The following is a 60,858-nucleotide window of genomic DNA, read 5'->3' as shown; positions in this document are numbered from 1 at the left end:
CCTACTCCCTTCAGAATTTAACATGAAGAGACACTAAAGTTGCTGCCATCTAATGAACGAGCATCATCCGTGCAGTGCATTGATGATTCCACTTAAAAGAGCCAAGTTGGGAGAGGACGAATTCTCTCCGTGGAGAACGCTGAGCGTGAGGATTTGACTCTTCTGTGTAGTCGTTTTTGCTGAATTAACCCATATTGGACAATTCGCCTCGAGCAGGAGGAAATTCTTGTACTTGGCTTTTCTGCATAGAGTAAGAGTTCCAGTCATCTGAAAATTCTGGAATTGTTTTACTTCGGTACTTCACCTCAGTTTACCCAAGAACTCTTACCTTCGATTCAATTATCCCAGTAATTTACGGTTGATGTTGTCCTCCTACCTAAAACTTGAGGTCTAGTGCTTTCGTCATCGCTAGCTCTCTATTATTTCCTGCGGCCGTAAACGGGGAGGTTACGCAGTTACCAACTCTCGTAATACCAGTGGTTTCTATGGGATTGTCGGTCCGACGGTCTTGGTTGTTTCCTTCAATGAATTGGGCCGTTGAGAAGGGATTTTCTGGATGAAATTCGTTCACTGTTCCAGTTTCTATTTCCGTTCTACTTGAAATTTCGTCACCAACAGTAACTGATTTCCTGCATTTAATCCTTTGATTGCTACACTGATTGAATGCCCACATGCAAGCTTCATAGAAATGATTTTGATTTGTCCGTGGAGATTCTTTTCAGTTTCTTAGCTTCTTTATATCACTAAAAAAGGCTACGCTGCTGGTTAAATGTTTAAAGTAGTATTATTAGGCACCACTTTTTTGAATTTCAGGTGGGTGAAAAAGCCTTTTATGAAGCTCTAATCAGAGACCGACGACTCGTTTTCAAAAACGGGTTAAAAAACCACACTCGGAAGCTCATCAACGCTGGTTCATCCATTTCGTACACTGCCTGTTCTATCAGATCACTGTATTAGGGACCAATAATGGGTGCAAAATTATAATATGTAAAACTGAAAAGAGGACCAAGTGAAGAGCTCAGAGCAACCAAGCGAGGGCAATAAGACAAGGAAGAGAGATGTTGACATGAGTTCTAGAGGGGGATAGTGCACTTAGAAACACTACAAGCAATAATACCTTTTCCTGCCAATATTTTGTTCGGTTCTTTGGGCAAAATATAAATTTTGTGGGTAGAGAGATAATACCTAAACGACAGAAAAATAATTCTCATTTTGAGGGTGAAATGAGATTTTGGATTAAATTTTTTTATACTTAATTAAAATAATAAACAAATATGCACCTCAAATAATGTTGAAGAGTGAGTGGTATAAGATGTAATTAATTAAAAAACTTTGTGTTCCTTTTTTTGTTTCTTATGTATTAGGGCATTCAAGCTTCACTTATATAAATAAGAAAGAGAGGAGGAAAATCTCATTAACGAGCTCTCTTCTAAACCCTAAGCTTCTCTTCTCCAATTAAACCCTAGAATTAACATGGTATTAGAACTGGAATTCTAAGGTTTGAAGTAAAGTTGATAGAGGTATGAAAGCCTACTGGAAAGGGGATTTAATTCAGCCTTCAACCAACAAAGGGTTCGACCATTACTTGAAGAGAAGCAAAGGGTGAAGTCAATTAAACAAGTTCTTTCCTTAATCAAATAAGTTACATATTATGTTTCATATTATGAGGGATTCAGTTTATGCTTTTGGAAGTCACAAACTTGTTTTTACTCAAGGCTAACTATCCCTTCAAAAAATAATTTTTTCTTCAAGTTGAATGGCTAAAATCAGTTTTCTTTATCATGTGCATGAGCTCCTTTCATCTCTTTTGCTTTTTACATGAATTCTTTGCCAAAAACTCCTTCTTAGGAATTTGAAAACTCCTCTTAAAGGCTTCCTTCAGTTCTGTTTTTTTTTTTTTTTTTTTCAAGAAGTCGTTGTTTTGGATTGCTTTCATACTAGCACTTTTAATTTGTTTTTCTTCTTTCCCAATTACCATTGGTTATTAGTTGATTGGAATTCTATTTTAGACTCAAACAAAAATAAAAAAAATACCAAAAAGGGTCATGCTCATATGCTCTATCGGTTGGGTTCTTTCCTTGTTGGTTGCTGAATTTGATCTCTTGATAATACATAGTTTTGCATTCCATAACTTCAAATACTTGTTAGTTTGTTAAAGTATTGTCTTACTCTATCCTAAGTTAAGTTAAAGGTGTCGGTTTTTTTAAGAAAAAAAAAAAAAGAGGTTCTTTTGTAAGTCACCGTGTCTGAATTATCAAATACATCCCCTTCCTCTACATATGTTGATTTCAGCAAAGGTGATCATTTGAGGATTACTACAATTCCATTTAAAGGCTCGACGAATTACTTGTTTTGGTCCCAATATGTGAAACATTTTCTGATTACTAGAGACCTTGTTAAGCACATAATTCAACTATCTTTGCATGTAGAGCAACCCACTTATCACCAACTGTTGAGGGAAGACACCTTAGTCGTCAACTGGTTGATAAATAGTATGGAAGAGCATGTGGTAAACAATGTAGTGCACCTAGGGACAACCAAAATAATATGAGACACATGTTTTGAATTATATTCTACCCCTGACAGTTTACAAAAGATTTATAATATTTTTCAAAAGATGTGTAGTACAAAGTGTAAAGACAATCGTCATGAGTACTTTTCCAGATTTAGATGGCTACTAAAAGAATAGAAAGTGCACAACCATATGCACTTTATATTGGCATACATGAAAAGTCGAGGGAAGATCTTATTTCAGCTATATGTTTTGCAAATCAACCATCCTACTTGGATGTTGCCAAGTCATAGGTACTTAGCTCTGCTGCAAAACCTTCCTTTAAGGATGTACGTGCAACCATGCTACAAATTCCAGTTAGGGAGTCCAACAGTCAGCCATAACAACTAGAAAACTCAACTATGTTCTCCCATAGGAGAGGGAATAATGGTTATGGTATAGGTAAAGGAAGAGGTGGAAAGACACCTAACAAAGGAAAAGGTAGAGGTGGGAATACTCCTACCTCTAGAACTAGTGGTTAGCAAATGAAGTATATCTTTTGCGAGCTCAACAATCATCTAGTTGAGAATTGGTGGAACCTACATGGCAAACCACCATGCTTCAAAGTTAATTAAGCATCGAGCTCTACTACACCTACCAATAGTGAAGCACACTCAAATTCTTCCAAAGGAAGATTGACTCTATTAAAAGAGGATCATGAATTGTTTTAGAAATTTAAAAGTATGACGACTGCTCCCCAAAGAAACACAATCGCCTTAGTTGCTACTATTGGTACACATTCTTTTGTCTCATGTGTCACCAATTCACCTTGAATAGTAGATTCCAGAGCCTCTATCTCATGGGCAAAATTGAAAATTTGTCCTCCGTGACACCATGCACTTTAGACCATTTTTTCTCTATTGTAGATGGATCCCAAAAAAGGATTCAGGGTACCGATACTTCCACTATTTCATCATCATTTTCACTATCTAATGTTTTGTTTACCTCTTTCCATTGAATATTATGTCTGTGAGTCAATTAACTAAAAATACGAACTAGTTTTGTTACCTTTTTTTCCCTCTCATTGTGTGTTTCACGACATTAAGATGAAACAAGTAATTGGTGGCAACCATGAGAAAGGGGGTCTTTACTATATGGATCCTACCACATTCAATACTAATGAGAGCAATAATAATCACTGAAGAAGAAATAATCAAGCACAAAAATACAATATTTATACAGGTTCGCTTCAAGGTGAGACTATGTTTTGTCTTCTGCCATTGCAATAATTCACTATAATAATAAAGTAGTTTACAAGAAAAATCGCACACACTCAAGTGTTTTTCTCTAACTTTTCTCTCCTGCAACTCATGATCCTCGATTATAACCCTAATAAAGGTACCCCCAAATATAATTAGAAAACTAAGACAACCAAAATACAAGTGTGAAATCCCCAAACTACGTTGTGTCTTCCGTCGACTATGCGTAAGGCGTTAATTAGACACAACTTAACAAATAAAATATTTAAGAAAGGGGAAACACAAAAGATGAAGAATTTTTGTAGCATAAGAAGATTGAAGACCAAAAATCATTTTCCTTGCAAGTTCAAGTCATGAACTCTAGCTTTAGGGCGGTGTTGAAGAGCAGGTATGGAATAGTTTTACATGACTCTCACAGTAGGAAGTTTCACAGAGTTATAATTAATATGGTGGAGTCTTATAGGAGTCTCATAGGAGGAAGTCTCACAAAAAATTCTCAGTTAAAAGTGTTTTTTTTATATTAGTCTTCAATATATGTTAAATTATTTAATTGTTCTACTAAAGTTTGAGTGTCAAAGAAGATGAGTCGTAATTATAACATGTTTTATATATGAATTGTAGATTTACCAACATTAAATATAAATCTTTGAAACAAAAACTAGTGCAATATCCAAGGATACCATGGTAATCTACCTCCGTTTCCTCCTCCTTCAAGCGCATGTTCCATTTGTGAAGCAGCTTCCATGTTGGCCGAGCCACAGGCCCAGTATCCACACCCTCCACTTGTTATTGTGAAATATTGACTTCAAATCAACTTAAACAAATCCAACCAAATCAAAGCAACTCAAAAGGGATTTTTAAGCATGGCTTAAGAAGGAGACTCACCGGGGTAACGGTTCACCGTGCGATTATCACAGTAAAATGGCAGCCAGATAGGTAAGACGTTTTACCCCAAAGAAGTGAGATTTAATCATTTTCCACCATTTACTCATCAGAAGGGACAAACAGTAAATGGTCATGTTCACTGTTCACAATATTAGCTGTGAAAGCTAGGCTGCAACCATCGACATTGATCATTCGAATACTTTACAGGGCTTTCTCTTGGCTGTCTTTTAAATTAACATTTTACATCTCCGTTCAAAGCGGCTCTAATGATCACTACGATCACTACTTGGCTGCTTGCTCTAATACAGGTATTTTGCACCAAACCTCATCCACCCCGTTACTTTGAAGGGGAGGTAACGAGAATACACTCACGGTTGAGCTCCTACTCCTTATCTCCCTCAAAGACCGCAAGGCTGACCTTGTGCTCTTCATGTACAAACTCTCCATGTATTCGATCTCTCCCAACTCCTTTGGGCCTCTTAGAGATCTTTCTTTATCGGCTGGGGGTCTGGGATCGGCCGCCTCGTTGTAGGACCCTGAAACAGAGGGTTCACATGAGGGGAAGAGGATATCAAGCATAGCCTCGCACCCCTTCACCAGCATGTTAAGCAAATCAGTGGTGAAGAAGGGTTGTTGCAAGACCTTTTGGATGAAGGGCAACCGAATCACAGCTCCGGTTCTCTTGTCATACTTCTTAAGTATTTTCACGAGCCCTGTCAAGTGTCAAAGTACAAGTAAATGGGTGGGAATTAACTGACTTGGACGGCATGACAAAACATCTTACAGACACAGCGCCACCCAGTCCTGACCATTTATGAACATAACAAACAAACAATTTAGTGAAAATCGTGATCTCTAGTAATTGTACCTGTGTAATTGAGAGCACTGTAGTTTTCCAAGAGAACCATTTCCCCATGGAAATCCACAATCTCTTTGCGTATTTTCATCTTCATCTGATCCTCGTTAAAATTCTTCGCCTTGGCCACTCGATCTTGTAACTCCTGCCGACGCAACAAAGGCGAAAGAAATTAAATAAATAAATAAAAAGTAATTGTCAAGTCACCATTATATCCTGCCAAATGATGCCAACGCGCTTTAAGCCTTTAAACAAAGTAGTTGAAGAGACGTTTTAAAGAGACAAATTACCCACGAAGATTAAGAACCAGAACTCCAATAGTACAAGAAAGCAGATAATGGGTTTCTTCTTCGGTCGATTCCAGAGTTGAAAAAGAAAGGGAATTTTAGTTTGTCAGAAAAGGAAAAGATGTTGCAAACTGTCAATTGTTTTACAGCTGAGAACAATTAAAATAATAAAGTCCGAGGCACTAGGCGATCCGGTTATCTAGTGTGTTTATGTTAAAAGAAGTGCACTAGGCCAGGGTTGGGAAGAAGAATCTAATTCCTGGCCAAAAATTCTTTCGATGCGCATACGGCTAAAATCATTTGCTTGCATTTCGTCATCCATAGTGCCAGTTAAAGAGTAAACAAAGTAAGCGACAAAGTATATAGAGAAAAGATAACCTAATCGGGACAACGATACGAAGAATCACCCTCCAATTTACAGTTCAAATGAAGAGAAAACTTGACTAATTAAATTAAATAGGACCAGAACAAGAAACAAATACTACAATTACAATTAAAAGTACCCGACCGCGGGTTTCGTGAAGGAAAAAAGGGTAAGAGCAGATTCAGATTCAAGAGAGGACGAAAAGAATTAAAAACATACCTTTTGCCTGATGATATACTCCTCCTCCTTCTCGACGAAAAAAGCATTAAACTTTTCGAGTTCAGCCTCTAGAAGACAAATAAAATCCATCTCCTCCTTAGTCATAGCGGCATCTCCAGTTTCATTCTCTGAGGAATCAGCCAATCTAGGCCTCTTGCTCCTATCCCCGCCCTTGGGATCGATCTGCTTGAGCTGCTTCTTTAACTCCTTGTACGACAAAAACTTATCCCTCCATTCCGGTAGGGTCTCGTCTATCTGATAGCTCAAACTCTTCCCGAACTTCATCAAGATCGAGATGGAGCCTTCTCGCCTTTGATCTGCGTAAAAAAAGTAACGGAAACGACGTAGGAGAGAGTGGAATGGGGAGCGGAGGAGAAGGGAGGGAAGGTAAGGCAGAGGAATTTTAAGGGCCTAAGAAGGGAGAGAATATTCGTGGAGGCCTTCGGGAATATCCGGCCACGCGGGGAGGATATTACGGGTTTAATTCGTTTCGAGCGGAACCCAGCTGTCTCTTGCCGCATGTCAATAAGGAAAATACAGAAAAGATGTCTACAATACTTCAAATTCGGATCTAATTACGGAACAAACTAAAATGCTTAACAATTACGTTTAAAGGATAGAGCAGCCATGTCACGTCCAAGTATCAGAATCTGTAAGCAGAATATTCTGTGATATGGAATGAAAAGTACGAACGTGCCACCGCATGCCGAAAAAGTTACAAGATTGCATGGATGTCGGCACCATTTAACACGTGGCAGCTGAAAAATCCGTCATAGCTACTGCAAGTTCGTCACGGCGCGACACATTTCACTTTCTTTTCTTTTCTTTTTTATATATTTGAATTAACTTTAGATATAACCCACTAGACAAAGGAGTTAGTGTAAAAAAAATTAAATTTAAATTTCATGAAATGAAATTTTTTATATCTGTTTTATATGAATATATTAAAAAATTGAGATATATAAGAGTGTCAATTTTACTTATTTACCTTCTAGCAAGTGAAATAAATATTTTTAATTGATTATATATTTAGGTAATTTTACTCAATTACCAATTTATTGCTTTTTTAATAAATAAAATAATTAAAATTATAAAATTCTTAATTACCCAATTGCTCAACTATATATAACAGTAAATCGGTAATTTTTAGTAAGTGTTGTGATACAACATCACATGGGAGGAAGTTGACTGCTTTGTAGTGAGAGTTGGGGGCCCTTCATACAAATCTCCTTTATTTCTTAAAATAGCAAGGGAACTGGAAGACCATCCAAGATAGAGAAGGAGAGTGATACCTTGTAGAAATTACCTCCATCGTTGTGTTTCTTTTCCTCTCTTGTAAATGATTAGGAGTAGACGTCAGTTCAAGTTTTTTGGGAGCCCGACCTAACCCAACCCAACCCGAAAAAGCCAAGTTCGGGTTGCTAATTTCACCTTGCAGGTTAGGGGATAGGGTGGGGGAATAACTCGTCGAGTTTCAGGTTGGGGACGAGCTTTTTTAAACTCAACCCAGACATGACTTGGCCCCGACCCACAAATAAGACAAAGATATAAAAATGGGCAGAGGCGACAATGACATCAAAGAATGATAAAAAAACAAGATACCATTAGCAACCGTCAAAGACAACAAAGAAACCAACGAGATACCATCAATAAGTTGATCATCCACTGAGTAATAACAAGTTTTGAAATCTAAAAAATCATAGCTAAGAGTCTTGAAAATCAAAGTTCGGATACCATGTGGATTTTCAGAACTCCGTAGATTACATCTTGGGTAAAGAAGGAACACACGTATAGAGAGAAAAGATGAAGAAGAATAGGGTTATGGACTTAGTTTAAATCCTCCCCCTTAAGCTATATTTATAGATACTAAAAGTAACAATATTACAATAATACCCTTCACCCTAGTAAGAATGAAGAAGAGACGAAAAATATAAACTAATTATATCAATGACACTCCAACATATTCATATCTTCCAACAATACCTACCTTACATAAATGTTAGAATAGCTTAGGAAATAATTTCATCATACTTTGAAGCCTAGAATAGAAACCTCGCTTTGGCATGATCGATCATTGATTACCTATGATCGATCATCCAAAATGTGCTTTGGTTAAAAACATAAAGCATATTTAATCAATCAGGGGTGATTGATCGATCAACCAGAATAGGGCTAGAACATATCATAAAGCATGATCGATTATCCCCGTGGATTGATCAATCAGCCATGTTGAGGCATTAAAAAATTATGAAGCATGATCAATAATACCATCTGATTGATCGATCATATAAAAGTACACCAATAAGGGACACGATGCATGATCGATCATACCTTTGCCATTGATTGATCATACATGTATTCACAGCTATCAGGATCATTGCATGATTGCTTAGTTTAAGTGTATTGATCGATCGACTTAACTAGTCAAATCCAACAAATAAATATTGATCGATCAACCAAATGTCAAACAAAAATATAACCATTATACACAATTGATCTATCATACCTTTAGATTGATCAATCATTGTGTTATCAACTTTTTTGCAAATAGTCAAATAAAGGCTAGTTTGGCTTGGAGAACTTATATATCCCTACAAAACATATCTTTGAGAAATTAAAGGGTATTTATTGGCTTACCCATATTGATCAAAACATTCATTCCTAAAAGATCCTTCCAAAGCCCATTTTGAGAGAAAAAAGTGCATTGTCCTTTCAATTCAACTCCTCTAAAATACTTTCCTTTCACTCATTTATACAAGATCCAAATCCTTTTACATTCGTGCATCAAAGTTGGAAGCTTGGAGAATTCAAAGGAGAAGGATATTTGTCCATCAAGCTAAGGGTGCAAGCTTTTCTAATTCAAGTATTTTTACATTTCAACTTACATGTTCATCTAAGTCTTTAAATTCTAGATAGAAGAACTTACTAGAGTTAGAATCTAGCCAAGTCTATTGGGAGTTTTTTTTATTCATGTTTTTGAGCATACACATAGCTTAAAAGAGAGTTGAAATCTCTTTTATGTAAATTCCAGCTATTAGAGCTAAAATTAATGGAATTTCCCAAGCAAGGGTTATTAGGTGGTGAATACCAATTGAGGAACATCGATAATAAAATATCTTGTGTTATTTTAAGTGTGTGCACAATTTTTACTTTGTTTGCTTTAATTTTCAATTGAACACACTTAACTTTAATTTACAAGAACTTGGAAGCTTGGAGAATTCACAAGCGAAGGCTATTCGTCCATCAAACTATGGGTGCAAGCTTTTCTAATTCTTGTATTTTTACATTTCAACTTATAGGTTCATCTAAGACTTTGAATTCTAGATAGAAGAACTTGCAAGTGCTATTGGGAGTTTTTTTTAATCATGTATTTGAGCATACACGTGGCTTAAAAGAGAACTGAAATCTCTTTTATATAAATTTCAGCTAATAGAGCTAAAATTAATGAAATTTCCCAAGCAAGGGTTATTGGGCAGTGAATACCAATTAGAGAACATCGATAATAAAACATCTTGTGTTATTTTTAGTGTGTGGATGATTTTTATTTTATTTGCTTTAATTTTCAATTGAGCACACTTAACTTACCCACCCCCTGTGGCCAAGCAAGAAGAAGTTTGACAAGAGTGTCTCAATAAAGAGGAGTTTTAGTTAGTTCAGTCTTTTATTTATATTTATTTGTTTAATTACTCTAAGCTTATCTCTAAGAGTTAGAGTTTGGGTGTAATTAAGACAAGGGTGGTTTAATAGTAATATGATTCTACTACTTATCTATTATAAATAGAGGCTTATTGTACTCAGTTATAATCAAGTCAGTGAACTATTCTCTTCTCCAGAAATTCAACGTTAGTTAAATGAACCTTTTTTTGTTGAAAGTCTTGGCCCTCTCAATGTTTTTTCTAGGAATCCAAGTATATAGACATCTCAATGGATTTTTCTTTTCTAACCGTGTTACTAAAAAGATATTCTACATAAAGCTGGAATGAAGTCTTTGTATATTTGTCTCCACCTCCATAACACTTCTTACAAAAATAGACTTTCGAAGCCCTCTTTATTCCAATGCAACACATTATCCCAGTCCATAAGAGCTCTCGTAATCTTACCCTTACAAGACTAGACATCTCATACTCTATTAACTTAGTAGTTCAATATGCATGCCCCAATGGATTTTCATTTCACTCCATTGAAACACATTCTTAGGGTACACATTATCATGGACTTGTTTTTACCAAACCACATCCATTGACTTAATTTTTCCAAGCTAATTAGGGAGGTTGCCCCCTAACAAGATGGTCCACTAGGGTTTATGCTATATTCCTAGGCATTTATCTTATTTCTTAGTCTGCAAAAAAATATCCCACAATTTCTAGCTGAATATAGAGTCATGACTTCCACTTGTGTTGAAGTCATCTAGCTCCAATTACTCTTCAAAGACTTAAATATTTTTTTCATCTAGACCTCTCTTGTTATGTGATAACCTCAGTGCTATCTATCTATTTTGCAATGAACCTTTCAGTCTCATATATGCACATTGGAATTAATTATCACTTTTATATGAGAAAAGGTATTGTAATTTCTATTGCATGGGAGGGTGAACACGTACGTTGGCCTTTAGTTTGCATGAATTTCAGCTATCTTCTTTTGCATGAGAGAGGTTGTAAAGTTGGTAACATGAGTGTATGTCTTCACATCGCTCTGCCAGCTCGTCCGTTTCATATAGAGGAACAAGATGCCTTACGTGGCTTGCATGAAAAGAGGGATGGAGGACAAGTGAGTGTCGAAACAGTAGGGTTTAAGGGAAGTCCATCTGGAAAGAATAAGATGGGTCAGGACGGAGAGAGAGAGAAGAAATACGAAGTTCAGGTCATAGAGGGGAATACAATGGTAAAGATGAACTCTAAGAGAGAGTTTGAGTAGAAGAATTAGGGTCTAGAGAGTTGAGAGAGAGAGAGAGAGAGAGAGAGAGAGAGCTTTTTGTAGGAGTAAGAGAGTACTAGTGAAGTTGCTTTTTGTAGGAATGAGAGAGTAGTAATGAAGTAGAATTTGGTGGCTGAAGACCGTGGTTTATCCTTTTTTAAGTACCAAAACTGATTAACCTCTAGCCTTTATTCTCTCTAAACTCCCCTACTATTCATATCATTTATCCGCCTAACTCTGGCCTTTGCACAGGCCAACTAACTCTAAAGAAAACAGATCCTTTTGAACCTTACAAATTAGTTAAATTCTTGAAATATAAAAATCCTTCTCCTAATTGGTACCGTAACATTAACCAACAAGCTTTAGGTTAGGCTTTTGGAAATCCTTGCAACCACCCGTAGGCTTCAGACAAGTTCACGTTTCTCCATTTTGTTTTGGCAGATGGGAAAACTAAAAAAGAATCAAAATTCACACTTCCATGGCAAGACCAAACCGAAGCGTCTACCTTTCTCACTTCCCACAAGAAACTAGACGAGATGTTGGGCAAGAAGAGTCTTTGATATTTGATAAGAACTGCAATCGAAGGGAATAGGATTGTTTTTACGTTTTCTTGCATCAGCTGCAGTAGAGGATATTGGCTCTAGGACCCATGCACAAAAAAGGGTTTTAGTTTTGAATCTTGTTTAACTTTAGACCGGGTGGTCTTTGCTTCTCGATACATTCAAAATGTGCCAAGAAAAGAAGTTAAAAAGAGAAAGTAGTGAAAAAGAAAAGCAAGAGAAGAGGTGGTAGAGAGAGAGGGGAAGGGACCGCTCTCTCTTTGCTTTGCTTTCTTTACCTTTGCTTTGCTTTATATTATTTCAAAACAGAATTCGTTTATCGAACTGTACCAACGGCTGGAAGAATCCCCATGCAGTGTTACAAGTTTGAATGGACCATAGACCAAAGAAGGATTCCAGACACAAAAGTAACAGTGAAAACCCCAAAGGGGAGATTAGTTTTGGGACACTCAACTCAAAGCTCGTAAAAGCCAATCCAAAGGAAATATGAGTGATTGATTGATAGAGATTGTTACACCCTTACTAGAACATTTCTTGGAGTTCGCTCAACAAAGATATCTAGTTTCCTCTTTACATGCAAATAGATTTACCATGCACCCACTTTACTCTCTCTCTCTCTCTCACTCTCTCTCATACAGAAAAAAATGGAATGTTCAAAAAATTCTCTCCTTCTTTCTCAAAAAAGAAAAGCATGGAGTAATAAAGTTGGTTCCTGCAAAAGATGTCTAATTTTTTTCTGGGTTCTTCTGTATGTGTAGTATGTGTAAGAAGCAAGGGTTCTTTACTGGCCACCACCCCTTCAACATTACACTGTATAAAGTACATCACTGTGAAAAGTAAGCATTCTGCTTATGCATGAGGTGTTTTATAGTTTCTCATACAGACAAGATGGACCCACATCTTGTAATAATTCATCATCTCCAAGGGAGAACCTCTCAACTCCATTAAGCTCGACCAGGTGGCCTCCTAGACTTCCCTGCTCTCCTATTAAATTTATCAAAGAGAATAATCAACAAAACTATGTAAGATGTGATTGAAAGTTAAAGATGGAGGCTTCCGAAAGACAAAAAGGTTTAACAACTGAAGATGTAGACAAGAAGATATATCAACATATAAAGAAAGTGATTATGAGTTCTAAGACAAGGTGTATAAAGAGAATAAGCACTCTTTTGCTTGTTCCTCTTTGATTTGAACGTGTAAAAAATTAAACTCGGAGCACTAACTGGGTCCATGCGAAGATAGTTCAGAAATTAGATTAGTAATCAGCACCCAAGGACTATCAATGTTAGAAGTTTAAAAGAAGCATAAAAAAAGAGCTTAGAATCCCAAAAGAAGACCCAAAGGAAAAAAACCAAAAGAAGCCTCTGTTTTATTTTATTTTTTCTGGGGAAATAACAAAAGAAAGGAGTCAGAGGCCAGAGAACCAATTAGGTTACTGAGAAAAGTAAGGAAATGGAACATTATACTCCTAACCAGGAGACTCTTACTGAGGCTAAAAGAGATAATTCTGACGTAGTTGCAGTCTTTGAATAATTGTACTAATGTACGTACTGTTTCAAACAAACAGTTGAAAGCATAAAATAATTACCTGTTATGAATGGGATCGGGTCCATTAGGAACTCTTCTCTTACTCATGTAATTGAGATCCAAATCTGGATGTGAAGGAGAAGTCTCTCTCCCTCTGTAGTTCGAATGCTCAAAACTTCCAATTGAAGACGTACCAGTAATGATAGTTGATGTGCCTGCAGTATATAGGATCTCTTCGGACAGGAGCCAAAAGAAGACTAGAGAAGAAGTTAATGCATACAAAATTCTCCAAAACCCACGAAGACGACCACCACCACCCATATCTCTGTCTCTCCTTCGTGCTCTCGCTCTCCTCTGCCTCCTTTTTAAGCTTGTCCTCCTTTGCCCTCTTTCTCTGTCCTAGAAAACCAGCTTGTAGTTGCTTAAGAGGAGAGTAAAGGCAGGAGAGAAAACCCAACAGCCCATGATCTTGTTTGGTAGCGGAGGTAGGAGGGAAGAAGAAGATAGGACAAGAAGAGAAATGGAAAAGCTAAGGCAAGAATCTGGGTGTGTTTTTGGAAGCTTGCAAAATTTGCTTGAGAGAAGGGATTGGGTTTTTCTTTATAGTGGGAAGCGATTCTGCTGCACTTTCTCGGACCTTGAACGAGAAGAACAAAGTTAGATGGCTTCGAGCATGACATGGAGGGAACCGCGTGGCTTTATACCAATTTGGTCCATGCCTTAAAAAAGGGTTCTCTCTAGTCAATCGCTAACACCCTTTGCATTTACTCTTTCTCTGTACTATTCGTCTCTCTCTAGAACACATCATATAGGTCTCTAGGGCGCGACATCAAATAACAAGTAGTCTCGTTTTGTCTTCTTGCTTGGGAGTAATACAATAACAGAAAGTTTAAGACACTTCCAGGAAACATCTCGGCGGTCCTCATGTACCATGGCATGTTTACTGAAGTTCTTCCAGAAGAGGAGGTGAATAGCCCCTCACTTCTTAAGAGTTGTGTTTTTTACTTCCAGAAAGAGAGTTAAGTAGAAAGTAAGATTTGAACACCAAAAAGAAAAAGTAGTAGAAGATACCCAAAAGATGGCTTACAAGCATAACACGCTGTAGCAAATCCCTGATTGAATCAGTATATAAGGCCATGCCCTCGAATGGCAATCAACAACCAAAGCAATGTGCCGTAGCTCCATTAGGATCTTGTTTAGGAGACTCTGGCTTTGTCTTGGAGCAGTAAAAGGCAACTTGAGCACGCCTCTAAAGGATCAAAGACCACAGAGCACAGTTTATTGCAGTTAAAATGGGTCCTACATGTTGCGAAAAGGATGCAGACGCCATTTTCCTGATTTCTGGTCACATATTAGGCCATTACTCGTCTTCACATTTCTTTTCTTTTCATGTATTCTTCTTTTGTTTGACAGCAAGATGCCTCTGCACATGCTGGAAGAGCAGAACCTGCGACCAACTCTTTCCAGCATTACCTAGTAAAGCTTCCCATTTACTCTGATCACTTGTTTAGTCTTTAACCTGCTCCATAGTGGTGGTATTTTTAGTCTAGAAAAGAAGGAATAGCAGCGGAGTAGCCATCATATTTTAGAGAGAGCAAATGGTTCTTCCGTCTCTTGTTTTAAGATTACACCCAATAACGTTTCAATGGAGTTTCATGCACAGGCCCAAAAGATACGATGAAAAAGATTACACCCTATATTTTAGTGATACGATGTGGAATATGAAGATTATGTCTCTCGAGAACAAAAAAATTGAATGAGATTAGACAGAGAGCAGCCGATTCCCTTTGGCATGATTCTCCACGTAGAGAATAATAGCAAACTAAGCATATCGGAGCACTTTGCCTCTACTCATTTCATTGAATCTTGACTCTCAAGCGTCACAAGCCTCGTATAGAGATAACCAATCCTGCGACCATAACAGTCAATCTGGAGATGTTGAGTCAATCTGGACCTGGGCACTTGATTCTCACTTGCGGCGGCCGGTCCCATGGATGTGTTGCATAGACTGAAAGATGGCCACTCTTTAAACAGTACCAAAAGCCTACTTGAAGTAGAATCTGTCTTCATGAGCATCCTAGGCAAGCAGCAGTGGAGAATTTCGCTTCTGTTTCGATGAAAGTTGTCCAGCTTCTTTTAAACATTCCACAAACACTATCATTCAATAATTTATCAGAAAAGACAAGCACCAAACAGCTTGCTTGCCTTTGCACACTAATATGGACCGTTATCCTTTTAGCAAATCCATCCTGCACACGACTGATGTTTTGCTTACGCAGATATACTCCATTCATAATCACAGTTACAGTGATTCTGGGCCCTATATGCTAACTCTTTCTTTTCTAGTTGCTGCTGTACAAGTCTCAGTAGATTTTTCGTTTAGTACGTATCAGTCCAAGCTCAATTTAGCCTCTTCCACCCTCCAAATCGAAGATGAACATAGCTTCCTCTTTCAAGGTCTTTTGTGCTCGTCCTGTCTTGGTTTTTTATAGTAGTTGGTATAAAGATAAATGTGTCTTAAAAAAGTTTATGTTTCAGTTTCGAGAAAGCGTACTCGTGTATCTGTTTTATATTCTAAAGGCATTTTTCCTTTGATTCCACGACCACATTTATCGATAGATTTGCTATCAAAAGACTATATTCAGATATGAATCCACGCTTGCAGGCATAAAAAAATAGATAGTAGGATCGCTTCAGAGACCTTTTTTCCTCTTCAAGCTTCCTTGCATCTGTGCATGCGCGGAAATTCTCTCTATGACTGACAATGGAGGGAAGTACTAAGGCTAACTGTTGTCAACTAAAGCAACTTTGAAACTGAAATGTCCGGTTAATTGCATTAGTTAATTAGATATTCATAAAGAATTGTAAATAATCCTAGAAAAGTAAAATTTTAACATTTCCCTTATATTACTAGATATCTACAATGATTTCCTTAACATCCCCCAAAACTTAAAAATGGTGGAAGATAAACTTTTGGGAGTTGAGAAGCAAAGGGAGAAAATAATCCCCGATCTCCTGAACCTAAGTGATAATAATCCCTTATCGTCATGGGCCTATGGTTTAATTAGGTTTTATATGAATCTATCTCAAAACAAAAATACAAAAGAAAGGTAAAACTTATAGCCTTATCAATTATAGAGAAACCTTCTCCTTTGAGAGACCCAAGCCTCCAACCTTTGTAGCCAAATGAGAGATGTTGGAGTTTGTCTAATGCATATGCAATGGAGAAGATATGAGAAAAGAGAAAAGATTTTTCCAGAGTTTGGCTCACTTTTTCTCAAAAATGCACTTTAGGAAAATTTGCAAGGGTTTGAGAATAAATGTTTATGGATATACCAATAAAGGCTCATTAACTTCTCAATGGGAGGTTCAGTGGGGTGTTTATAAGTTCCCCAAGCTAAACTAGTCATTTTTTTTTTGCCAATTTAAAAAAAGTTGAGTTTACATTGATTCATTAGTGTAATATGGATGATCGATCAATCAAGGGTTACAACTATTTTTCTATCAAAATATGACTTATTTATTGATGGTATAATAGATCAATATCTTCCCATGAGGTATAACATTTTAAGTTGATCGATCAATGTACATGGTATGATTAATCACCCAGAATTCTCTATGGCAGTGCATTGTAAGTATGATCGATCAATGATCTTCCTATGATCAATCATGTTTTAAGTCTCTGATTGTCAAAGTTTTGTATGATCAATCAGTCTCAAAGGTTAATCGATTAATAAACAAGAATTTTCTTAGCCTAGACATTATTGATCGATCTGTCCACATGGGTTTATCGATCATGATTTATAGCACAGATCAGCCATGTTCTATATGATCAATCGATCGACCTTGTTTGATCGATCATGCTTTATATTTTTTGCCTTTGCACTTATGGTTGATCAATGATTCCAATTTCAGTTCATCTTATAAACTTTCAAAGCATGGTAATGAATGATCCTAAGTAATTCTAACACATATGAAATGTGTTTATGTATTTGTGAAAACATGTTTGTAAACAAAATATGTCCTAAAGCTCTAAGTTTACATTGTACCTCAAATTTTGGGAGTGGACAACTCTCTTACATAGATTGAGTTTTTGACATTTCTCGGTGAATCATAAAACTAGTCTTCAATATTTCTTCATCTTCTAAGGGTGATTCTTCAAGAGTTCTTGACTTTCTATAAGGCTTGAGGTCTTTTAGAAGCTTGCAATGATTCAATGCTTTAGACCTTGAAATTGATGTCTCTTGAAGGGGAAAAAATGTGAAATACTAGATTTACAATTATTAGCTCTATTAAGTTTTGTTATCATCAAACTCAAGAAGGGAGTCAACACACAGTCAACATCAACTCTATTAATTTACCATGACAAATTGTATGTCTAAGATTTCTAACTCTCTTTGGAAAAGTTTCTTTTTAGGGTTGAGAGTGCCAAACCAGTTGTCTTGAATACTCGTACAAAAGTTTCAAGATACTTGGAATGCATAAGAGTTTTTGAAAATACTAAAACATTGTCAATTTATACAATAATGTACTTAGTATAGGATTAAAATATCATTCATAATATTTTGGCATCATAATGTCCTAATAGAACTACAAATGCACTTGTTTACCTAACCGATTCATTTATTTGTTTGCTAGTATCCAGATTTTAAGTCAAAGTTTTAAAATACTATAATAGTAGATAATCGATTATGGAGATTACTTTTATTTGGAATTTGGTATCTAATCAGTTTATATTTGAAGGGCATTTTATTAAGAATTTTATTTTAGGACATTTTTGAAAAATTCATAGTTAATACATGAGAAGACATTTTTATATTTGATTTGCAGCTCACTGCTTTAGTTGAGGAGCAATTTTAAGTTTTTTTTTTTTTTATTTTAGGTCAGAAATTTGGTTGACAATTTCAGATAGATGATCATCTAACTCTGTTGAAAGTACATTAATACTTAGTACATTCATCTCAACTATGGATTTACAATAGTTATCATTTTTACAGCTATTGCAGAATCCTGAGAGTTATTTCTAACTCACTGCCAGTGAGCATTATTTGGACATTTAGTTTTGAGTAATCTAATGGGTTTTACCATTTCCAATTTCCATTTTTTTCTAACATGATTTGGTTTTCTCCTTCTGGGATAAAATATTAAAAAAAAAAACTATTGGATGAAATGTCTAATGGTGGACTTATTAGACAATAATGTCTATAATACTCATCGCTTATCTGGAAAATTGAATAAGTTTCCACCCACGACGAGCTGAAAAACAATGAAGTAGAAAAGCATCGAGCCGATCTAGTTTGAAAAATCGATCTTCGTCGTTTAGTCCTCTTGCCACACCCGTCTTCTCAACACTTTCGTCCTCGATCTACAGGTGATAATCTCCTCCCTCCCCTTTCATACGTTGTATATTTTATGTGGCATTACTGAAGGGAAGATGGTGGGGGTAAACTGGACTACTGTTTGAATCTATTGAAGAAAGTATGAACATAAAAATTATTCAGATACAACAACAAATTCCATTTGTAGCTAAGAGATTGTGAAACCCATTTGACGAACAGTTGAAATCTCAATTCTCAAATACTGGAAGGTCCATAAACTTAGAAGATAATGTCAAGGAGAGTAAACCCTTCTGGATATTGGCAGCTCATCTGTGAGCCAAACTGTTTAGTGACACCTCAAGTTACCTATCTACATCACTTATTCAAACAGCTTCGGAATTGGGAAAAAGATTGTTTGTGAATTCAAAGGAGAAGAAGGTTTAAAGACCACAAGCAGCATTTTATTAGTGTCTGCTTGCCTCTAAAAGAGCAAACATAAAAGTGTTCATGGTCCAACAAGAATGCCCGTTATTTTTCTTTTCATGAAACATTCTTGGGGCCACACCAGAGCCATGGAATGAAATTCTAGTTTACAGTTTTCTATTCTCCTCCATGGCATGGAGTTGAATGCTAAACTCAACCCAAGTCAGCTGTGTTGTGAAACACCATTAACAAGCTACACAATGATGAAAACACAGTGAGTATAGGAAAACAAATGTGGTTCTGACATGTCCACGAATGGATTTCCCAGGTGTTTTATGTGAGCGTTAGAATTCAATACATTCTTTCTTGTTATTATTATTAATCTTCATTGATGTTCATAAAGCTGCTTTTAGTGCCGCCGTGGTATCAAAGATCTGAGTTTGCACACCAAGTGTTTGAAATAATTCAGGTAAGAAAGATTGGACATACAAATTCAGTTAAATTAATGGGTTTCTTCCGGGTCATAATCACATCTTAGACCTAATGCAACTCGACCGAGTATTCTGGCAAATGTTGATCATTATAGTGGAAACTGTTTGTGGTTTGTAAGTGGTTTGCTACTGAACTTTGAGTGGTCTTGTTGGGTGTTTAATTAAACAGTTAAGAGTGACACTTCATTCAAAAATTTGCCTTGTTGGTGCATTTCTATTGAATGTCAAGATGGGAATATGTGACTCATTTAATGGGTGGTTTGCAATTGTAACTTGACGTGTGGTAGTAAATTGCAGACTGCTGGTTCAAGCTAGAGTCGCATGGGTCTCACTGGCTAATGGTGGCGAGGCATGATTATTTATTGGTAATCTCTGTCTATCTTACCAGTTTAGTTATTCTCCACTCCATTCTTATGCTCTTGTATATCAGTTTGTTAAGAGTGCAGATGGCTACAGAATAAAAAATGAGTTGGTGTTGAGTAGAACTTTAAAATTGTAAAAGCCAAGTAGTTATTAATGGGACTAGAGAAAGTTGTCCCCGGTGCATTCTTCTGCTACATGTTACAAAAAAAATTGGTTGTGAAGAAAGTGGAATAGGCATTTATGCATCTTGTTTTCATGGAAGCCTTGTTGATGTTAATGTTAGAAAATAGAAGGTAAAATTTTCTGAAAAAATTTGATGGGAGGCATTTAAAGAAGAATTTTCGATGAACCGTTACTTGTGTATATTTGAATGGAGGATGGAAGGATTAATTTGGTATTAGAGATTACTGAAAGCGGGAAAAGTGTATCAAAGCTGTCATCTCCCTCTTTTACCTTTTCTTTTCTTTTTCAGACGATTCCAGTTTTTTTTTTTTTGGAAGAACTAACAAGCACCAACACCAAAGATATTTCAGTGCCAAGTTTGGTACTGTCCGAGAGGAAACAATAAAAGAAGATGCCTCGAGCATCGAAGATAAGAAGAAGCTCCGATGGAGCAATCTCTATACCCTCTCTTGCATCAGGTCAACTGTCTTAGAGTCGGAAGGTGGAGGTTATACCCTTGGAGGACAGATTTACTCATGTTTACTGCAATCAGCCTCGAAGGGAATCCTTCAAGTATTCATCTAACTTCATATCGACCACCAAATACAATGTAGTGACTTTTTGCTAGGTTATTCACAATTTTATACGGATATCAGATCGTCGTGATGAAGGGATTGAAAGAGAGAACCAATAGATGTAATTGGAGATGATGTAGAATTTGGACAAAATCTAGGAAGAAATCAAGATGATTTGGAAGAATCTAATTAATTTACTAACCATTTTTGTAATAATATAACAACTCAAATGTAAGATAATACAAAGGGTAGAACAGTTGATTTAAGATGACCAATTTGTTTTTAGATAAAAAAAGTTTTTAAATTTTTTCACTAAACTCACAGGTCCCTGGAACAGATTCCCCCAACTGGGGTTTGCCAATGGGCCAGTGTTAACCACACATCCCACGTAAGAAAAAACATTTCCATGTGAACAGATCTTACCTTCTCAAGTAACTAGAAATATACCTGCAAAGTTTTTCTGCTAGTTCTTCAAAGGCCAAGGCAGATGTAGTTCACAAAGGGATTCAAAACAAGCACCCAGAATGGATTTCTAATCACCTAGGAGACGAGTTTTAACAGGAACTAAGTGTACCATTATGACTTTTTTCTGATATCCTTCACCTGTTCCAAGTAAGATGCTGGTTTCGAATTGAATAGTTCATGCCTGCACAGTAACAATTTGGCCCTTCCGATGGCTCAGTTTGGCTGGCGGAGATTTTGGGTACAGGGCAAAGAGTAAAGCAGCATCACAACCAACAGGAAAAGCCATCAATTAAAATGATTTTCACATTTAATGCTTAATCCATATGTCGAAATATCTAATTTAAACTAGCTCAATAAAGATCATCAACTTTCAATTATCTAGTTGGAGCTTGCCTGGTGTTTTGGTGATTGAGCTTTGTCTTAGCCAGAGAGAAAAGCTAATTCCTCCAAATGTTCAAAAGGCTGATCAATTAAGAAACTATCATTGGGTCAAGCGGCTTGCACCTGATACAAACTGTCTTCACAATTTGACATGGCCACACAAGAACTACATTGGTTTCAAAATCAGTACAGATCCATGCATGTAGAAAATGCATAATTTGGGGGGGAAATAATAGACCACAATGGGTAACCTGTCCTGGTAAGAAATCTAAAACAATTAGGATTGAGAATAAACTTAGATTCAGGGGTCACAAACTGTTTCTCAATCTGAGTTACAAGTACAATTTTCCTGCATAATTCTAGAAGTACAACAGCAGCATAAGGCCGAGCTAAAAAAAAAACTAGCTATAACCTCATCTAAAATGCATTTACCTCGGTTGGAGAATGTACCATGAGAAAATGAATAGTTGGGGACCAACGGCTCTACTTGCAAACACATCTAAGATATAGCATTTTAAAGCTCAGGTTACGCAGATCTTGCACATTGGAATAGTCGACCAGGCAACAGACCCAGTTAAACTAGTTAAAAAAAAAAAAACTGATAAGCATTTCATCTCAGGTAATGACTTCCAAGAAGATATCTACCTATCTGCACGTCTTAGCTCCTGCGCTCCCTTCTAAACCAACTAAATATAAATACATCCGACGTGTTTGCTTCCATATGCCATCTCATCTGCTGGAGAGAAACTTAATAATGCCCCTCGTGAGCTACCAAAATTTAGAACTATCATACATTGCTTCATAGAATATTATCATACACCTTTCCTCCAAAAAACTCAACTCACATCTTCATCTTTCATCACGGTGGTGGACCCATCTTCAAAGCCAGTACCTGGGGCAAGTTCATTCAGGTCAAGGAACCGTCTTTTCCTTACAACTTCAGCTCCTTGATCAGGTGGACTACTGACTTTTTCATGGGGTTGGTTTTCTTCTTTGTGAATTGATTCAACATAATCAGATGCAGATTGATCAACTTTTATTTCCTGATCTGCTTCATCTTCTTCAGAAGCTTGGCTTTCCCTTGTATATTCCACATTATTGCTGGCATCTGAGTTTCTCTCAGACACAGTAGCAATTTTGTGCCTTGCTGAATCAGTTTCAGAGTCTGACACCTCATACTGCCTGTAGTCAATGCGCGTTCGAGTGGCTCGCTTGCTTCGCCGCAGACCTGATTGAAGTTCATCAACAGATCTTGTTTTTGCTCCCCTCCTGCTACGAGTTGGAACTTTTCTGGAACTTTGCTGTTCTTCCTCATCTTCACTAACACTCAAAGAATCTTCTTCTTCTTCCTCATCTTCAGCATTTTCCTCCTCCCATCTATACTCCTCATCTCCCTCCGAGCTGCTTGACACCTTTCTCTGTTTCCGGCTTCTGAGATACTCATCATCATACACTGCTTCACCCACAATATCATCATCACTGTCAAATTCTGCCTCATGATCAGAAACAGCGTCTATAAACTCCTTCTCCGAGTACCGTTGAGGTCTTTGCCTTCGCCGATTGCTAAAGTTAGATATTAAGCATAAAGTATGTAAAATAGATAACAAATAAAATAAACTATGAGAAACAAATTGATAGGGAAATGAAACCATACATGCGTTCCAGAAGTCCAGTTTTATGCTCTTCATCAGTTTCATCATGATCAATTGACTTTGGAGATGGGGTACCATTAGATACATGTTGAAAGCCTTGTGGAAGACCATTCCATCTGCTTCCATTGGATGAAGCCTCAAGCTTTGAAATGGCTTCACGTTTGATAATTGCTTCAGGTGAAGTTTGTCTTTTCCTGAAATGTAGAGGAACCACATATGAAAAAGTAGCCATAAAAAGAATAAAACTCTCTCAGAAATATAAAATTAGGATATTATAGGCCTTAATACAAGTATTAAGGCAACAGGGAGTATATAATTAGTAATTATGGGACACAAGCACATGCATACGTGCAAACACATCCATACAAAGAGTAAAAAGGGGATATTAATAAAGTGTAACTCAAGGTAAGAGTTGCATACTTGGTAATTTTTATGGCCTCATTTATTGACCGGTCATAATCATCTGCAAAATAGATAGATAACAATTAAATCAAGAGGCCTGCATGCTACAAAGTAGACAGCAAGGGAAAGAACCAAAATTACAAAATTCAAGTTTAAGAGGCATGATCCACACAATATGAACATGACAGTTACACAACTTTCATTTTCTTCTCATTTTCTTCTTTCTGACTTTAAGGAAAAGAAGGCACATACAATACAACAAAGTAGACAAACAACCACATAAAATTAAAATTTTAGTTATTACAATTAGTAGGCAACAAGAGCATCTGTCACTTTGAATGACAGGAGCATCCAGCCATTCAAAGAAACCACAGGAGCATCTGTCAGTTTGAATCAAAAGAACTACATGTGATCACAAAAAATTCCATTATTATGCCATGCAATTGTTCTAACATCCAGAAGTTAAGTAAAATCATCAGAATCAAGCATAGCAGATATATAGAGTCAAATGTCCAGCCTGTTTCAACAAATTTGGTCTTGATTCAAGGGTGTCAATTTTACCCATTTATCCGATTTTCATTACCATTTAATAAAAGGAACAAAATAACAAAATTTCTTATCTCATTACATATTCAACTAATTTTACACAGTTACCTGTTTAGCATTTATTGAATGGAACAGAGAATGGTTAGCGTTACTCCATATCTGATTACCCAATTATCTGGTTATATGTCAGGGCAATTCAATAGTTTTCTGTTTGAGTAGTAAGTACTTCGGAGATATTATAAGATTTTAGTATTTTTTAAAAATTGAAAATTTTATGATTTTTCTAATACATTACTGGTAATGTTCTAGGCCTTTGTGTACATGATTATTTGATTTTAGCATAGCTTTTAAGTTTTATAAAATTTTAAATAATTTTCATCATTATTACGTTTATTTACTTGATAACCGAATTTACTGTTCACTAAACGAGTAAATAAATGATATATGAAAAATGTAAAAAACAAGCGGATTAAACCGTATAGAGAATAAACCATGCATAATCAGAACAGTATAGGAAATAGCATATTCTGTTCCTTCCAGTTTACATCCCTATCTTGATTCCAGAGCCTGCAATTCTAATAATTTTGAAAACTAGTACAAATTTGGGGGATGCACCATACAAGCCTCTCACACTCTTTCTTTTTACGAGACAGGAACTATATGCCCCATAATAATTGTAATTTCATAAGCCTAACTTCCAAATTTTAATAAGACAACCATTTTGAATTTGGGTTCCCATTAGGCTCCAAGCAGTTATAACTATCTGACTTTACAGCCTGAAAAAGGACCCAAGAAAGATTTTATCTCTCCCCCATAGTTCTTCATCTAGTAGTCCGACCAAAAAAAAAAAAAAATTAATATCAGCGGTAGATCTAATCCAGGGCACTGAAAATTATTTTTTCTTTTTTGAATGTGAAGAAGGAAACCTTTGTATTGTGATGTACCAGCAATCAAGCTTTGTTCCATGAGACTCCAGTCATCAGCTTTTCCACCCTTTCTATAATGGAAAGAAGAGGGAGGGCCAACACAACATTGGGGAAGGGGGTGACCCCTCCCATCTCTCTCAGTAACGGCAGGAAGGAGCCCCACCCTCTCCACCATTGCACGACAACAGGGAGGTGGAGGGTCCTCCCTGCTCGCATCATAAAAAGGGGGAGAGGGAGGAGGGCTGCTGCGCCTCCCCCTTTTCTTCGGAATGCCGGAAGCCCCGTCGCCTCCATCATTTTCTTCATGCCAGGGGAGACTTCTCCATCCTTAGGTTTTCTTTATTCCCCTTCGTAAAAAGGGTGGCATGACATTATACCAGGTCAACAGATGGTCAAAACTGGTTGGCGTAGGTTTGACAGACCTGGTCAACTCTCCCGGCTGTTCTCTCTCTGGGTGAATGACCAGGTGAGTTATTATAACATTGTATATATATATAAAGAAAGAGAGAGAGAGAGAGAGAGATTGGTTCAAGGAACTAAGCCAAGAGAACTAAACGCAAGGCAACAATCCTACGTAACCACTGAACCTAAAGCCTAATCCACATCAAGACACATCCCAATATTTTGTACATAAAAAATTTATAATACATGTTTAGGCAATACAAGATTTATGCTTCACCATGCAGTAATCTGAACATCTAGCAAAAGGTCTCCACATACTTTAAAACAATGATACTAGCACTTTCACATTTGTATGCAACTCGCATTCATGTGCTTTATATTTGATTGTTGATCATGATAATCACTTTTTTCTGTTTGTTGAAATTGTGATTGGTTTTTCATTAATGTAGAGATTATGATTTTTTTATTTTTTTTGCTAGAGAAATTTTGGGATTGCAAAGGAACATGGGCTTGTGTTTATGTTTGCACAGTTGGCAGCTTTATGTAGCCATAACATTAAGTAGAAAGTACACAACCATGGATAAATAAAGACAACTTTCAGCACATATAGTCTGCCAAACACACAAAAAAGCATTATGTGGATTAGAGTAGCAAATTACAAATTTGGTGTAGAGGTTATAAAAGCAACAGGATATGCATGTGCAGTGTTTGTGCCTTTTTGACTTCTGGAAATGGATTGTTGGATGAATTGCAGTATTCAGGTCCTAGGACCGGTGGCTTTGATAGGGCTACTCCAGAGATGAAAGACAGAGGACAAGGACATGAATTTAATAAAAGAATGCCCAAGGTATTCTAGTTAACTCTCAGTATCATCAAGGAAAGGCACTAATGGTGCATCCAAGTCAAAGGTCAACAAAAAAACACAACCAGGAAAGCCATATTCCGATTCTCCTGTGTTATGCCAGCAAGGTCACTGATGTGACACACTTTACTAGTGTGAAATGCATTCAGGATATATAGGTCAGTAGCAAATGCTTTAAAAACATGATGGAACTCTAGTGGAAAACATGTCACGTGCTGGGGAAGTGGCTTAGCAATTTTTATTTTGAAAAAAAAAATAATAAGGTCAGTAGCCTTTGCTAAGGCATAGACCATGATATTTCCTAAAAACATTGTCAAGTAAAAATAAAAGAAGAATTTTTTTTCAAAAGCAATGATTGAAGAAATCCATATCAACTCTCTCACCAAAAGTGTAGGTGACAGGTTTTCTATCACGAAGAGAGCGTCCAGTGGCAATCCCATCTGGATTCGAATAGCTGTCAAGGAGCAGTGCTTGTCTATGTTGCTTTTTGAGCAGCCTCTCTTTCCTCTACAAAAAAAGTCCAGCATCAGCATTTTATATGTATAGCTCAATCTCATTTTTCTAACCAAGTACAACTTTTGACCTCACCGTTATGGATACCTTATGTATTTTATCAACCTCTGGGATAATATCACTCTTTAACCTCTTTCCAAGTGCAGCCTCTGTCCTATTTTTACTTGACACAAGTTTCTCCTGCAAATAGATGGACAAGATCAATAAAGAAGTGCAGAAGACAAAGATAACACCTTCAGATGCCAGGAATCCTTTACTCTGAGATGACCACCATGGGGAATTAATAATCTACATAAGAACATGCATAGGCTTGAATTTTCTATGAAGGGCCAAAAATGCAAAGAGAAAGTAACTTACTGATGCTTCCTGGAATTCATCTAAATTGGAGGCAACAGTTTCCCACTGGATGGATACAATAGGAGTGGAGGGAACTCCCTTACCCTTTCCTTTTTTTACATCAACTTTCCTGATTTCTCTGTAAAGGCGTTGACCAACAACGGGATCATCTTCATACCTAAATGGACAACAAGTACTGCTTCAGTCACATAAACTACATAAAACAAACTGGCAAAAGTTTCTGTTCAACTCAACTAGTTACAGAGACCACAAGGACACCATAAAGAGAATGAATTTTAGAAGCTTCCAAGTTCATAAAGGTAGTTACCAGAAAGAAATTCCTTGTGAATCACCACCAATCCGTTCTTTTCGGAATGTTGAGAGTTGTACTCCATGTTTCAAAGAATTGTCAATATAACTTCGAATGTCCTCTTGCTGCACAATGAGGGACTTAATATTCAAAACTGATGAACATCAAGAACATAGAATATATAAATTGGTGTAACTCCCAGGCCCTCGGTAAGATCTTTATTTCTTTTTAAATGAATCTCTTCTCAAGATATAATAATATGAATAACAAAGTTTAGCAAGTGTGGATATCACAATACCTCAACACGTATGTCACATAGTGCTTTCAAAATCTGTACGCGAATCCCAGGATCCAGATTCTTGTATGTTTCAACCTCCAATCTTCACAGACAGACATCACAATATATTAGATAATATAAACTTACTTTGAATAGGTGTATGGCCATGCAATTAATTCTACTCACCCATGCGCGGCAACAACAGGGATGTCACCTTCAGCAACCTGCAGAAAAAACATAAAAGATCAAGCCACCCCAAGCTTAATGCAATATATTTTTATCTCCATGCTCCAAGAAAGAGGAAGTAAGAAGTGCAACAATTACTCACCCAGTGCCACCAGTCCCTCAACTTTCTGCATAATACTGTCACCCAAGTTGCTCGGCCCAATGCCATCCGTGTAACAGGAGGAATTGCCTGAACAAGAAAACCAGAAGGAAAAGCTAAGTGTTTTTTTTTTAATGTGATTACACATGCATATGACAATTGAGTCAAGGGCCCAATCAACTCAAGTAACTAAGCATCAAGTACTACATCAGTGTATCTTTTTGCTTTTCCAGAATAGACAGTATATGCATATAGACTCTGCGACTGATTGGCTGTTGTTTTGTCCAGGATAGTTCCTTGAGGTGGACAGCCAGCTTACAGCCTCAATCAATCATTAGGACAAGGACACCCATATATGCATAGTGCAATGTCATGGGTGCTTTCCAAATGGGACCTTCATCATCCACAAACCCCACAAACAAAACACATAAAAAAAATGTTAGAAAAAGCAAAAAAAAAAGCTATTTGTTAAAGAGACAAGAGATACAGATTGCAAAAATATTTTTTATAGCAGGGGAAAATTCAATAGCTACTAGAATGTCATCCAAATGGGACATTCATCATCCACAAACCCCTTGAGCATTTGATGATTAGAAATTTCATTTCCCACCAAAATAGACGAGCTCCATGGATCGAATGAAGCTGAAACTTCTTTCAAAATAAGATGATGTCCATGGCTTTCATTTGCAATGTTAACAAAATGAATAAAACACTGCCACCGAAAATACCATTATATGTCATTCCACAAGATTTAACTATATCAAGCGTAACAAAAACAAGCAAATTGGCACACTATAGGGACGAAAAATTAGAACTTTTCCCACACAACAAAGCCAAAAAATGTTTTTTGTTTAAGAAAAAAAAAAAAAAAGTATACATAAAACCTCCGCATTTTGATGACCACATCACTGACCTTCAAAAGTGGTATATGAATGTCATCCAAAGTGTTGTTCGGAGTAATCAACGCGGTCTCGAGCTCTTCCGCCGAGAACTCAATTCCAATATTTAGAAGTGGTCTAAACACCTGAAAAGCGAAAAGGCGAGCACAAACCAGTAAGCCTAGGAAGAGAAATCGAGAGAAAGGCAAAGAAGTGCAGAGAAGGCAGGAGTGGCAATGAAATTACATGTAAGAAGTTGAGAAGGGACGCCAACTCCCACATTGATCGGAGGTTCCACCGAGGCACCTGGGTAGGCGGGGGAGAATGAACAAGCGGTGTGATGATCTTGCTGCATTGCTTTTGTGGTTGATCGTCCTTAGCCTTATCCCTATCCTTGTCCTTGCTGTTGGCAGTGCCAAGGGCAACAGCCGCGTGGTAAAGACGCGCGGCGGAACGGGAAGTGCAGGCACGGGGGAGTCGCACCTTGCGAGAAGAGGGAACAGTAGCGGCGCTTTCGGGCTGCGCGTTTTGCTTATCAGGGGGAGATCCGTTGGGTTGCACGACAGTCGAGGGCTCGTCGGACATGATCACCATCTGAAATCGTCCAGCCTAGGAATCAGGGCGAAGATCGGAAAACGGAGGTGGAGGAGCGCGCGGGAAGCGACAAACGAGCGAAACGTAGAAGCCAGAGATGGAGGAGATGACATGGTAAAGAAGTGCCCACACCCATCATCTAATGCTGAAGAGAGAAGGAACAGAGACGGGGGGCGAGGGGCACGGCGGAGGAAAAACAAAAGAGGTAGAGGGGGAAGAAGGGGAACACAACTGAAAGGTCTCTTATTTACCTTTTCTATCGTTTAGACTGATGAAGACCCAACGGATGGTAATAATGAGAAGAATAACAAGATGTGCTTTGGGGGGATCATATGTGGATGGACCACCTAGCCCACTTACAGGATATCTCTTTATGGGCTTCGTGAAAGAGGTTAGACATGTAGCCCAAGCTTGAGCCTTTTAGCAGTAGCTCAGGTTTGGATCAAACCACTTAAAAATATTTAAATATAAAAATATGATAAAATACATAAAAATATATGAAAATAAGGATATAAATTCTGTAAAAATGTATTAATAGACAAGTTGCTTTGTGAAGTAAAAAATAAATGAATAAGTGTTCTAGTTTAGTTCGAATACAATGAACAATTCAATCCAATGTTAGTTGTCAAATATAATGGATAATTTTGATGCAACTCATACGAAAGGGTAGTTTAAAATAAATAACCACATGGATTCAAGTGGTGTTGTACAAGGATTCAAATGGCCTATTTCCTAGTAAAATACGAAGATACGGAAAGAGAGTTTCTTTGTGTTAGGAAGAATAGTTTCCTAGTATAAGAGTAAGATAGAAGGAAGCTTCCAAGTCTAATCTTCCAATGTAATTTATCTATAAGTATTAAAATGGATGTCCACAAAGTTTCCCGTCTTTAATTTTTTTCGTCCTTTTGTCAACTTTAATAACTCATACTAATCTTCTTCCTCTCTATAGGAGATAAGAAAATTTTTTGTTATCAATGTTGCCCTATTGGTATTCACCGCCCAAGAACCCTTGCATGGGAATTTTCACTATTTCAAAGCTCTAATAGTTAGAATTTACACAAATAGATTTTGGCTCTCTTTAAGCCATGGGTAGTTCAATACATGTTTTTTATAATATACAATCTCGCCAAGAGATTGGCAAAAAGATTCTAACTCTAGCTAGCCCTTTCTCTATATTGAATAGATTCTAGATGAACCTTTCACAAATTGAAAATATTAAAACTTAGGATTCCATAATGTATAATCATAGTAAAAGATGATTAAAAGGTGAAAAGAAGAAGAAGAGTTGTGGAGAGAAGGTTTTAGGAGGAGAAGAGGAAGAGTGCCAAATTTGGAGAAAAGATGAGGAAGATTAGGGTAAAGGACTTGTCTAAAGGAAGTTGTATTTATAGATATCAAAAGTATTAATATTATAAGAATACCCTTCACCCTAGTAAGAGTGAATAAGAGACATAATCATAAACTAATTACATCAGTGCCATCTTTATGAGATGATTCTTTATTTACCATTATGCCACCACTGTGATAGCCTGTGGGCCTTTTTCCTTGGTATGTGGGCTTGAGCCCATCTTCCACACACTTGGACATGTGGGCCTTCCTTGTTTGTGTGGGCTTGGACTTATTTTCCAACACTCCTATGTTTAAGTTGTGGAGCCTAATCAACGCCCTCGGTACATGGATCGATCTTCGCGAAAAAGTTGTTGTGGGGGTTGGAAGGGAGGTGGGGAGCCCCCACCAGATTCATGATATATTGATTGTTGTTTCATTAAGGGCAGTTTGAAACTCGAGATGTTAGAGAAAAATACTTGTAAGTGTGTGCGATTTCTCTTGTAAACTATTTCATCTTCATAGCGGACGTAGTCTCACCTTGAGGCGAACCTAAATAAATCTTGTTGTTTGTTCTCGTGCTTGTTTTTCATTTCTTCCACGATTATTATTATTTTTCTCGTTAGTTTGGAATTAGGGCATCTAATTCCTAACATCCCCCACATCTTGAGGATGAGAGAACATCATAAATACCCAACTTACTATAAATGGTGTATAGGAACTTCTTGTATAAAATGGGAGTCTACCATATCTTTCAACATTCCTCCCCCTCAAGCTAGTGGTATATTTTTTCCAAGATATCCAACTGGATAATATAAGAGAAAGTAAAATCACTCCTAGCTATAAGACATCGCTCCATACACCAGTCAAATGGTCATAATAAAAAAATATTTTTCGCTTAATTTCATAGGCGGAAAAGTATCCCTATTGTGGGCACAGAGTCTACCCACTTTCTCAGTGTAGCTCAAAAAAACACCTCTTGGGTGAATAATAGTCTTGACTCATGTTGGATGTTGAGCACACTCCTATCCTCTGTAGGTAGTGGGTCTTTAGACATTGTTCAGAAGTGTAATAATAAACTCCTCCATTACGGTGTCCCTCCACAAGGCCCCGACTCTCAAATGATAGGAGTAAAAATACCAAATAAAGGGGGTAAATGGTAATTATCATAAGATAATATTCTGGGGCCTCCATGTGCTTTTTTCTTCATCAGAATAACCAATGCTGACAACAATCAGCAACTAAGAAGTCTTCCTTCAATAATAATGTCTCAATCAGAGCGATACAATAACAACTGAAATGGGCCTGAGCCCAAATAACACGTACCAAATAGGCAGTGATATAGCAACGAATAACTAGTAGGTAGTAAAAATCCTTAAGAGCAATAATGACACATAAGATAATCTGCAGCAAGTCCATCCTTGAATAAGGAAGTTATGCACTAAGTAATAAGCTGAGGATAATCCAAAGTAATAATCCAGAGTAATAATCAAGCCAAAGTCAAGCTAACACCAGATACCAGATAGTAGATAGTAGCTTTAACAGTGAGTGAGTGAGTCCAGCCAAGTAATAGAGTGACAATAATAAGTTGAACCAAGTGGTGTTTGATAATCAATAAATCAAACAATCTCCTAAGTGTCCATCCTTCATACTTTTCCTTCTATTCTCCCCCTCAAGCTGGAAGATAATGTCAATGATCCCAGCATGAAGTCAACAAATATTTTGCAAGCTTGAGTGTGAATCCACCTCTTGTATAATCAAGTAAAAAAATGCTAGTATCAACAACTTCACTAACTCAAATATTGTAAACCAAGTAACTCAAACCAAATATTTCAAACTTTTTTTGCCTTACTTTTTAAGGCAAAGATACCAAATCTAATTCTTTGTAATCTTTAGTGCACTTGGAAAGTACATGACCTTGAGAAATTGAAAACAAAAGTGAATTACTGGGTGATCTACTTTCATAGAAAAAATATTTTTTTATGTCTGTATGCGCAATGGAAAGTACAATGCAAAGAGCAAGGAGAGGGGAGACGAGCACATGCGAGCAAGGGAAGGAGACACAAACTACGGGAGAGAATGTGAATGCACTTGGTAACTCTCTTTCCATCCTAAAATTCATATTAAAAGATATAGACAAATTCAGGTGTTATTATTATAAATATCTTTTTTTCTCTTCTTCACTTTTTCAGCGTAAAGGGTATACTTGTAACTTATGTACTATTGACATCTATAAATAAAGGTTAATGGGGAGGGTTTGGATAAGTCTACAACCCTAATTCTTCTCTCTTTTCTCTCCTCAATGCTCACCAATCTCTCTTAGTCATCCTCTCTCTCAGTTGCCCTGTCTCTTATTCCTCCTCTCTTCTCTTCTTTTTCTTCTTCTTCCTTCTCTCTTCCATTGTCTTAGGTTGAAGACTAAAATTATGGAATTCTGAAATCAACATGGTATTGGAGCAATGATTTCAGGATTCCAATTATTTTTCTACTAGGATTATGACTCATGAAGGAACTGTTTGGCATGGAGGAGTTGCATGACAAAGATAGGTTCTTTTCCTTGTTCTTGAATCTAAAGCAATAGATACCTCAACACTCCCCCTTGGGTATTATAACTGATTGTTGTTGATGCTGCTAATCTGCATCTTTTGACGATGTCTTGCTGTTGCTAATCTGCATCTTTTGATGATGTTTTGCTACTGCTAATTTTTCTTCTACTGACACTTTAGTGCTGACAATGGTGAAACAATAGAATAAGAAGATAGTACATGGCTACTGTCGTGAGGTTTTGTTTTTTCATGAATCTTAGATACAGAAACTCGAGAGGCATAAATAGCAAGAGCTGGATTGATAGAAGTAGTGTTGCGATTTCAGAAAAAATACTGAGGAGTTTTCAGAAACTCCTATCTGTCCTGTCCTGGTCTGGTGTTTGCTGAATTAACTGATTGAAGAGCAGTAGTCTCTGAGAATACCTGAGTATTGTTCTTAAAAATACCTGGATTGCTAAGCTCTCAGGTAAGTCTTCTTTTCTGGGATCCTACGTTGAGTCCAGTAATCTCCAGCACGCAGCTGCTACTCAGAAGTCTCCCTTGTTTGAGTAGCTGGATAGTTTTTTTTCTGGAACCAGCACTGCTATATTCAGAAAGTTTTTTTACGGCTACCATCTCTAGAAGTGTGCTTCAGAGAAAGGAGAAGTTGATTCTACTCGGAGAATATTGCTGAAGAAGCTTGCACGCTGTTGTAATTCCGAATTATCATACTTCAGATTGGGATGTTACAGCAAGATACGTATTTGTATCCAGCAGGTCACGTTGCTGCTATTTAAGGATGATTTTCAAATTAAATTCCAGATCGTATCTCTACTCTGGTCTGAGTCATTGATTAGCAACAGATTTTTAGTTTTCTTTATATATCTCTATTGCTATTAGGAAGTCTCCATATTCTGGATTAAGGCTTGTTTCTCCAATTGGATTAAACCTGGAAGACACGTTGTTGTTATTCAAGCTTCAGCGTGTTGAGTTACACTTCAGGCTTCATTGGCTTCACAAGATTTTTATCACGTTACTGTTTATCCAGCTGGTGAATTACACTTCTACTGTTGCTTGCACTGCTCGGCTTGCCAATTATATCTTGACATGGGATCGTCAAGGATTACTATAAGTTAAGAAGACGTTGCATTTTCTTGTGTAAGTATATCTTGACGTAGCACTGCTGCTGAGTTACGTTTTCTGGCTCTCACGCAAATCCAGTTTGATGATTGGCTGGGATTCACACTTATAAGCTAACGTTGAATGATCTGTAGCAATGGGTCACTGACGTTGGATCAGCCTCTGAGCCCAGTTCCTTCTTGAGTCTTTGAAGATATATTTACAGCAAAGTAAGGAACTTGGTCGAGTTTTGGGCAGCACAAGTGTGTTCATGAAGAAGACAGACCCTATTTTTTGAATAATTGCAGCAACTCTCGGTTCAAATTATTGTTGTCCGCTTTTTACTCGGTCACAACTTGTTACTTGCAACTATGATATGTGCTACTAGCTCATTACCGAAGCTGCTATTATGTCTCATTGATTGAGACATTAGTGTTGAAGAAGGAAGTCCTCGATTAATTACCCTCGGTTGGGTATTGCTTGATATAAAAACTTTTTTAAGGGTTTGGTTTGTTCAAGAATTCAGCTCTATGATGGCTCCAAAAAATACCAAAGGAAAAGAGACCATCTCTACAGAAGAGTTTGAACTACTTCGAAAGGTAAAGAATTTGATGGCTACCACCAGAAACCATACCTCCCTAGATGAGGCTTCTCCTATTGTTGCTACTACTATAACATGTATGGTTTCAACTACTTCTCCATCCTGGATTATTGACTATGGGGCCTCTAAGCACTTGACAGGTAATGGTACCCTTTTGAGTTCTATATCTCCTTATTTGACTGACAAGTTGTTTTCTCTTTATAATCGGAGGGGGGTGGCTAGTAGGGTATTATTCATAATCATCAGAGAAGGATCTTGAGTTGCGGCCTAAGAGAGGTTAGAGAAAACACCTGTAAGTATGTGCAAATTCTCTTGCAAACTATTTCATCTTTATAGTAGATTACTACAGCTGCAAAAGATAGGACGTAGTCTCACCTTGAGGCAAACCTGTATAAATCTTATAGTATTCTTCGTGCTTGCTTTTTTTTCTTCTTCCGCGATTATTATTATTGTTCTCGTTAGTTTGGAATTAGGGCATCTAATTCCTAACACTTTTTGTTCCCAAGCTTCCCTTAAATCTTTTATCTGTCAATCAACTAGCAAAGAAATTTAATTGTTCCATTACTTTTTCTCCTACTTCATGTGTCCTTTAAGATCTGAAGAAAAAATAGGTTATTGGCGGAGGTTGTGAACGAGGGGGTCTGGTTTAATAAGTTTTGTCAAACGATGATTCAATTAAGGTTCACAAAGTACTCTGTGGACCATTCTGTATTTGTCAAGCATACTGAGAAAGGTATCGTACTACTTGTTGTGTATGTGGATGATATTATTTGGATGGGTAGTGATACCGATAGTGTCAATCGAGTAAAAAACAAGATATTCAATGAATTCAAAATGAAAGACTTGGGACTCCTTAAGTACTTTCTTGGTATTGAGGTTCTTCAGTCCAACTATGGTCTTATCTTATCACAGAGAAAATATGTTCTTGGCTTGCTTGAAGAAACAAGAATAATGGGATGTCACCTTGCTAACACTCCTAAGGAAACAAATACAAAATTTTGTGCTGGCTTGGGAGAGGAAGTTGATGTGGACAAGTACGAGAGGTTAGTTGGCAAACTTATCTATCTCACTGTGACTAGACCAGATAATTTCTTTTATAGTTAATGTGGTTAGTTAGTATATGCATAAACCTCAGATGTCTCATTGGCAAGCATTGGAGAGGATTCTTAGCTGCTTAAAAAAAGCACCAAGAAAAGGGCTCCTATATAAGTATCATGGTCATTTCAATATTGAAAGCTTTGCGGATTGGGATGGATCACCATGTGATAAAAAATCTACTTCAAGATATTATATTCTATTTGTAGGCAATCTTGTTACTTGGAGGAATAAAAAATAAAATGTAGTTGCAAGGTCTAATGCATAAGTAGAATAAAGAGTCATGGCATATGCGGTGAGTGAGCTTTTATGGATTAAATATCTTTTAGCAGAGTTAGGTTTCCACAAAGAAGGCCATATGAAACTCTATTGTGATAATCAAGTTGCCATCCACATTGCCTCCAACCCAGTTTTTCATGAGAGAAATAAGCATATCGAGGTGGATCGTGACTTTGTGAGAGAAAAGTTGTAAGCAGGAATCGTAAGTCTTAAACATGTCTCAACTCATAGATAACTTGCCGATATATTCACAAAGTCAGTCAACTCCAAAGTTCTCTCCATTGCATGTACCAAGTTAGAGATATATGATATTTTTTCACCACCAATTTGAGGGGGAGTATTGAAAGATATAGACAAGTTTAGGTGTTATTTTTGTAAATATCATATTTTTTTTTCTTCTTCACTCTTTCTAGGGTGTAGGGTATATACATTTAATTTATGTACTCTTGACATCTATAAACAAAGGTTAAGGGGGATGGTTTGGATAAGTCCACAACCCTAATTCTCCCCTTTTCTCTCCTCTATGTATTCACCAATCTCTCTTTGTCGTCCTCTCTCCCAGTCGTCCTATTTCTTCTTCTTTCTCACTTCCATTGTCTTAGGTTTAAGACTTTATAGTATGAAATCCTGAAATTAACAATTCCCTATATACTAACGAGTTTTTGTCACAATCACTAGTAAATAAAAGTACTTTCACCATCAACATTCCTTATGCACTAACATGACCTTGGGAAGATAGTCTTAATGAATAGAGATGAAAAATGTAGGAAGGTAGAGAGCTCAAGTGCAATGAAGAGACGAAAGGTAGAGGGCTGTCTGGCTGCCAAGAGACGATTAAGAAATAAAAAAGGCAAAGAAATTATAAATAAATGGAAATGGAGAAGAAAATGAAAGAGACAACCATTCTTTTCGGATTTTTTGAAGGAGAGTTTAATGGGTGAGACCAATGAAACTATTACCGGAACAAAAGGAAGTGAGGGGTGAAAGATTTTCGATTTTTGATTTTCTCTCAAACTTCATTTTTATAGAAGAGTTTGGAAGCCTCGGAACTCGTGTTAGACTCCTCTAGGGGTGGCATCGAGCCGAGCCGAGCCCGAACCTGCCTATGTTCGAGCCGAGCTTGATTTAAATATTTCGAGCTGAGCCTCGTCTCGAGCCTAAAATTGTTATCGAGCTTGAACCCAAAAATTTTAACCGAGTTCGAGCCGAGCTTCGAGCTGAGCTCGAGCCTCAACATACATTTAAAATTTTTCAAAAAATAGATATCAAATAAATTGTATATAAAATTATACATACATTTTACATAAAATTTGGCATGACCTCTACATAAAATTAGACATAACCTATATATATATAATACATGTATAAGATTGGGCATAACCTCTTCTTAAAATTGAGCATAATCTATGCATATAATACCTGTATAAAATTCGCCATGACCTCTACTTAAAATTGGGCATAATCAATATACATAATACCTGCATAAACACTCCATAAAATTGTCTATACATTCCATAAACACTCCATAAAATTGTTTATACATTCCATAAACACTCCATGAAACTGTTTATACACTCCATAAAATAGTCTAAACACTCCATACACTGCATAACATTATAAATAAACTCCATACAATAATCAAACACAACAAAATTAAATGAAATATCACTATCAATTTACAATCACCCAAATAAAAACTATAAATCCATTATAAATTTACAAACTATAGTTGTTTCTTTTAATGCTAGAAAATAATATATGTCCCTACATGAGCAAAATCTCCACCTATGACAAAAACAAAAAAATAAAATTAGTTATTGTCAGATAAAAAAATACTCTTCCACTACTAGTTACTTAATATCATTAAAAATATTAAAATTACCATGATGAGAGAAACATGAAAAATCATGTAGCTGGTAGCATTATCTCTACACTCTTCTTCTCAGGATGTAATCATAAAACAAAATTTTAATAAATAAAACTAAAAAATATCATAATAAATAATTAATCAAAGAAATTCACCTTTTGATTGTTCTTTACACCATAAATAACCCGAACTTGAACCCGAACCCAATCACTACCACAAATCAAAGCTTGAACAATATTTGGTGCCAAGGAAGAATGATATGAGTCTATTACTCTACCACCAGCACTAAATGTAGACTCTGAAGCTACTGTGGATATGGGAATTACAAGGATGTCTGCTGCCATCTTAGATAATACCCGAAATTTTATATGATTCACTTTCCACAATTCTAAAACATCAAAATCATATTGTGAAGTTTTCTCACAACTATATATACCTTCTTCAAGATAAATTTCCAATTCTGACCTTGGTGAATTAACTACATCCTTTTGTTTCATATAACTCATTAACTTTGACCAACCTGAACTTGATGAAGGCCTACGACTTGTAGAAACACCCATAGAGCTAGTACTTGAAACAATCTCTTCATTTCTAATATCCACATTATATAAGGATAAATATTCATCGTAGATCTCATATAAGGTGCGTCGAACGAAATTTATATTCCTTGTAGCTTCCTCCTTAGAATATATCACTGGAAAACACATTTCGATCAACTTTAATTTGACCCTTGGATCCAAAACTGAAGCAACAACCATCAATAAATTGCATTTACCCCATTACTTCTCAAATTTCTCTTTCATTCTACTAACCATTGTCCTACTGAAAACATTTTCATTATACATCACTAAGGTACAAATTAGAAGTAGGGTAGTCACTCCCAGAAATTATATTAGTAACTGTCAAAGTCCTAGGCAAGAGTACTTCCCAAGAGGTCACCCATCCTAGAATTATTCTCGCCCAGGCTCGCTTAACTACGAAGTTCTGAGTCAAATACCTAGCCAATACAACCCGAAAAGACTAGCCATTTAAGGTGCGGAAAGCAAGTACCTAACTCAGACCACAAACCCTAACAAGAGTGGACGGAACCACTTTGACACCCACCCCGCCCATTCTGGTGCCGCTTCTCACGGGATACGAACGCGGGTCGTGGCGTGCCTAGCTCTGATACCATGTCAAAACAAGATCAAGGGACTGACGGAACAGTCCAAACATCCACAAGAGAGAGCGTAGCTCTCTGGTTTCACGGCGAAATGAAACACACGAAGAAATCCAAAATTCTGTCCGTTGGGGATTTTCCCCCTTTCATTAAGTATATATCCTTTAGGTTTTCCTATTACAAAATGACCCATGGGCCCAAGACAATACCCCCTCATCCCATTAAACCTAATCAAATAACCCTATATACATATCCCAAATTATACAACAATTATGAATATAAATTATATTTAATATACATTTTAACATATCGTAACATCCCCCCTCAAATTGATGATGGTGAGTCAACCAGCAACAATTTGCCAACCAAAAAATTATGTCGGGATTGAGACAATGCTTTGGTGAAGACATCAGCCACTTGAAGATCCGAAGAAATGTATGGTAGAGATATTACCCGGCGCTCCAAAGTATCGCGGATGGAGTGACAGTCAACCTCAATATACTTGGTACGCTCATGAAAAACCGGATTGGCTGCAATCTGTATAGCACTTGTATTATCTGCATGAGTCGGTGTAGAGGAGGGCTAAGAAAACTGGAGCTCAGCAAGAAGACCACGGAGCCAAATAACTTCCGAACACGCAGTAGACATAGCACGATACTCGGCCTCGGTAGATGACTTGGACACTCGATCTTGTTTCTTACATTTCCAAGAAATTAGTGCATCGCCTAAAAACATACACCAGCCTGTAGTAGATCGACGGGTATCGGGGCACCCTGCCCAATCAGCATCACTGTAGGCAACCAGATGTAGCGTGGAGCCAGTAGGAAAGAATAAACCACGAGCAGGGGAGCCGCGCTGAACGGTCGCAAGATGAAGATGTCGAGGAGATGCCATAAACTGACTGACCTTATGAACAACATAGGAAATGTCCGGGCGAGTAGTAGTCAAGTAGATGAGACTCCCGACTAGTCGTCGATAGATAGTCGGATCATCAAGGAGAGTCCCTTCATCTTTCCGATATTTGACATTGACCTCCATAGGGGTAGCCACCGCAGATGTGTCCTCCAACCCAGCGAGTGTGATAAGATCTTGAATATACTTATGTTGGTTTAAGAAAATACCTTTAAGTGTGTGATGGACCTCCAACCCTAAGAAGTAAGTAAGGCGTCCAAGATCCTTCATATGAAAAGTGGTTTGCAACACCTTCTGAAGCGTGGGAATCAGTCCAGAGTCAGTGCCAGTAATGATGATGTCATCCACATAAACCAAGAGAATGACCATGCCTGCAACAGACTTATGATAAAAGAGGGAGGAATCATACTGACTCTGGGTAAACCGGTGGAGAATAAGAGTGCTACGAAATTTCTCAAACCAAGCCCGGGGGGCTTGTTTAAGCCCATACAAAGGACGTCGTAGCTTGCAGACGTGATCAGGAGAGGGTGTAGACATACCCGAGGGAAGCTTCATATAGACATCTTCCTGCAGATCACTGTGGAGAAAAGCATTTTTCACATCCATCTGATGCAATGGCCAAGATTGAGAGGCTGCAATGGCTAAGATAGTACGGACTGTGGTCATCTTGGCAACTGGGGCAAAAGTTTCCTCATAATCAATCCCATATTCCTGCCTGTTCCCCAAGGCCACAAGGCGGGCTTTGTACCGATCCAATGATCCATCAGAACGCATTTTGACAGAGAAGACCCACTTACTTCCAAGAGGCCGAATAGTGGGAGGGCAAGCCACAATGTCCCAGGTGTGATTCTCCTCTAGCACTTGTAGTTCAGTTTGGATGGCCTTTTGCCAACACGTATGTGCTATAGCCTGTTTATATCCAGTAGGAATGAAAATAGAAGACAAAGTAGCTACCAGAGATACAGGGGAGGGAAAACCATACCGGTCAGGAGGGTGAGAACTACGTGTGGATCGACGAAGATGGAGGGGAACAGAAGCAGAGGGAGGATCAGGAGCAAGCGCTAGGTCAGAAGGGGAAGAGGGCAGCGAAGCAGTGGATTGAGGCTCATCAAAGCTCGGCAAACTAGACAAAGAGGTAGACGGAAGTGTAACTTGAGGGGGAAGGAAATATTGGTTTTCAAAGAAGACCACATTCCGAGAAACACGGACTCGACGTGCCTGAGGATCATAGCAAACATAGCCCTTTTGAGAACCGGCATACCCAAGAAATGCACACATAACGGATTGAGCTGTAAGTTTATGTCGTTCATGATCAGATAAATACACAAAACAAACACAACCGAACGTCCGAAGAGCTGTGTAGGACAGAGAATAACCGAATAATTTAACAAAGGGAGAGACATGATGCAAGACAGGTGAGGGCAGGCGGTTACCTAAATGGACGGAGGTAGAGAGAGCTTCACACCAAAACCTAGGAGGAACGGATGATTCAATGAAAAGGGTGCGGACCATATCAAGAAGGTGACGATTTTTGCGCTCAGCAACACCATTTTGTTGGGGTGTCGAGGGACAAGAACGTTGAGAGATAATGCCTTTGTTTTGAAGAAATTCTTGAAATTCTGCTGACATGTACTCGCCCCCAAAGTCAAAGCGGAGTACTTTAAGGTGAGCGGAGAACTGGGTTTCAATGAGTGCAAGAAACCTCTTAAAAACAACAAAAACGTCAGACTTAGCTCGTAGGAAGTAGACCCAGGTAAATCGACTAAAGTCATCAATAAAGGTGACAAAGTACTTAAAGTGTGCATGCGAGATAACAGGAGCAATTCCCCAAACATCACTATGAATAAGGTCAAAGCAGTGGGAAGCATGCGAGACATGATGCGAAAACGATAGAGTTTTACTTTTGCCAAGTTTACATGATGAACAGTCAAATGACGTGTCACGAGACATACAATCTTGATTGCCTAATAAACCTGATTTAAATAATGTACGAAGTACAGCCGAGTTTGGGTGGCCTAGACGTCTATGCCACAACTTAGGGCCAGATCCAACAACATTACAAGCAAAAGAAAGTACATGAGAACGTGGAATAACAGTGGATAGAAAGACTTTAAGTGGAAATAGCCTGCCCACTTTAGGCCCCTTCGCGATCACCTTCCCCGACGCTTGATCCTGCACAACACAGCCAAAGCGAGAAAACTGAACATTACAGTTTTTATCAACCAATTGACCAACAGACAAAAGGTTTGTCGATAGGTCAGGAGACACAAAGACATCAGCTAAAGATGGAGAGAGATCACCAACAACACTGATAGGCAGAGTGCTGCCATAAGCAGTGTTGATGTGCAGATTGCCATCATACTTTCGGACATTCGAAAGAGATACCACATTGTTGGTCATGTGGTTAGAGGCACCAGAATCAAAATACCATGGGTGAGTAGAAAAGGTTCTGTTTACCTGAGATACCAAAAGTAGAAAAGGCAGAAATGATCATCTGTTGTACCATTTCAGGAGTGAGAGTGGTGGAACTGGCAGGTGCTGGTGGAACCGGAATGATAGGGACCGAAACGGCAGGTGGCAATGTGGTAGAACTAGATGTACCAGTGGATGCATGATAAGCTGTAGGCTTCCTCCGTGGAGGTCGTGTAGGGCAAACGGTGATGTGATGACCCGGCTTCTTACAGTAGCTACAGAATAGAACCGACTTCTTGGGGCAGTCCCGAACAAAGTGACCATAAGCCTTGCAGTGGAAGCACTGAACAGAACTGGTGTCCCGACCTTGACGCCTTCCTTGTGCTACATAAGCTACAGGACCCGAGAGATCATCCTGAACGCGAGGTGCCATGTTAGCCTGAGTAGTAAGGCGCTCCTCCTCCCGAAGAAGTTCACTCAAACAGGCATCTAGGGACGGCACCAGATGACGATTCATTAGATGTGATCGAACAATCTCAAACTCGGGACGAAGCTTCATCAAGAATTGATCCCGTTTACTGGTGTCATGGACAACTTGCACAACAGAGAGAGCAGCAGCAGGGACATCCTCGTAAACAATGTCAGTGTAGTCAGCCCATAGATTTTGGAAGCCCGAGAAATATTCTTCAATCGAACGACTGCCTTGGGTGAACTTTGCAAGTTCATATTCAACTTGAAATCGACGGGTCGTGCTGGTTTGACGATAAACTTTGTGGAGGTAATTCCACATATCGGCGACAGTTTTGTAGGGCCTCAGATTTGGGACTAGGTGAGGCTCAAGAGATCTAAGTATCTAAGTCATGACTCTAGTATCCATGATGATCCATTTTGACAATGCGTCAGCATCGCCAGGTGCCGGATCACTCCCATCAATATGACCCCATAAACCTCTTCCCTGAACAAATAACCGGAACTGAAATTCCCAAGTACCGTAGTTCTTGCCCGTGAACCGAATAGGAACGAAATCGCACTTATCTGCTGACATGATAAAATTGAATCAAGCAAAATTCCTGATGCACCCCCGTAAGATAAGAAATTCCAAATATACCCTCACTTTTTGGAAATTGCAAATAGACCCCTACACTTACAGAAATCCAAGAGTTGCCCCCAGGTTGACAGAAATTCGAATTAGACCCCCAAACGTTCAGAAATTCTAAAAGAACCCTCGTACTTTCAGAAATGCCAGAATGGCCCCCAAGCTTTCAAAAATTGCAAAGCGACCCCCAAACTTTCAAAATTTTCAAAGCGGCCCCCAAATGTGCATATATTTCAAAGCGGCCCCAATCTTTCAGAAATTGCAAAGCGGCCCCCAAAGATTTTTAAATTGCAAAATGACCATATGCCAATTAATTACCCGAAACGAACACGCGGGAGAAAAATTTTTTTACCTTCATTCCCCCTTCCGGCGAGTTTCCGCCGAGAACCCCCGTCCCGTTCTAGCTTCTCCGGCAACGAAACCAACGATGGAGCTTTTCTGACGACGGAACCACAACGTTTCCGAGCTCGGAAAATACTTTCCGACAACCCCTTTTGTTTCCCCTTCCGGCGAGAGCCCTCTACGGGTCGTTTCCCCTTCCGACGAGAACCCCCTTCCTGGCAACGGAACTCCCGTAACTCGTCCAGCAACGGAACCACCCCACAAGTATTTCCAACAGCGCCCGAAATCAATGCCGAAAGTGAAGAGAAAAAAAAAATTGGTCGAACGCAGGTCGTCGGACGAGAAATACGTCGGGGTTACTCTTCAGAGCTCTGATACCATGTCAAAGTCCTAAGCAAGAGTACTTCCCAAGAGGTCACCCATCCTATAATTACTCTCGCCCAGGCTCGCTTAACTACGAAGTTCTTAGTCAAATACCTAGCCAATACAACCCGAAAAGACTAACCATTTAAGGTGCGGAAAGCAAGTACCTAACTCAGACCACAAACTCTAACAAGAGTGGACGGAACCATTCTGACAGTAACTGCATTAAAAACTTCTAGAATCTCACACACCATGTCAACCTTTTCCCATTCATCAAAACTTGACAAACAATCATAAATTGGTTTTCTAACTTTAAATCTAGAGAATGCATCTTTGAATTTTAATGCAGAAGACAACATGAACTAAGTGGAGTTCCAACGAGTTGGACAATCAATAACCAACCTCTTTTCACCAAGTTCTAATTGTTGTACAATTTTAGAAAAAGTGCGAAGTCTAGCCTCAGACAGATTTATGAACTTGATACTTTCACGCACATTATCAATGATATCCTTAATCTGAACAAGACCATCTTGGACTAATAAGTTCAAAATATGAGCACAACAATGCACATGAAACAACTTTCCACCACACACCAATTTTTTTTTCCTTAAAAAATCTTGTTTCAAAACTCTGATACAAACATCATTATATGCAGCATTATCAACTGAAATACTAAAAACTTTATTTTTGATCTCCCACTCTTTCAAACACTTGTAAATAGCATCTATTATATCAATGCCACGACGAGGAGGAGGAACTTGCACAAAACTCAAGACTCATTTTTGTAGCTTCCAATTACTATCAATAAAATGCCCAGTAATAACCATGTATTCAATCTTTTGATTTTGGGACTTCCAAATATCCGTGGTAAGACTAATCTTGTTAATCTCTTTTTAACAAAAAAATTAATTTCTTTTTTTTTTGCCTCATACACCTCCATACACTTCTTCTTAATGGTCTTACAGGATATTTTCTCATAATTCATATTTGCATTCTTCATTACAAAATTAAATCCCTCCTCTTTTACTATCATGAATGGATGCTCATGCATAAGAATCCAATGAGCAATGAGTACTCTCATTTTAGCTTGATCATATTTTCCTCTAAAATCCATAAAAGGAAGTCCAGATGGACTCTTATCAATATTAGACCCCGCTCCCACTGGTTGAAAGTTTAAGATTTTTTGTTTTCTTATTGTCGCTTTTCTACTAGTGCAACGTTTCAAATGTTGACTCATATATGTGGTCACTCTACTACTAATAACACTCAAATTGATTTTACAATGAATACATTGAGCATTTTTTGTACTATTAAGTGATACTTCTTTGAATTCCAACCACACATAAGATTTTTTTTGTCTTTTTGAAGTATGGGTAAAGTCACCTTTATTCTCATTTATGGTAATTTCATCTAGGCCCACTTCTATGACAGAGGGTAGTGACTCTAGTGGAGTTGAGTCACTATTTATGGTCACACTAGAACTAGTATTAATTATTGATGTCAATTGAGGAGGTGTTGACATTCTTACTTCTACAAAAAAATAAAATTACAAATTAAAAACATAAAGAAAAGAAAGTTATCCAAACAACAAATATCCTACACATAATTTAAGATACTTGTTTATTCTTAGAGGAAGGTATGTGACGTTGTGACAATCAGGAATGACCCTTGTCTTTCAATGCAGCGGGGTCTCTTTGAGCCTGTAGTCCTGCACCCAATAGTTTTCGGTCCAATATATTGATCCTTTTTTTATATATAAATTTAAAAACTTCTAAGAGAAGGAAATAAGCACACGAACATTCTCTTCTAATATTCTGATGAAATTCAACTTCAATACCAAGAAATCAATGATAAAAATGAAAAAAAAATCAACACTTACAGAAATAGAAAGTGTGTTCGCCGTTTAGGGATATCTCCAAAAGCTTTTCCAAGAATGAAGGAGCACTGCTGAACGAAATGAGAGTTAGAAATTTTGTAGGGTTAGGTCGCGCGATGAAAAAAAAAAGAACATTAAATAAAAATCTTACCTCCCGTCGGACCGTTGCTTTCGTCTTGTCAACGAGGAAGAACTTCAGATGAAGAAATCGAAGAGGAAGAATAAAAATCGATTGCAAAAAAAAGAGATGCTTTACATCCGTCTATATCTAACGTATCAATTCCACAAAATATTGGGTCTAAAAATAAAAATTTTGTATTGTATTCCGAAATGTTCTGATATAATATGTATGATGAATACATGCTTACTAGACTTGTTACTAGTCTAACATAACAGAATTGGGTTGAGTTCCATATGCATAAAAAAAGTTTTGTTTTCGTGACCAACAATTTAATTATTATGGTTGTTTTATGGACCACAATATTATATTTAGGAATAGTAAGAGTTCCATAGGAATAAGAAAAAGACACATGAAGAAAGAACATGCTCTGATCACACCAGATAGGTTTTTTTTTTTCAGTTTTGCAGTTAGGACATGATTTTTGTCTACACACTTGCTTCAAAGAGCATGTTATCGTAATTTTAATTCTCTCAAGTAATTGAAAAAAAAAAACAGAACCAAGTCACAATAGAAGCTGCAGAAAAAAGATAAAGACTAATCATTGCATTTTGGATAAAAAAATCCACTACCAGATAAAATATAATTAATATGGACACAATCTATATGAACAGAGATCAATATAAGTAGTGAACTAGCAAAAGTAGATGTGCACTGTACATTGAAAATGTTGATAATCCACATATTGTGACTAAAAGAAGGGCTTTGAGACTTTGTCCACAGGAAAATCGTATAGGATACCAAATGTAGGACAACATATGAATGACAACAGTACAAAATGCAATGCCAAGCAAAGGATGATTGATACTTTTCAGCTTAAACAGATTTTTAAGAGAGAACAAAAGTTTTATGCATGTAAAACCAATATCGCTAATAGCAATATAGGTGGAAATTGGAAGGTCAAAGTTTAGGCCTGTGAGTAATAAGATAATAATAAACTATATGGTCTGCTAAATTCTCTTGATGCTTAAAAAAAACCACATGATAGAAAACGGATACAAGATAAACTTATTGATTGAGGAAAAAAGGTAAAAAAATGATTAAAATGATGTATTTAACTTTATCTGGAACATATACAACGAACCCCAGAGTCCTGTCAACCAAAAGCTAACTATACTTACAGAAGATAAAAATGAAAAAAAAATCAACACTGAAATCACAGAGGAAGAAAACGTACAGAAGATAAAAATGAAAAAAAAAAAATCAATACTGAAATCACAAAGGAAGAAAACATATAGAAGATAAAAATGAAAAAAAAATCAACACCGAAATCGCAAAGGAAGAAAACGTACAGAAGATAAAAATGAAAAAAAAATCAACACCGAAATCGCAGAGGAAGAAAACGTACAGAAGATAAAAATGAAAAACAAAAATCAACACCGAAATCGCAGAGGAAGAAAACGTACAGAAGATAAAAATAAAAAAAATAAATCAACATCGAAATTGCAGAGGAAGAAAACGTACAGAAGATAAAAATGAAAAAAAAATCAACACTTACAGAAATAGAGAGTGTTCGTCGTTCGGGGATATCTCCAAAACCTTTCAAAGAATGAAGGATTACTGCTGAAACGAAGCGAGAGTTAGAGATTTTGTAGGGTTAGGTCGGCGACGCAAAAAAAAACATTAAATAAAAATCTTACCTCCCGTCGGACCGTGGCTTTCGTTCGTCAGTGAGGAAGAACTTTGGATGAAGAAATCGAAGAGGAAGAAAATAGAAAAAGAAAAAATCGCAGAGGAAGACGAAAAAATTGAAGTCTTTGACAGAGATTGAGGAATCGGAGAGGGAGAGGGAGAACGAGGGATTTGAAAACCAAAATCCCCCGTTTTCCATGAATACCCGCCGACGGATAGTGATTTCCACAAGAAAATCATGCTGAAAGGGCATAGAAATGGCAGAGAAGTATGGTTTCCCAGGTGGCAGGACAAAAGGGAAGAGACGGGACTCTCTTTCCTAAAAATTTTCCTAACTCTCCCTGATTCCTGAATCGCCGCTCATTAAATTAACGAGTTGGTTCGCAAGCCGACGAGTTAAACCTAGCTCTGCTCGTTAATCTAAATGAACCTATTTCTGAACTCGAGCTCGAGCTCGATGTATAACGAACCGAACCACACTCAAGTTCGAAGCCACCCCTAGAATACACTTACTCCAAATTAATACAAGTCGTTAATTATCAAATAGTCTCGGAAAGAAAAACAAAAAACAAAAACAAGGAATCACTTTGGACATAAATGCTAGAACAATTATGGGAGTAATTAAGGTACATTTTGCCATCATTGCAGTTTACGTAGTCGTTTCATTATCAACTACGAGGATCGGAAACAAATATCACTATCCTTTACACTTTTCAACCAGTTGAAAAATATGTGAGTCACCGCCCAAGATTTTGACATTTGCTTTACTGTAAAACGAAATTAAATGCCCCTTATATACTCTTTCATTTCAATCCTTCGTGTACAATCCAAATCTCTTCTTCTTATCTTTAGGACTTGGCGGCAAACAGTTCCGGCAACTAATGTGTCGTGTTTTTACCATCAACCCAGTCCGGCGAGAAGGGAGTCGCTTTTGAAGTATCGGTTAAGAACATCGATTTACCGAAATCAAAATCAATTGCGTTGGAGTGCGGAGTGGAAGCAGGAGAATTCCTAGATTGAGGAGAGGCAGATTTGTGGGGGAGATGAGAGAAGTTGTCGTTGAGATGACGACATGATCTGGCCTCACCGCTACATGTTCCCGATTTGGCGAGTTCTTCGTTCGGTCAACATCAGAGGCTGCTCTCATCTGTATTTTTGTTTCTGTGATGTCACCGCCAAACCACCTCCTCTGCCGGCAGCTTAAGCTTTTTTATTGACAAGTAAGAAGATGATCACATGGAGGTTTTTGCGTCGGCCTGTCGGAATCGGACTGGAATGTAAACTCCTCATCTCTCTCTCGCTGAGAGGACACCGACAGCAACACAAATCCGTCGGTACTGACCAAGACAACCTGGTTTTTCCCGTTAAGAAACTAGGGAGAAGAAGTCGCCGTTACAGAAATGAACGGTGGAGTCTTGCTTACACAGTAGTTTCTTTGTTTATGAGAGACGCGCTTCCCCAAGAGGGGTCCCCAGCCATGTTCCAGTTGGCCTATATCGACAGTCTCTACTCGATGCCGAAAAAGCCTGTTTCTGATGATGTAACGCACAACGTCCTATCCATTTGTCAATTTCTATTAAAGAATCTAATCTTAACAGATATAACACATTTAACATAATCGCTTACAATTAATGGAAGAAAAAAAAAATACTGAGAGACACACTTACGCTTGCAGAGAATTATAAAATGACGAAGCAGAAGAGATCGATCGATACGATCTTCGTAAACTATACATTAAACAGACGCTAATTACCCACACTAAACAAAAGCTTATTAACCCAGTAGTCTCCCACCACCACCACCACCGAACAGTAGTCTGCTTTAAGAGCACGAGTAGGGTTTTTGCTTCTTCATTAGGACTCTCAAACAGTTCCTTCTGGAGCCTAGCATTTAAGCGGTTCGAACGCTACCACCGAGTTCGCCAGGTCAAATGCCACACGTGTCCCCTGCTGCTGCACGTTCCCGATTATCGACAACGGCGACGACGTCGGCGCGAATGCGAAGCAGAACGTCCCCGACGAATCTACCGGAATCAGGTAGTTCTTCGCCGGTAACTGCAGCTTCTTGTCCTCCGGGAAGTGTAGGCTCACTGTCGGTACCTCCACGCTTGACATGGACGACAGATCGTAACACGTGTCGAACAGCGCAACGCCAGATGTCGACGGCAGGTTCTGCGTGCCGGACACGAAGGCATCGCGGAGAGCATTGTAGACATCCGACTGGAGGCGCGTCACAGCCGTCCCGCAGTCCACGATAATACCTCCGTCACCACTCTCGTCCATTGAAAAGGAAGAGGGCGGGATGGAAAGGAGCCGTCCGCCCACGGAAATTCCAGTCATTCCCAGGTAGTAGAAAGTCTCAAGTTTTCTGTTGCGCAGTAAGGGCGCTGTGACCGACCCGGCTGGCGCGCTTGAACCCAACTGAAGCGTCGACGTCGACGTCGAATCGCGGTCCACCAAACAGTAGGAAAACCCCGACGCCTTAATCTGGGAGGGAAATGAAAGAGAGCCACCGCCCAACCCTAATAAACCTGCCGCACCAACGAAGAGCCCCTCGTTATCGTGGCCACAGCCTATCGCAATGTTGTTAACGCCCGCGCCGGAATCACCGAAAGTAACTGTCTCGGTCACGAAATCGCCGACGGTGTACGAGCCGTCGCCGTAGGAAACCTGGTAGAGACAGGAACCGTTGCGACAGGCGGTGACATCAAGAGATTTACAGTGGGTGGACTGGCAGGAGAGCGGAGAGTATGTGGACGACGTAGCAGGGTCGAAGACGGGGTCCGTCTGAGAGTAACAATCGGTACAGGGTTGGCATTGAACCCAAGTAACGTCACTTCCGGTGTCAAGAACCATATACATGGATTTGGGCGGCTTGCCTATACCGACCCTAGAAAAATACTCGCCGCTCCCTTGGCTCGTCCCGGAAACGATGGAGCCCTCCAGATCTTCCGTCTGCAATGGCGTCAGATCCGACTTCTTGATGCCCTTCACGGCGATATTGAGTTTAGAACTGAGGGATTCCACCCTGGCCGAGTCGCGAGCGAATCGGGCCAGGGTTAAAGCTCTGTAATCTTCATGAGTGGCAGATCCATTCAATAGCTCTCTAGAATGCAGAGGTAGAGTGATGGCGTCGATGGACGATGATTCCGGAATCGCGCTGTCTAACGACTGGCGGTCCACAGAGAGGATGGCTAGGGTTTTCATGAGCGACGCCGACACATCGAGAGTCGTTGTTTCGAGCGTCCAAGGCGTGGTTCTAGAGAAAACGGGGTTCATAAATGAGAAGATGACTAAGAGAGCAGATAAAAAAGGGACGGAAGCGGATATCGCTTCCGCCATTGATGCTGGAGGCGAGGGGAGTGTGCAGAGAGGAGGGAAGAAAAGGAAGGTGGGAAAGTGTGCAGGAGAGGGGGGGGGAGGAGTGGGAAAGGAGGGAGGGTTACTTTTTTTTTTAATGCAGTACAGTGTGGAGAGAGAAAAGGAGGGGGAGAGACGGAGAGAGTATTAATAGAGATCACGTCGGTCGCGTTCGATGGTCATTTAGATTAAGCAAGAAAAGAGGGCTAATATGAAGATGCGATGGATGATGGGGTTAGAGCCTTAGATTATTCAAAGTTGACCAATTACGGTTAGATACTTGAAAAGATTCTTCATTTCAAGGCAATTACACCCCATGAAGACTGACTGAAGAAGATTCCTCTTCCCGAGGGAAAACAGAAAGAACAGCGGAAAAGATCATTTGTCTAATTGTCCTTCTAAACGGGGAGGTTGTCGTCCTTTCTTTTGTGGCGTTACCGTTTGGTGCCCAATGAGACGTCCAATCAAAGCTGCTGTGTTCTACCTAAACTTGGTTCATGGCTGCGCTGGGCCTCGATGGTGGGTGAGTTCCTTACCATCACGGCATTACTCCTCTCTGCAATGTAAATACACGCCCTGAGGGAAAGTGAATTACATATGTAATTCATTTTCACATGTTTAAAGTGAAATCCAAGGGTTGACTCTTTTGATTTCACTTTCCACTCCTCTCTACTTCCCTCTTGACAAATGCTTGGTTCCGAGCTTTCAATACCTTCATCTTGGCCCTATCCCCCTTCATTTCAAGTCACTCACGTTCTCAACCTCCCGCCTCAGCTCGTCTATTGTGCCTACCTCAACGTCATGGACCTCCACAATAATCAACTCAGTGGTCCCATTCTGCAGCAATTGGGTATGCTGGTCTGCCTTTCCTCTTTTGATGTTTCCAACAATGGTCTCTCAGAGCCTATATTGGGTTTCCTCTACGGCCAATAAAAACAAAGGGCTTGTCGTTCTTGGCAATCACGGAGATCGGATTGTTGAGTGGCCTTCTAAGACTGGAAGCAAGGGATGGCTGTGGAGGAAGGCAAAATTACGCGCCAGATTATTGAGGACTTATTTTTATTGCAGAGGCAAAATGTGTTGCAGTCACAACATGCTGCTCGCCGACAGTCTACAGAGTGCAAGCATATCTAACGCAAAAGGCTCTAATTATCTTCTTTCTGTAGCATAACCTACAGGGTTGAACTGCCCAAATAACTTCTTCAGTGATCACCAAAACTGCTCTGCATTGGATTTCTGAGGTAAATTTTTTTTTCTCTGGACTAAAAATATATTGTTAAAAAAACAAACACAACAAAATTTTCATTTTCCTGAATTCAATTAGTAGCTTTTACCTGAATTTGAATGAACTGCACCTAATTTTGTGCAGAGGAGCAGGGATTAAGCAAACTCTGAACCAATTGTTTTTTCACGATTCAAAAGCAGTTGGAGCTGATGGGTGCCATCAATTCATGACGTGACTTCTCAAGATCGGAAAGGACAACAAATGCAGCTATTTCGTTTCTGGTTAGCTTGATAAATGGGACTAGTACTAGAGAACTAAGCTCATTACTTGCTTTTGGTAGAGGAAAGTTGATAGAAATAAATGTACGCTTGGAGTTTAGATAAGCTCACCCAACACATCCCACAAACCTAATTTACAAATAAGAAAGAAATGTCTGGCTTTTCCCCAGGATTAGGCAATAAAAATACACTAAAATCAGTACCAGGCCAACAACCATATCAAAGCCAGAGAAGGACTATCAGATAAAAACACTATAAAATGAATGAACGATGTGATGTTTAACCAATCAGTAAATCAAACACGGGAAACAGGATAATGAACAAAATTTCAAGCTCAAAAGTGTTCAAACTACAGAATATTGTACATCGCCCAACGTAATGAAAAAGGAGGAGAGAACAGAAGTAGAGAGAGAGAGAGAGGTTAGGAGATGAAAAAGAGGTTCGGAGACGAGAAAATTCTAAGAGGTTTACAATGATTACAATGTTCTTATGACTATAAACTTTGTAAAAGAAAATACATAAGTAGACATACATCATCTTCATTAATTATAATTTTGTGTCATCCTTATGAGAATACATTTTAGTTACCTCCTTGACGTGGGAGAGGTATTTACTTAGATGTCACTTCAATATGACATCCAACTCTCCCCCTCATGTTGGGGGAGAGAAAACATCGTAGATACCTAGTTTGCCACATATAATGGTTAAAATCTTGAATGTAACTAGTTTCGTAAGAATGTCTGCTATTTACCCTTGTGATGAAACGTGTCTAAGAAAATAAGATATGAGCCTAAATCTTTTTTCGTATAAAGTGGCAGTCTACCTCAATGTGTTTTTTCCTCTCGTGGAAAACATAATTTGAAGAGATAAGAATAGCCGCCTGGTTGTTGTAATATAATTTCATAGAAGCTCCTTCATAGAATCCCAACTCAGTAAAAAGATATTTGATCCTTAGAAGCTCACTGTATGAGCCATTGCTCCGTACTCTGCTTCTATACTAGACCTTGCAACAACATTCTATTTTTTGCTTCTCCGTATAACCAGGTTACCTCCCACTAAGATACAATACCCTGAAGTGAACTTCCAATCATCACGTGATCCAGCCCAATCTATATCCAAAAAACCTTTTATGTTGAAGTGGCCATGATTCTTATAGAGAATCCATTTTCTCATATGTCCTTTTAAATATCTCAGTATCATGTTCAAGGTTTGCCGATGGGTAAATTGTGGTTTGTGCATATACTGACTCACCTGACTCACCACACTTATTGCATATGTATATATGGCCTGGTCACTGTGAGGTAAATAAACTTTCCTACAGGCCTCTAATAATTACCTATATCAACATCTTCTCCAAAGTTTGTACATAGTTTGGTATTAGCATCCATAGGAGTATCTGCTGGTCGACACCCCGTAATCCATGTGTCCTCTAGTAGATCCAAAACATACTTCCTTTGAGATAGTACAATCCTATGCTTTGACTGGAATTCCTTAATACCTAGAAAATATTTTAGAAGTCCAAGATAATTCATTTTAAATTCTTTGCATATCTTCTCTTTGACTTTTTTTATCTTATCTGCATCACTGCCAATTATGATGATGTCATCCACATAAACTGCTAGTAATACTTTTCCCTTTAAAGTATTCTTGACGAAGACATAATGATCTACTGAGCACTGACTAAATCCAAACCGCAACATTGTTTGACTAAATTTATCAAGCCAAACTCGATGAAACTATTTAAGCCCATCTAAAGACTTCCTCAATTTGCATACGGACTCCCCCTCAACCACAAAACCTGGTGGTTGATGCATATATGTTTCTTTTTTAATGTCCCCATTCAAAAAAATAAAATAAAATTACATCCAATAGAGATACCAACCAAGAGAAATTAGCGGCTAGAGATATTAAGATGTGTACCAAGTTTAATCTAACCACAGGGGAGAATGTTTCCTCATAATCCATTCCATAATATTGACTGTACCTCATTGCAATGAGTCAGGCTTTGAGGCGAGCAACAGAACTATCTGGATTGTGCTTGATAGTCAAAACCTATTTACAACCCACGGGTTTCTTGCAGGGAGGAAGAGGAACTAGAGCCCAAGTCTAATTCTCATATAATGCATGTATTTCTTCTTCCATGGCCGCCTTCCATCTTGGATGTCTCAGAGCCCCCTAATATAACTGTGGAACCGAGATGGAAGAAATTGAAAGCATGAAGAAGACAACCGACGGTGAGAAACAAAATTAGATATAGGATGAGAAGTGGAGGGGCCAGTGCAAGTCTGAGGCTCCTTCCATAGAGCTATGGACCGAGTATCAAATTATAAGCCAAACACAACAGGAGAAGACGGGCTTACCTTGAAGGGATCCGTAAACTCCACAAGTGTGGGCTCGACCGAGGCTTCAAGGGGTTGAAGTAGATCCGCATCAAGTAGCATAACGAGCTTCAGAGCTGCCTGAACTAATGAAAGACCCAAAGGAGCATCTTTTGAGGAATAAAAAGATGTGTCCTAAAATATGTAACATCTCTAGAAACAATTAACTTCCGAAGAGAAATATTATAATAAACAAAAACTTTTTGGGTACAAGTGTAACCCAAAAAAATAAACTTAAAAGACTTAGGGTCAAACTTACTGTTGTGAGGGGATGCGACATGAACAAAGCATATGCAACCAAAAACCTTCGAATGAAGGGAAGAGTCGTCATCTAGAAATAACAATGAGTATAATGATTTATGGCTAAGTACTGAAGATGGTAGCCTATTAATAAGGACACAGGCTATAAGGATAACATGAAGCCAATAAAAATAGGGCACCTTCATAGAGTAGAGTAGGCCACGGGTATGGGTGGCATCGAGTCGAGCCGAGCTCGAACCTACATATGTTCGAGCTGGGCTTGATTTAGATACAACGAACTCAAGCCAAGTGTTAAGTTGTGGAGCCTAATCAACACCTTACACAGAGTCGGTATGCGGATCATCAGGGTGGTTTGGGAATTTTACTCTTGTATATTGACTGTTGTAAAGCGCCTAATATAAAAATTTATTGAATGTTGTTTCATTAAGAATATTTTGGAAATTTCACTCTTGTAAAGTCCTAATTTTCTCTTTATAATTGGTGGTGCGGGGGGGGGGTGTTGACAATATTAGGGTTTTATCATCATCATTTGAAGGAGCATCTTGAGTTGTGGCCCCCGAGAGAGGTTAGAGAAAAACACCCGTAAGTGTGTGCGATTTCTCTTGTAAACTATTTCATCTTTATAGTGGATTACTGTAGTGATAGAAGATAGGACGTAGTCTCACTTTGAGACGAACTTGTATAAATCTTGTTGTATTTTCGTGCTTGTTATTCCTTTATTTCGCAATTATTATTATTGATCTCCTTAGTTTGGAATTAAGGTGTCTAACTCCTAACACCGAGCCCTATCTCGAGCCTAAAATTGAACTCGAGCTCGAGCTTGAGCTTGTTTCGAGCTCCAACCTATATTTAAAACTTTGCATAAAATACATATCAAATAAACTATACATAAAATTATGCATAAATTTTACTTAAAATTAGACATACCTCTACAAAAAATTGGGGCATAACTTCTACATAAAATTGGGCATAACCTTTACATAAAATTGGACATGACCTCTACATAAAATTGGGCATGACCTCTATACATAAACTCTACACAAAATTGTCTATAACTCAGCATAAAATTATTCATAAACACTGCATAATATTATGCATAAAATTTATTCAATAATGAAACACAAAAAATTAAATGAAATATCAAAATCAAATTTAAAATCACCCAAACAAAACTATAAATCCATACTTTCTCTTATTAATCATATCTCAAAAAAGAAAAGAACAAAGTAATATTTTAATACATATATATTGTCACTATGTTCTTGTCACTACCATAAATACTAGAGTACTAAAAAAGGAAAAAGAAAAGAAAGCATTAAATTTGAACCCATGAGATGAAAAAAGAAAGCAAAAAAATCATTAAATAAAATATAAAATAAAAACTCACCTTGTAACCAATGTAATATAACATCTTTTCTCCTCTGCTTAGAAACAACAGTTCGTTGAATTTGATAAATCTCACAAGCAGAGAGGTGTTGGAAGGAGATGAAGACGAATATAATGGGCGGGAAGAGGACATGTTGTTCAAGAAGCCATTCAGCTGAGGGTCCCAAATTTGGAGATCGCTCATGCAATCAAAAGCTGGAATTCAACCACCCAAGAAAATCTGTTGAAAATTCTCAGAGGTCGACCATATCGTCTGGGCCCCTTACAGGCAAGGGCGAAAACATTTTTACTAATTGAATGGATTGAAGGGGAATTTAGTAAACATCGCATCCAAATCGTTCAAAATCCATAAAGGAGGACCAAAACAGAATGAAGAGCAAAAATATTTTGATATGTCGCTTCCTTCTCTCCCACAGATGGTTTTTCTCTCGCTCCCTGTTCTTTCCATTTGCTCCAGAGAAAACCTAAATCTCACTCCGTTTCTCTAGAAATTTGTCGATAGAAAGCACAGTGAGGGAAGCCTTCGTCGTTGCCGAGTCCCGAAAGGGATTTTATTTAGTAACCAAGCCGGCTGGCGAGCTCGTGAACCGAACCGCAGCTCATTCGAGTTTGGCTAGATTACTTAAACAAGCATGAAACCTAAAGTTCGAACTCGATCAAATTGTTTTTGAATAGCCAAATCGAGCCTAGTTAGAGCTATTCATGAACTGGCTTGGTCCGATGTCACCCCCCAGCCACATGCTACCACAAGGAGATGTCAGTTTTTTCTTTTGGCTACACCATTTTGTTGAAGGGTGTAGGCACAAGATGTCTAATGGATAATGCCATTATCCCGATAAAAGGATTGAAAATCACCAAATAGGTATTCTCTGGCCTTATCTAACCGAACCACTTGTATTTTTTCCAAAACTAAGTGTTCACCATGGCATGAAATGACTTAAATATGGAAAAAAATTATTCTTTGAACAAAAATAGTCATGTGAATCGATTGAAGTCATCAACAAAAGTAATAAAATACTTAACTTGAGATATGTTTGAGACACTTAAAGGTCCCCATACATCTGAATGAATTAAGGAAAAGGGAGTAGCACCTTTAAGCTCAGCTCAAAGAGAATATGTCGTCCTCTAGTGTTTGCTCAACTGATAGACTTCAAAATTTTAAAATCGATAAAGTTTTCTAAGATGGAAATAAGTGTTGAAGTGATGCTGTTGATGAATGTCCAAATTGGTTGTACCATAATCTTGCCTCTGTCTGAGAAGTCAAAACCGCAATTATTGGAGGCAAGTCTTAATAATAAAAGGCCCCCTATTTATGGCCTCCACCAATCACCTGCTTAGTTGTTAGATCTTGGAAAACAAAATAAGAAGGTGAGAAAGTGATAGAACAATTAAACCATTTCGTTAATTGGCTAATAGACAACAAATTTAAACGGAATTGAGGAACAAATAAAATATCAATAAACAAAAGTTATGGTGTAATAGAGGAAAATCCCTTCCTAAGAATTTTAGTTTGGGATCCATCGGCTATGGTCACAAACTTGTCTGGTAAACATGGAGACATGTAATGTAACAAACTCTGATTACCTGTAAGATGCTTGGAGGTCCATGAGTCGATGATCTAGGATAAAGAGGAGGAAGTGGCAGAAATCATACTAGAAACAGTGGTGGCAACAGCAATAGTTGAAGATGCAGGAAAAAAATGGAGAGGATACCATGAGAGTTTTCATCCTTTACAATAATCCATAATCATCATCAGTTATAGTCTTCTTGCCTCTTTGTGACTAAGATTTGTCTTCATTTTTCTCATTATTAATCGATGCCTAATTGGCAATGACTTAGTTTGGTTTGCCATGAAGCTTCCAACATGTATCCACCATATGGTTTAGTCCACTATAGTGAGTGCACACCCAGTTATCTAACCTTGAAGAACCAGAGTCAGTTCTACCACCTCGAGCTCGGCCTCCTCTACCACACCCTCGGGTGGTATTGGAAGACATCTCAAAGAGGTATCAAAGTAAATACCTCCCCCACATCAAGGAGGCGGCAAAGGAGGTAATCAAATGGTCTTCTCATAAAGATCACACAAGGGTGTAATTAAAGAAGATGATGTATGTCTACTTATGTCTTTTCTTTTACAAAGCGTGTAGCCTTAATGGTATTGTAGTCATTCTAAACCTCATTTCACAACTATAAATAGAAGCTCAAGGCATGGGGTAGATCATTAAGTCTTCCCTATTTTCTCTCAAATTTGTCCCTAGAAATTTGTCCTCTCCCAAACTCTGTCTCTCCATCTCTCTAGCCAAGTTCTCTCTTCTTTCTCTCTTTTCCTTTCTTCTCTTCCTTTTCTTCCTCTCCTCTTCCACTACCTTGGTTGAGGACTTTGTTATGGGATCCTACATTCAACATGGTATTAAATCAATGAATTTAGGATCCCCACGTCAAAAATGGTGTTTTAAAGTTCTTAATGATCAAGTCTCGCGTGAAAGTTCTTTGTGAAACAAGTTTGAAGCTTCGTCGAGATAAATTGTTCATATTCGTAATTGTTGCTCTTTAATGACATCGTTTTCAAATTTTTTATCTCTAAAAGATGATTTAGAGATGCCTCTCCTTGCCTCTCAAATTGCTCGATAATTTTTTTTTTCAAAGACTGTTGAACACTTTAGTTTTTCTTGACTAATAACATGCTTCTTTGATGTTATTTTCTCTTCATTCCACGTTGAGATTAGTGTTCAAATTTCTTGCCCAAGAATCCATAAATAAAAGCTATTTTAAAAAAAATATAGTTGGCACTGAGTAGAAGGAAAGCTTCCTTCTTTGGCTTATATTCTAGCCAACTTGAGATCTCTTGAATCTCATTGGATTCCACTTGTCTTTGTTGTCTTCACCTTGCCTAAATTAATTAAGGCAAATAAAGATTAAGATCCTCTTGTCCAAGTGGCGCATATTACCAAAAGGAAAGTTTTTTTTTTTTTTTTATCTTTGGAAGTGGCTGATTTAGAAGATCTTCCATGATTTGATTGATTGATATTCCTTCTTGTTTAAGAAAGATAAGTGATGTATCTAATTGATAATGAAAACATAAGGAATGTTTATTTGAAGCATGATTGAAAGATATATGCCAAGAGTATATTCTGAGTTGGTTCTTCTCATTCTTACCAAGATTATGTTTGGGTTGATACTTTGGTTCATCTTGATGATTTAAGATCGAATTGATTCATCCTTTGTTTCGGATTGTTGACTTAATCAATTGAGAAGTGAATTAATACATGGTTAAGATTATCAAGGCTGGATTATATCGATTATTGAACTCTCTCCTCTACATTGCATAAGAGTATTGCTAGTTTGATATTTGATGGTTAAAGACAACATGAGAATTAAAAGTGACCTTCTCAAGATTACTGATTATTACTATTCCCTTGAGAGGGTTACCCTATTACATAAACTGGTCACAATCACTTTGGAGGTTTCTCATTACTTGAAACCTCTTAGGTCACCCAACCAAACCAACTCCACCTATTGATGAAGTCGATAGTTCTTATGTGAAATTGGCCAAGAATGATACTTTGGTCATTACTTGACTAATTAAAAGTATGGAGGAACATGTAACCAAAATGTTATTCACCTTG

The 60,858-nt window shown here is 38.1% G+C and overlaps 3 protein-coding genes across 5 annotated transcripts; all 3 read right to left on the bottom strand.

The window, feature by feature from the left end:
• Positions 1–4,786: 4,786 nt before the first annotated feature.
• On the bottom strand, positions 4,787–6,728 carry LOC137936656 (SPX domain-containing protein 1-like). The gene is made up of 3 exons (XM_068781468.1): positions 6,362–6,728; positions 5,504–5,636; positions 4,787–5,348 (listed from the first exon to the last, which is right to left on the bottom strand). The coding sequence occupies exons 1-3, from the start codon at positions 6,644–6,646 to the stop codon at positions 4,918–4,920; spliced, it is 849 nt and encodes a 282-aa protein (XP_068637569.1). The 5' UTR covers positions 6,647–6,728; the 3' UTR covers positions 4,787–4,917.
• A 15,075-nt stretch (positions 6,729–21,803) lies between these two features.
• On the bottom strand, positions 21,804–29,812 carry LOC137936950 (DDT domain-containing protein DDR4-like). Of its 3 annotated transcripts, none has more exons than XM_068781930.1 (12): positions 29,216–29,812; positions 29,005–29,115; positions 28,095–28,181; positions 27,953–27,990; positions 27,788–27,869; positions 27,508–27,614; positions 27,201–27,357; positions 26,919–27,023; positions 26,714–26,837; positions 23,613–23,655; positions 23,195–23,386; positions 21,804–23,103 (listed from the first exon to the last, which is right to left on the bottom strand). In XM_068781930.1, exons 1-12 carry the CDS (start codon positions 29,561–29,563, stop codon positions 22,377–22,379), a joined length of 2,121 nt encoding a protein of 706 aa, XP_068638031.1. In that variant the 5' UTR covers positions 29,564–29,812; the 3' UTR covers positions 21,804–22,376. The 3 variants fall into 3 exon arrangements, with proteins under 3 accessions (XP_068638031.1, XP_068638033.1, XP_068638032.1); XM_068781932.1 differs by having other exon boundaries at positions 21,804–23,091; XM_068781931.1 differs by having other exon boundaries at positions 26,931–27,023.
• Positions 29,813–49,931: 20,119 nt separating this feature from the next.
• On the bottom strand, positions 49,932–51,802 carry LOC137936106 (protein ASPARTIC PROTEASE IN GUARD CELL 1-like). Its single transcript, XM_068780654.1, has one exon. It carries the CDS (start codon positions 51,684–51,686, stop codon positions 50,229–50,231), a length of 1,458 nt encoding a protein of 485 aa, XP_068636755.1. The 5' UTR covers positions 51,687–51,802; the 3' UTR covers positions 49,932–50,228.
• Positions 51,803–60,858: the final 9,056 nt, after the last annotated feature.

Source organism: Aristolochia californica, unplaced genomic scaffold (genome assembly GCF_029961685.1).
Source record: "Aristolochia californica isolate CCGP_79_NKW_82.1479 unplaced genomic scaffold, dmAriCali1.0.hap1 SCAF_7, whole genome shotgun sequence".
NCBI classification, from domain to species: domain Eukaryota; kingdom Viridiplantae; phylum Streptophyta; class Magnoliopsida; order Piperales; family Aristolochiaceae; genus Aristolochia; species Aristolochia californica.
This window is presented reverse-complemented; position numbering and strand designations above follow the sequence as displayed.

What these genes read in the sequence shown, in the direction of transcription:
- LOC137936106 (XM_068780654.1), bottom strand. Translation starts at nt 51,686, where the DNA reads ATGGCGGAAGCGATATCCGCTTCCGTCCCTTTTTTATCTGCTCTCTTA.
- LOC137936950 (XM_068781930.1), bottom strand. Translation starts at nt 29,563, where the DNA reads ATGGTGATCATGTCCGACGAGCCCTCGACTGTCGTGCAACCCAACGGA. An exon ending in TACATAAGGTATCCATAACG is followed by an intron (nt 26,838 to 26,918) that starts GTGAGGTCAAAA and finishes CTTTTTTTGTAG; the next exon opens with AGGAAAGAGAGGCTGCTCAA. An exon ending in GAGGCCATAAAAATTACCAA is followed by an intron (nt 23,387 to 23,612) that starts GTATGCAACTCT and finishes TCTACATTTCAG; the next exon opens with GAAAAGACAAACTTCACCTG.
- LOC137936656 (XM_068781468.1), bottom strand. Translation starts at nt 6,646, where the DNA reads ATGAAGTTCGGGAAGAGTTTGAGCTATCAGATAGACGAGACCCTACCG. An exon ending in AGTATATCATCAGGCAAAAG is followed by an intron (nt 5,637 to 6,361) that starts GTATGTTTTTAA and finishes TTGCGTCGGCAG; the next exon opens with GAGTTACAAGATCGAGTGGC. An exon ending in CAGTGCTCTCAATTACACAG is followed by an intron (nt 5,349 to 5,503) that starts GTACAATTACTA and finishes GACACTTGACAG; the next exon opens with GGCTCGTGAAAATACTTAAG.